The sequence below is a fragment of the Arachis hypogaea genome, chromosome 15 (assembly GCF_003086295.3).
Source record: "Arachis hypogaea cultivar Tifrunner chromosome 15, arahy.Tifrunner.gnm2.J5K5, whole genome shotgun sequence".
Classification (NCBI taxonomy): domain Eukaryota; kingdom Viridiplantae; phylum Streptophyta; class Magnoliopsida; order Fabales; family Fabaceae; genus Arachis; species Arachis hypogaea.
Genome location: NC_092050.1, coordinates 146,170,226 through 146,242,314, shown reverse-complemented (window position 1 = coordinate 146,242,314; position 72,089 = coordinate 146,170,226). Strand labels below are relative to the sequence as shown.

Below are 72,089 nucleotides of genomic sequence, written 5' to 3'. Positions count from 1 at the left end.
TAAGAAATCAAATACAATATCTCACTCTAATACTCCACCCCATTCCATTTCTTTCTTTCTTTTCTCATTCATCCTTTGCCTCCTTCACATTGATTTCATATTCAACAATGCCCAATATAACCTAATCACATTATTGTCGTTATTGTTATGGACTTATGGAATAATGTATCTTGTTTATAGCGTCCTCAAGATGGCATCTCCCAAGTGCAAAGCTAATCTCAACAATTGTCTCAACCTCACCAACACCAGCACCGCCGTGCAGTCCACCACTTCTGTCCCAAAGAATGTCATCCAAGTGCGTTGTTTTCTGGTTGTATAATGGTGTCTTGGCCAAAGCACGAAAGTTATTGGCGTTAATGGCTTTTTTTGGCAGCAGCACCAAAAGAAGTGAGGCAGGATGATATCGTGGGATTCTTGGCGAGAGAATGATTGTTTTTGTGATTTTCTTGATGTGTTCTACGGTGTCTATGAGGAGGCAAAACAAAAAAAAATAGCAACAGAAGATAGAACAAGAAGAAAGTAGAGATCAAGTTAGGATACATGGGATCAAATGCGACATCAATAATGGAGATAGTGGCCAGCCAATAGTGAGCGATGTGGGTGGAGCAAGAAAAAGAGCTACAAGCTAAGTGAGTGAGGTGGTGTTAGGAAAAGAAGAGAGGGTTAGGGTTTGGGTTGAGGGTGGGGTGAGGATGGCGGTGGAGTGAGAGATCAGATATTAAGGATGAATAGAATCAGAATATAGATAGAAATTCGGATTAGGTTAAATTAAGGACAGTTTGAAAATTTTGAATAATTTTTTAAGATTTAGATAGTTTTGTCAATAGAAACTTATCTTCTATAGATATTACATCAGTTTTGATTTTTTATGGTTATATTTGTCAGAACACCTGAATTTTTTATGGTTAAAAATGGTTATTTATTATGATAATAATATCTATCAAGTTTTTTGAACGTTATTTATTTATTTCTATCTCTAATAAGTTATGACTTCAGGCTACCAAAATATATATGTTATAAAGTGTTATTGAAATTATATTTCAATAAATTTTTATTTAAATAAAAATAAAATAAAATAATATAATTATATAATTTTTATAAAATAAATTTAATTACATTTGTATCTAATTTTTCTTATATAAATTGTGGTATTGAATTTTAGTATTTATTGTTAAGAGAATATTAAAATAAAATTGGTATGAACAATAATTTTAAATTATTAATATTATTCATCATTAAGAGAATATTTACTAAAGACATAAAAATAAAATAAAATAAGACAGACAATGTATGTTAAGATAAATTAAATGAGTATTGTGAAGTGAAAAAAAATATTTTATTCAAATACAAGAATATTCGTTTACATAAAATTTTTTTAGCTGCGAATTTAATTTAAAATTGAACTTATTGTAAAATATTAGTTGAATAAATTATAATGATTTTCAAGAAATATTTTTATAAAACTAAGTATACAAATATACAAAAATATAATAAATTATATAGTTTAATTGTGAAGTTGAATTAAAAAAGAAGAATAAAGTATTGTTTTTATCCCTAACGTTTGGGGTAAGTCCTATTTGTATTTCTAATGTTTAAATCGTTCTATTTGTATCCTTAAAACGTTTATAAAACTGACTCAGTATTATCCTACCATCAATTATACTAACAAATCAGATTATATTTTTCAATTATTCTCACTTGGATGTATTCATTCTCAATTTGGTCTCATTTGGATGTGTTTGTAAGACTCCGAATTTTGAAAAGTTATTAATGAATTATTTATGATTTATAATTTAGAATTTTTATAATTTAAAAATAATGAGTATTTCATATGCCTTATGTAACACCCTAACTATCAAAATGTCACGCTTCCGACTGCGCCACTCTGATAGCTCGGGTATTTACGACGACTCTTAAAATATTTAATACTAAAATATGAGCCTGTTTAAAACTTAAACCGTATTTCTTAAAACTTACATCCATAATTACATTACAAATTTCAATACTCACAAGAATACATATATATATATATATATATATATATATTATTAATTTACAAGCGTTTTATATCAATTTCTTATTCCCTCTTACAAAACTTGTAAAATTAAAAGCGAGGAAAACATAAATACTAAAACAATACAAAATATAGGATAAACAGAAAAGTAATAAACTCTTCCGAACTTCGTTGTCCATGACCTAAAAAAGAAAAGACCTGTAGGGGAGTGAGAACATCGTCCTCACTGGTTCTCACTATAGGGTTAAGGAATTATTATAACAGGATACGTGAAACTAACGTTGTATCTAAAGTACCGTGATTAATAGCCGTTTTATGTATCTTTTCAAAACCAAAAATTTAATATTCAAAATCCGGCATTCTTTTTAAAAGAGGAAGCTGTTAATTCTTCAAAAATTCTAAATCCTTTTAAAAGTTTTTCCTAAACAGTATGAATGACCAAGCTGTTTCAAGCATAGGTTCATTAAGTCTATGCTAAACCAGTTTAGTTTTTCATACTTTTCTAAACCAAAAACACAAACCACACGGTCTTCGGCCCATCTCATAATCAACCACGGCACCGGCCCTAGACCCAAGCATCTCAATGAACAACCAATTCACCACAATCCAACCAACTTTCAGTCACAGACACAAGTAAGAAGGTTCAAACACAATCAAGCAATTATATTAAGTAGAGCAATTAGCAATTAAACATAAATAATCACATAGGCAAACCAATTACAATATGCACACCCAAACAATATCACATAGATCCACATGATGAATGCCTGTCCTATGGCTGATGATATCATCTGTCGGTTATATAGCCAATCTGACACGTCCTGGTAGCTAACCATGGACTGAAACACCCATGCAGAGCAAGTGGGTTTGAGTTACAACCCCCTTAACCCAGAGCCAGTGGAATAACCACTACTGCGGCTACTACCCAGGCGGGTGTTTAAAAGCTCAACCTCGAGCAAGTGGGACGAACCATAACCCTTGCTACTACCCAGGCGTCACAATCACTGACCTGGAGCAAGCAGGACGAACCACCATCCTTACTACTACCCAGGTATCTCAAACATTGACCTGGAGCAAGCGGGACGAACCACCATCTTTGCTACTACCCAGGTATCTCAAACATACATTCATTTATGCCATATATCTCGTTCTCCTCAAATCACTTTACCTTGAAACCAAAAATCCTTTCTCTTTATAGCATTCTTTTCCACACCATCTAATTTTTCCAAACCAACTTCAAAATCATTTCATTCTTAAACCATCCACTTAACCACTTTAAATTAGGAATTATTAATTAATTACCACCACATAGTCTCAAGATTTTGAGGGAGAGTCTACCAAATGTTAATTTCTCAAAAACAAATCACAGAAATCGGAAGTCCTAAACAATTCTCAAAGCAGAATCACTTAGAACAAAACCAGCCCATTCAAATCAATACCACCTTCAAGTTCACTTTTAAAACCAATTATCTGATTTCTTCCAAAACATCATCACAAACAGAGTTACTCAATCAAAGTCCAATTTCCTTTAAATCCACTAAATTAAAATTTTCATTCTTAATAATTCATTTCAAAACATGGTTCATCACTTTTCTGAATAATTCAAGTAAAATAGTAAAAAATCTTAAACTCATAATTTTCCAAATAACATTTCAATAAAATCTCGGATTTTATAGGAATTTCGGCAGCATCTCCCCTAAAACTTGGACCTTGCCACCCTTTTTGGGTCCCAACCAAATCATTCCACAACCCTTTTCTAATGAGTTCAAAACCAAATCAGTTTAAAATAAAGCTGATTTCAAAAATTCGTATCATTTTCGTATCTCAAGGAAATCGATTCAAAATCAAATCATTTTTTCACGAATCAAACTTATTTCCAAAACTTTAAAGAATTAATTTAACAAAAACAAACAATAATCCAATCAAACAATAGCCATAATCATTCCAAAACAGCCAGACAATACATAATACTTACATAATCACCAAAAATTGTATTTATCTCATCCATATACATTTATAACAATTCCAAAGTATAAAATAAGCTTTTTAGAAAAACACCTCTACCTCGATACGCAAAACCATAACCCAAACGCGTCAACTGAACTCCTTTCTCTCAGCCCGAAATCAGAGGCAACCTAAGCCTCAGCTCCGCTTGCTTTTCCAATAGCAGAAACAGCCTTAATCGCTATATGTAAGCTCGGTTACTAATTTCTAACACATCAATATCACAAAGACTTTAATACACATAACAGGACACTAACGCGGAGGTTTCTCGAAACATAAATAGTTACTGTAACGACAAAACAAAGCAGCGGCGGTCTCTGAACCGGTCTGGCGGCAGCCCCGGCAGCCACCTCCAGCGGCAGCAGTGACCGGACTCCGGTGACGACAACTGAAACCAACATGCAGAGATTGTAACATTTTCGGAAACTCAAAAGAAATGAAACCCAATACTTAAAACCTTACCGGCCGTGTTTTTTGGTGATGGCAGCAGAGTTTCTTGGCGACAGAAGCTCGGTCACGGCGGTGCAGCTCCTAGCAGCAGCGGTGATAGAGCGCGCGACGGCGGCGGTAGCTTCGCATTGCACGGCGGCGCCTCCCCGTTTCCCCCACCGCGATATCTCTCTCGCTCTCTGCTCCAATGATGGCAACGATTTGCGAAGGAGAAGACGTCGGCAAGGTCTTCATGACAGTGACACAATTGGGCAGCGACTGGCCTTGCCAGCGATGTCGACTCCACATGCGATGAAGACAGCGACGGTGGCGCGACGGCTGTGCCTCCTCGCGCGGTTCTATTTCTCGATGGCAGTTCTAAAGCAGACCAGTGGCGACGGCAGCTGTGTGGTGGCACGACGTCAACAACAGAGCAAAGCTTCTCTCCCTTCTCGCCTTCTGTTCGTCGGCGATGACTACCAGACAGCGGCTGCGTGCCGATGGCGGCGGCGGCGAGGCAGCGGCGCCTCCTCCTCTTCCTCTTCTCTCTCAGATCTTTCTCTCTATTTCTCCTTCTCCCTTTTCTCCTTCCTTCACCCTCTCTGTTGTTCTCTGTTGCCCCCTCACTTCTCTTCCCTTTCCTTCTTTCTTTCTCTGGTTTACTGAAGCTGTGAGTGTTGTGTTATGTTTTAAGAGAAAAGGGGTATGGCGGCTAGGGTTAGGGAAATTAGGGTTAGGGTTGTGCTTTAGGGATTTAGGGTTTGGTAGAGTATTAATTAAAAATCAAATTTAATCCAATAATAATATCTATAAAAATATTATTTAGTTATTAACTTAAAATTTATTTTCAAATAAATACTCAAATTCAATAATTAGCGATAATAAAAGTCAATTTTATTTATAATCATGAAATAAAGTTAAAAACCTAATTATTCAACTTAAAACGTATAAATTTTTTATTATTATTCAATTACTAAAGTTTTAAATCATAAATAAAAAATTGCTTAATTTATATATAAAATTTCTTAAAATATAATTTTAATTAAATATAATAAATCATAAACAAATTTATTATTTAATTTTGTAAAAATCCGAGGTCTTACACAGTTACACCTTAATTTTAACATTTAGATTTTTAACCTTATTTTATAAATAAAAGAGAATTAATTTACTTATCTCTAATTTTTATTAGATTAGCATTTAACTAAAAATAATTTACAAATTGGTAATTGAAAGATATTTTAAAGATAGATATTTTAAATTTAATTTGGTTTTTAATTATTATTCTATTTTTTATTTATTTTATAAAATTACATTACTACCCATATTTTTGATAAAAATATCTAAACTAACCCACACCATCCCAGACCCTAGCACACTACACTCACCTCTCTCACACCCCCTCACCCACGACACTCACCCTCACCAACACACACATACATACACACGGTTCTAAAAGAGAAAGAAAAGAAAGAAAGGGGAAGAGGGAAGGGGATCAAGGAAGGAAGTAAAGTGGGGAGAAGGGAAGGCAGCACGGTGGGCGTCACTGCCACTATCGCCGCCGCTGCTGACAGAGAAGAGAGGAGATCCGAGGAAGAGAGAGAGAGAGCATCGGTGGAGGAGGGAGACCGCTGCCATAACCGTCGCTGTTCATGCTTCAGCTCGCCGCCACCGTCCGTCGTGCCACCACCATGCCACATCGCCGTCGAGAACAGAGTCACGAGGAAAAAGGGCTCACAACTGAGAGAGATGGTCACGGGCCTGGAACCGCCGCACCTTCGCCGTTGTTTCTCGCCACTTCTGCTGTCGTCGAAGCCTAGATATCCGCCGTCTAGGTCACGTGGAGGGAGGAGGAGCCGCTGGGTGTCGACGCGTCTTGCCTCCACCGCCTCTGCCGTCGGAAACCGCCGCTAAATCCTCTGTCTTGGTAAGCGTTCACGTGTCGAAAAGCCCTTTTAGTCGATATTCTGCTACCTTATGCTGAAGTGTTATAGCTTTATCTGTCATAGGATTGATTATCGGTGCTGCATGTCGTGCTTGGAGTTTGCGGCTGATTCGTTTTGTTATTACAGTAAGTTTCTGTTTCGGAAATCCCGCGATAGTGTTCTGTTACGTGTTATTAAGGTTTTCGCGATATTATTGTTTTAGGAGTTAGTAACCGATGTTGCATGTTGTGATTTAGAGCTGTTTATGCTATTACGAAAGTGTACGGAGTTGTGAATTGAAGCTGCCGTTAAATTCGGGTCGAGAGGAAAGGAATTTGTTGATGCGTTTGGGTTATGGGTTCGACTTGTCGAGATAGGGACTTTTTCTAAAAACTTATTTTTGTAATTGGAATGGTTATACATTGATATTGATATGCAAAATTCATTTTTGGTGATTATGCAAGTCTTATGAATTGTCTGGTTTGTCTTGGATGAATATGGTTGTTTACTGATTTAATTATTGACTGATTTTGTTAAAGTGGAGGTTGCTGAAATTTGTTTGATTTTGAAATGATTTTCTTATATTTGAAAGTCTGAATTATTGCAAAGAGAATTATGATGGAGCTTTGTTTCTTAAGAAAAGTATTACATTTTGGGTGCAAGTAATTTAGAAAAGGCTTATGTTTTGAGGATGTTTTAAATGTGAGAAGGGTTTATGTTTTTGAATTTGACTTAAGAATTTTATTTGGAGGAGCTTCAGTGAATTTAAAAGAAAATGAACTTTGATCGAATGACTCTGTTTGCGATGTTTTGGAAAAGTTAAGGAATTGGTTTTAAGGAATGAAATTGAAAATTGTTTTTGGTTAAATGGATTGGTTTTTGGTTCTAAATGATTTGGTTTTTATTTGGGGTTTCCTTGATTTAATTCAAACCAAGAAAACATGATTTTTAAGAATTTTAATGAACTTAAGGAGAGGGATTTGGTTGTTTTTCCTTAAAGTCTTGAGACTTTGCCGAAATAGTTATTTGATAACTCCGATTTAAAGTAGTTAAATGGATGATTTGAAAGTGAAGGATTTTGAGTCTTTTCAAAGAAAAATTCCATTTGATATGATTTTGGAATTGTTTGAAAGTTTTGAGAAAATGTTATATAAAGTGGCTCCGTTTTGAAAGGGGATTGATTTTGAGAAAAAAAGTGGCTTGGGAGCTTAAAATAGCTTGAGATATGAGAAGGATTTTGAAATTGAGACAAAGATGAGTTTGATTTTTGGTTTCAAAGAAAAGTGATTTGAGAAAAAAGTGATATATGGCATGAATGATGATTTGACTTGATATGGATTGTAAAGGAAGTGCGAAAATGATGATGAATGAATGATTATGAATGGTTATGAATGAATATGTGACTTATGCACTTCTTTTATTTGAGATACGAGTTTTCCTAGGTAAGAGCAGTGGCTTGCCACCGCGTGCTCCAGGTTGAAATCCGATACTTTGTTGATCCTACGTCGCAAGGGTGATCCGGGCACTTTAACACCCCGGGAAGGTTCCCCTAATGAGTAGAATTTATTTATAAATGAGAAAAAACTATGCATAGACTCTTGGGGATCCGCGCATGAGGGACTGTCCAGGGTTTAGCAACCAGACATGTCGGGTTGGCTTTGTAACTGACATATGAGACTCATCAGTCATAGGGCAGGCATTCATCATATGCATCTATATGACATTGTTTGGGTGTGCATATTATAATTGGTTTGTCTAAGTGAATAATTATGTTTAATTGTTAATTGCTCTACTTGATGTAACTTCTTTGATTGTGTTTGAACCTTCTTACTTGTGTTTATGACTAAAATTGAGTGGATTGTGGTGAATTGGATGTTGATTGAGTTGTTTGGGCCTAGGATCGTGATTAGTTTGTGCTTTTAGTTTAGTAAAGTATACAAAAATCAAACTAGTTTAGCATAGACTTAATGAACCTATGCTTGGAACAGCTTGGTTATTCATATTGTCTAAGAAAACTTTTAATATTTGATACAAAAGGAAAAGGTTTTGGATTTTCGAAGAATTAACAGATTTATCCTTTAAAAAGGATTTTGGATTTTCGAATGTAAATATTTTGTTTTTGAAAAGATACGTAAGGCCGGCAAGGATCACTGCATATTGAAAACAGTTTTATTCTACGTATCTTATTATAGCAATTCTCTAACTCTATATTGAGAACCAGTGAGGACGATGTTCTCACTCCCCTACAGGTGTTTCCTTTTCAGGATATGGACGAAGAAGTCATGGAGAGTTTATTTTGTTTTCTATTTACACGATATTTTGTATTGTTTTAGTTATTACGTTTTCCTTGCCTTTAACTTTACAAGCTTTGTAATAGGGATAGAAATTTGATATGAAATGCTTGTAAATTAATATTATGTATATATATATTCCTTGTAAGTATTGTAAATGGGTTGTGAGTATGGATTTATATTTTCAAGAAAAAAGGTATTTCGAAAAATACAGTTTAAGTTTAAACATGCTCGTATTTTAGTATAAATATTTTAAGAGTCGTTGTAATACCCGAGTCATCAGAATGGCACAGCCCGAAGCGTGATATTTTGATAGCTAGGGTGTTATAGTGTTTGATTTTAATATTGTACCCACTATTTGTGTTCAGGTTTAATTATGTTCCTAAATAAATGAATTATGTTAATGTTGCAGGAATTAGTTTTAACTTTTGATGAGCTATTATTCGGAGTGGGCCATTGGTTCTGTACTAGACATTTGTATTATTCTAACTTCAAGAAGAAATTTTTAGAATTCCAACAAAAGTTCATGTTGTGTAATTGACGGCAAGATAACATCGAATCACTTGTACAAACGTTAGAGATATAAATAGGACGATTTAAACATTAGGGACACAAATAGGACTTACACCAAACATTGAGGATAAAAACGATACTTTACTAAAAAAAAAAAGAACGAGGATAAATGAAGTTTAAACTTGAGCAAAATTATCTTACATATATCTTTCTTATAAAATTTACTTTTTATTTAGAATAATATACATAAATAAATTATTTGAAAAATAATTTTATTCAGTTATCCTAAAATGAAATTACACTACACTATATAATTATTTTTGTTTCTTTAAGTTTTGTTTTTTTATAAAACTTATGAGCATACAACGATTGAGCTATCATCATCTATCACTACAAAAAAATACTGAATACTGTTAGAATTATTATCAGAAAAATGAATAAAATTCGACGATAAAATGTTTACCGTTAGATTTTGCATCAGTATCTACCTAGCGGAATAAACCTCCCTGATAACATAGTGCTGGCAATTTTTTTGCGTCCGATGATAATTTCTGTTAGATTTAGCGATGGAATATAGTAGTAATAAAATGGAATCTGTTGAACGTTAATTTTTGATGATGACATTGATGCCATATCATACGTCTCTCCGCCATTGTAATCCGCCGGTAATGCCGACAGAAATTATTTTTTATTTTTTTAAAAATTGATTGGGCTATTACTATCGGTATATTCAGACGATAATTCCAACGTAGTCTTTTTTTTAATAATCTTTTCCGTCCATCCATAATGTACTCTGATAATTAATAATTGAAAAAGTGCTTTAAACCTGATGTGAAATATAAAATATATAAATTAAAAATACGGAATGATGGTAATTAAAATATCTAAAACAATGCTAATTATATTACATACTTCTCAAAGTTTAGTAAAGAAGTACATATCAAATTATATTTACATTAACCCTATTCAGATTCATTATCTTCTTCTGGTTCACCAACAACTCTTATGAGGTAGTTTTCTGATCATTGAACTCGTCTTCCTCTTCTTCGTCGCCATCGACCCCATCCTCTTCTTGAAGATTGTCGTCCTCTGGTAGTAGTGTGTTTGCATTTATTCCAAGGTCAAATGATGTCATCATTCACAACAGCCAATCTAAAGGTGATCAACTGGCCAGTATCAACCACCATTTTCAAAGGAGTTGGGTCATCAATCTGGTAAGGTTTCTGACCTTCTGTCCTATCATCAGACTCAATGCGGCCTCTTGGCTTAGTGATAATCACAACTACCCAACTAGACTTGTATGAACCCGGATAAGGCAAATAGTATACATGTCGTCCATTTTGATGTAGTATAAAAGGATTGTAGTACCTATATTTCCTGGTTACATTAACTTCAATGATATCGTAGTTCTTGTGCTTTTGTGTTCCTTGTCGCGAACTTGGATAATACCATTCACATTTAAACACGCACACCTTGTATGTAGTGCGACAGAAATACTCCAATTCAATTATGTTGTGCAACACACCAAACCAATCAGAATGACCACTGCCTGAATTACCACAAATCCAAACTCTGGTGTTATCTGTTTTCTTTCCAATCGACCACTGTAAAGAATGCAACCAATATCCATTAACATTGTATATCGGATAGCTAGTGCCCTTATTCATTGAGCCCCAACTAAGAGCAAGTAGTGCATTATATTCATTTCATTGGAATTCCCTTTAACCGGTGTTTACCAATCTGTTCTCTCTCGACTTAGAACCTTGGTAATCTACAAAATCTGCATTCAGTTAGGCCTGCATCCCTCTTGTAATACAACATATAATCATTCAAACAACAATCAATTTTTACCGAATTTAGACCCAATTTCGAAACTAGTTTCTTTACTTCGTAGTGGTTTCGGGGGATGTCAGTGGACCCGACAGGTACCAGTTCGTTGCAAAGGGTGGCCTACTTATCAAAAGACTCTTGGGTATGATTTGATTCCGACTTAATACTCATCATTCTAACACATGTAGAAAACTCTGAATAAACGCACCTCTCGTACGAAGGTTTCACAGCAGATTATAACTGATGATAAAATCTCATTGCCTCTGGGTTAGGCTCATGTTCAGCCTCTTCCAATTTCGTAACACCTGTTGCATCAAAACACTATCTCGTTGTATCTTTCTTGGTTACCCTCCCCAAGTCATTTCTTCCATGTTTAGTTCTCTCACCACCCGAACCCTCGTTGATCGACAATCGGACCTATTCAAATTAGAGGCAGACCAGTTAATTTCCTGCTCATCCATTTTTCCGTATTTCGTCCACATCCAATACCTATTCTTGAACTCGTTACAGTAGAGGTGAAGTGTTATGTCCGCATGTCTTAACCACTCAGTCAGTCGACACTTTTGATACGAACACCTAGATACGCCTTCAGAAATAAATGGTTCCATGCTGAAGACATGCACAACAATGTGTCAACCCCCTCAAAGAATTCAGGTTTTAAACCCTCCGGCCACCGTTATCCCTCTCATACATCATAGACAATAACTTTGAATCATATTGAAACACACACCCTAGAATTCAACAAACAACAAATTATTAATTTTTTTAAAAAAATTCGACAGAGTGTACCATATAATTAGAATCTCCCGCCAAATACAAGTATCATTTTCTAACAAACCAAACATGTTTTAGACAATTTAAATGATAATTCGGCATAACTTCTCCTTAATTCAGAGACATCCATCAAATAAATATAATAGCTTTCACAGAGAAAACAACTGTATGCATAAATTATAATATGCACGCATTCAATAAACATAAAATCCTAATTTTTCTAGTGCGCAACCCATTATAACTCCACAATTTTCCAGCAAACAAGGGTTTCGAGAAGGCGCCACTACGTGACCTTCTCCCACCTCTGTCCTAAAAGGCTAAAACTCTATTATAGAAAAAGTAAGTCCAACATAAAATTTAAGCAATTTATTATATTCAAAGATAGAAAACTAACCTAGAATATTACTGCACAAACAAAAAAAAATAAACTCCAACTGATCTCGGAAAAAATAGTACCGTCCTAATAAAAAGAACAATGTATTAAATTCACAAGGTGAAACTAATTCAAAAACTAATATGAAAGAATAAGTAAAACTCATTATTTCAATTAATTAAAACCTAATTCTAATTTCACCAAACTAACAACAGGCATCACAAAAATAAGCGATATAAGTTTAATGCACTTGAAAGAAACTCATTCACTAAACTCAACTAAAATCTTCTAACAACTCAAGCACTCTTAATCTCACCTTACTCAATTTACTCTAATATTATTTAATTTTTACATCCATTAAATTAACACAACAAATCCTAATCACACACTTCATTAAATAAATTTAACCACTGATTTAACCTAAACCTTAAAAAAATGTTAAAGTCACAAATTAATATGTAAAAAAACAAAATAACCATACTAACAATAAATCTGATGATAGTGGCTGCAAGGTGATAGAGGCGGCACTGACGGCGATGTGAACGGCAACCACAACAGAAGTTGCGGTGGGGACAACAGCAGCAGCAGAATCGACGATGACGTGCAATGGTGGCTTCAGTGGGTACTCCAGGCGGCAGCCACGACGACGAGGATCTCCTGATGAGCTACAGGCAGTGGTGATGGTCACAGTTCAACGGCGAGGGAAAGAGAAGACGAGGAGAGAGAGAGAGAGAGAGAGAGAGAGAGAGAGAGAGAGAGAGAGAGAGAGAGAGAGAGAGAAGAGAGAGAGAGCGTTCAGACAAGTGAGGAGGAAGGGTTCCGTGTTTGAATTTTAACCTAATTTTACCGTTAGATTTACTGTCGGATTTTTCCGACGGTAAATCACTAAAACAACGCATTTCATTATACCGACAAAAAATCTGATGGTAACATTGGTGCTAGTGAGTTATATTTTCGCGCCAATAATAATTACCATCGGCTTTAGCAATGAAAAATCTATTTCGACAGTAACATTTTAAGCGACAATTTTTTCTTTCTTTCCGTTGGAAAATTCGACGGTAAATCTGCTAGTACAGATCGACGCTAAATCTGACGGTAATTTCGACAATATTCAATGTTTTTTCTTATAATGTATTATTGTTAAGATTATTTCTATCAAATTTTGTTAAAATTTAACTTCCAAATAAAACTATAATATATGTCATCTTAAATTGATGTAAGTTATAAACTTGTATACTAATATTAATTTTAATATATAATAAAAAATATGTCAAATAATTTTTAATTATATTATATAAATACAAAAATCAGTCACTACCTATATAAGAATACATATTTAGTATTCGTGGAAAAGTTTAATTACCTAGTTATAATAAAATTGATTCTTTTTCTATACTAAGTTTGATTATTTAGGTGATAATAATTTTATTAAAAAATTAAATAAAATAGCCTATATGACGTAAATACATAGTAGCTGATTATTTATTTTTATAAAATATTTTTGCGTGTAATATACACAAAGAGGAATGTTAGGGGGCCAGTAATTTTGGTGTTGTGTAACCATCAATTGGCCATCAATAGTGTTTTTAATGGTGTGAGATTACATCTAATGGTGGGAGATCACTCACTTTTGTTTTGATGGTTAAGTGCTGGCCAGAAAATACAAAAGTTGCTGGCCCTCTAGACTTTTCCTTACACAAATATATAATGAGGCCTGTTACACATACAAGTCTTTTTAATTTACAAGTCTTACAAGTTGCTACACATACGGGCCTTTTAATGCGTTATTCAACCGTTTTCTGTTTTCAAAGCGCTACACTCACCATGTATTATGAACGACTCTTCTTTTTCCTCTTTCTCTTTCTCTTCCTCTTCCTCTTCCTCTTCCTCTTCCTCTTTTTTTTTCGATTTTCATGGTTTCTGAAATCAAGCTTTGAAGTCGTTTTGAAGATAATGAAACTTCAGAAATACACCCAAACGATTACAGAAATACACCCAAACAATTACAAAAATATACCCAAAGGATTACAGAAATACAACCAAACGGTTACAGGAATTCACCCAAACGATTATAGAAATACACCCAAAAGATTACAAGAATACACCCAAAGGATTACAAAACTACACCCAAAAGATTTAAGAAATACACCCAAAATTCGTTGAAGTACACCTTACGCATAATTCAGAACTCTTTCTCTTTCTCCTCCTCATCTTCTGCTGCTTCTTCTTCTTCAAAAACGATTCAGAGCTTGATGTCAAAAAACAATGGAAATCGAGAATAACGAAGAAAGAAAACAGAGAGAAAAGTACGTAAATGAAGAAGAAGAAGAGGAAGACGAGGAAGAAGAACGTGCAGCAAGAAGAAGAAGAAGGAGAAAGAGAATGCAAAAAACGAAAGAAAAGAAGAAGAAAAAGAGGAAGAGGAAGAAGAACGTGCAGCAAGAAGAAGAAGAATGAGAAAGAGAAGGCAAGAAACGAAAGAAAAGAATAAGAAGACGAAGAGGAAGAAGAACGGTTCGAAGCGTGTTTTGAGCGTTAGTTTTAATTGGACTTGTAAGGCTTACAAGCCTTAACCGCTTGTATGCAAATAATTTCTAATATATAATAGCTAAATTGTTATCACATATTTTATTCTATTTGAATGCAAAATAAATATAATTAATGATAACAAATTTAATCTAATGATTATTCTAGAAAAAATTATTCAATTTTATAATATTACAATAATATCATTATTTCTTTTAATTAATAACAGAACATAAATCACAAAATAACTAAGAAGCAATTAGATGAGAAAATAAAATTTTTTTGCACAACAATGTCATTTACATACATATATAAAAATTCGTGTATTATTTTAATTTATTTTTAATTAAATTTCTATATAAAAATACGGCTCATCTCAATTTAGTCAATTATATTTTCATCTATTTTATTTTTTTCTATATCTATATTATTCTTTAAAAAAAATAAAATTAAAAAAAAATGTATTTTTAACATTATTTTTGGCACACTTGATCGAATACAATTTAACTAGATACTTGCGGTCATATTTAAGTTTAATTCATTAAAGTTTAAACCATAACCGAGTTAAAGTCATAAATATGTGTTACTTAATTATTGTTGACTTTGGCCATAATCAATTTTTTCGACTTACATGCCTGTGTATGTGTCAATTAGTTTGTGAATAAAAAGGAATATATATAACTCTATACCAAATAACATATGTTACCATATGATTGTCCCTTTTTATTATAGTTAAAGGACCTTAAAAATTACATCACTAAAACTAAGAAATAGATGTATCTTTTCAATTGCAGATCTTGGTTATGCCAAATGTTCCTGGTCGTGGTTGAGCGTTCTTCCTCAGCGTTAGGTCGCCGTTTCAGCTTACTACTGCCGCTACTTACTGCCGCCGCCGCTCTTCATTGCCGCCGGTGAGTGCAGAGGTCGTTGCAGAGCTCCCTGCCAAACGTCCCGGCCGTGGCTGAGCGTTCAGGTCACCATCTTATCTCATCGCTGCCGCCAGCAAGTCCAGACGTCGTCGCAGAGTTCCTGGCCGAACGTTCTTTATCAGTGTCGGGCGTGTGATGAAGAGAGAAAGAAGAATAAATTGAAGAAAATGTGCGTGTGTCTGGTTGAAGAGAGAAGGAAGAAGATGATGGATTGTGGAAAGTGAAGCACTTAATAGCGGAGTTTAGGGTTAGGGTGAGGCATGATGGAATTTTGAAGAGAAGGGTGAGTGCTGGACAAAAGGGCTCTTTGATGAAGAGTTTAGGGTTATTTTAAGGAGAAAGATAGTTTGGAAGAGGATAACTCATCGATTCATCATATCCTCTCTTCCAATATTTTTTTTGGGAACTTTTCTGCCACACTTTTAAAACGTCATTGTAACTAAACTATGTCGCCACGATTTAAAAGATATAGTGTTTGCAAAATATTGTGCTGCCAATACATAACTCTTGTTCGTTTTTGGTGGATTTTTTAATAATTGTTTTATATTTTAGCAATTACTTGAAAGTATTAAAATTAACATATATGGAATGGTGGAATGAAGGAGAGATGGTCTTCTAATTGAAAGGGTATTTTTTTTGTGATTCTTTTTAAAAATTTGGAAAGGCCTTATGCCCAACCTCAATCATTCTTTTTTTTTTCTTCTATTTTTTGTTTTTTTCAATTCAAATTTTAATGGTGACTAACTTACTGTACATAGATATTCTGAATGGGTAGACTTTTGTTTATCCTGTGTGATGGGATTGAGAGGAAATGAGAGAGAAATGTGATTGTCCCAATATTATGTTGATATAGAATATCTGAAAATTTAAAAAAAAAGTTGTATTTGATAATTATAAGATTATTTTAGGAGCGAGGAGACTTTTCTAAAATGGTCACCACTTTCTTTGGCTGGAGGTATGAAGGCCGGATTTTACCTTTTCACCTTTATAGATCCTAGTATATTAAGAAAAGAAAAAAGCATAGAATAGCTAATGAATTAAAAGAAGAAATAAATAAGATTGAGATCCAGATAAATCATAGTGGGACAGATGGTACTTGTCTCTCTGGTATTATAATTTCTCTTTATATATAGCAATAATGATTTAGGGGAGTAGTAATAATAGAGAGAGTATGTCCTTTTAATGCCTTCCTCTTCACATGTTTTTGGTAGGATGGTATTGTATGAAAGAGTAGTTGAATATAGTGAAGTTTGTGTTTAGACTTTAGACAGTACACGAATTTTAGATGTTATGTAGTTTTATTCTTGCTGCTCTTTTTATTTCTTTTCACTACCTGACTTTTTCTATGAATATCCCTATATTTATTAGTTATCTATCATAATAAATAAATAAAAAGATATTTGTAAATAAATAAGAATAAAATATATTTGTTGTTTCTAAAATTTTTTTAAAAAAATTTTAAAAAATTATAATATTTAATTTAATTTAATTTTATCTTTAATGTTTAAATAAAATTTTAATTATATTCATATCTATTAAATTTTTTATAATTTTATCCCTTATATGTGTAACCATTTTCAACTCATCCTTTTTTATTATCATCAACACTATTCCATATTTTTACCTCTTATAGAAAATAAGTCAAGTCAGACTAAGTTTGAGTACAATTTACTATTGGACTCGAACTTACTTTAAATTTGACTTACTAAAATTTTATGAGTAGCTCAAGTTTAATCAATAGTATATAAACAAATTTAACTTATATATTTAAAAAAAAACACCAATAACGTATATTGTATATTTATAATTTATATAATTATATCTTATATCAAAGTCATATAAAAAAAGATAATTATAAATTTTTATATCAAAACATTAATATATAGTTATGTCGAAATTGGTAAAAGCATATGAAAATGGGGGTGAGTCGTCCTTTAAATTTTTTTCTAACTCTGATATAAGAACTTAATAGCTTTTTAAATCTTTAGCTTGTATGCATCGGAAATGTGTTAGCATGTTAGTTTAGAAAGCTTTCGTTTTCAAATTCTTTAAAACAAATTCTAAGACATCTAATTTTGAGATAACAATCTTCTAAAATTTTGACAGGCTACAGATAACTTTATATGTTTTTTAAGATTCTTAGATAAAACTAAATATATGATAAGCAAATTTTTAAATGTAATTGTTTCACTCATTTTTGGTCGACTTCGACAAGTGATATTGAGATGAGTTTGTATCAAGATTTCAAGTATTGGAGAGTAGATACACTCTTCTTAAAAAAAAGTGAGTTAGTTCAATTTGGGAATTACTTAATTATGGTATCAAATCAATTTATGTCGAAATTACTAGTGGCAGAATTCTAAAAAAAATCAAAGAATAAATAATTAAATAAAGAAGACAATAAAAATGTAAAATATTAATCAAAGTAAAATAACAACAAAATTCAAAGAAAATAAAAGAAAATGAATCAAATAAACAAAAGGAAGCAAATTAAAAGCTAACTTTTAATACTCACATGCACTTACACTCTATTTTTCCATTGCGTCGCTAGGATTGGGAACTTTATGAGTTTACTTGATGATCTAGTATTGTTAGTTGAAGTTCCTCACTTCTTCTAAATTTCTACTATTTATATACCATAGACTTGTCATGGAGCATATTTGTTCACTATTTTACTTCCCTTCTTTTTTTAAGTCATGACCTTGTTTTGACCATAAAAAATCTTGTTTCTCAAGTTTTGACATCCACATCTTCCTTCCACATCTTCCTTGATTTTCAAATTTCACGTTTTCTTCAACTTGTTCCTTAAATTTAACACCCATATTCTCTATTCATCTTAAAGGTTGAATAGCAGGCCTTAATACTTAAGAGAAGGAAGTAACTGTCTTTTGAAATCGATTATTCTTGTATCATCTTTCTTTAATTTCAACTTACCTGTATTTGCTTCTTATAGTTAAAATTATTGACAGTCGAAATGTCTTCTTATCGAAAAAAATTTATTATTTGTACCAATAGTAATAAAATAATAATTAACTTTAAAAAAAAGAGACAAGGATTCAAAAGATGTACATAATTAAGTAATACATATTAATTCAAGTTAAAATGCTTACGTTCAATAACTTGAGAATTATACTATTAGAATAGGTGTATAAAAGATATTTTTTTCTCAAATCTTCATGTTAAACTTTGACTCAAATTGGATTATAACCTAACTTAAGAACCTTTAGAAATTATTTTCTCAAATTTTTTTAGGACTATACACAATGACTTATATTGGCTCTTCACCAATCTAAGAATTTTATATATATTTTTCTAAAGTCTTCTGAAAACTAAACAGTGACTCAAATTGAAATATCCACTAATTTAAAAATTTTAAATATTTTATTGACTTTCTCAGATAATATCAGAATTTGGATACCCCCATCAATCTATGGACTTTGGATTTATTTCCTTAAGCTATCAGGATTAGAAATTACTATTGGATCAATTTACAAAAAAGATTTAATTACTTTATCAGTCTTTATAATTTCATCGAATATTCAATTAGGGCGTTATATTTTTTTTTATTAGATTTCTATATCATATCAAATTTTGTAACTAAGTTTCTATCATGATAAAAATATTAGGATTAACAAAATAAAATATTTAATCAAGTGTTAGACATATTTATTTTATTTAATAGAATATTTATTTAATTTCAATATTTTTGTCATTATGGAGATTTAATTATAAAATATAATATATCATATACGTAGTATAAAAACCCAATTAAAAAAAAATATAAAGATCTAAATAAAAATTTATTAAAACTATAAAATTCGACAGAATAATTAAATCTTACAAAAAAAAATTATGAAGTTCAAAGACTTATAAAATTTTACACACAAATATTAAAAAAACTCAAAAACTTAATAACTCAGTGTATATATATAATGGTCTTTGACTTGATCAATGTTAACTGTCAATTGAATGACCGTAATATATAATGGTCTTTTGTATTTAAATGAAGGTTATATGGTTGTTTACTTAGCTTGTTTCCATTACCAGTAATATAGAATAAAAGATTATTGAAGTATATTGCCGTATTGTGAAGCTTGGTGGTTGGTTTGGTGGCAATCTCCAATTTCGGCGACAATGATTTTTCCGGCCGTTTGTGTGGTGTGGAAACTGGAGATAGAGCATGTGACGCCATTGAGCACAAGATTTGGTGTGAAAATGGTGAGAAGGAGAGAATTTTCTGCGCTTTTAATTATTATGTGTGTCGGGTCTGAAAATTTTCATAAAAATTGTGAAGTGTGTAGGCATAAAATAAATAAATAAACTTTTGGGTCAAAACAGTCACACACAATAAATGATCATCTTTCTAATAAACTAGACAAGCTTAACTACTTGTTTCTAAAAAGAATGGAATTTGGTTTGAAATGGGGGTTATAAATTAGAAGTTGTATCACTACTCCGTCAATATATGGCAATTTTGGTATATGGAACTCAAACGACTCCTTTCAAAGATAGAGAGAGGTCTATGATAAGGGGACGACCTCCTTTCACCATTTCTATTCGTATTGGTAGGTGGAGTATTAAATAGTATTTTCAAAAAACTGTGCTCATTGTAAAGAGTTAAATCGCTTGGAGTAAGAAAAAATAATGTGCAGTTATCTCATCTATAATTTGTCAATGATACAATCTTTTTTTGACCTTGTGATATAAAATCTGTTCAAAACTACCAAAGAATTTTGTAGCGGTTTGTGCTGGTACGGTGATTAATCTAAAAATTAATATTCGAGAAATGCTATATCGTCAATAAATATTACCATTTTACTAGTCAAATATTATCAGTAAACCGTTACCATAAAAAATAGAACCCACGATTCTATATACTTAAAATATCAAACAAACTTCAACAATCAGTAAAAGCTAATCATCTATATAAAAGAGAACTCAAACTCGGGAAAGAGAGGTTCTACAAGCTTTATTTTGAATGCTCTTTAATATATTCTTTTAAAGACTTTCTTTTACTTAAAGCGTTGGAGTATTTTTGCAGGTATTTCTGCCGGGGTGTTCGAATCAGGCCAACGTATAGCTCTCCTTTGCAAGCAGCACATTACTCGGAGGAACTGCTATAGTTCGGCGATTCTCACACGGACGAATCAACACCCATATTTTCAGATGTTTTACACATAAAAAGTATATAATTTATATCTATATTTATTAGAATTTTGTACACATAAACAAATACAGTTTATACCCATAAATCAATATAATTTATACTCATATTTTTCAGAATTTACAAATATAAATTAGTAAAATGATAATTTAATGTTTATGCTAGCTAACATACTAAAAATTGCTAGTCCCTAATAGTTTCTCATAATGATAAATCATCAATAATTACATTAATTGTAACAAGGACAAGGTGAAGGAAGCATGTATGATGTTAAGTTATAAAGAGATGAGTCTACCATCTACCATACAAATTAGATGTTTGGGTATTCCCTTAGGGCAAATCCGAAGAGGATGGAGACTTGGAAATCAATTATAAAGAAAAATTGAGGAGAGACTAAAAGATGGAAAGAAAAATATTTATCTATGAGAAGGAAAACTGGTATTTATAAAGATAGATTTTAACAAATTTTTTATTTGTTATTTATATTTGTTTAAAATACCAAAAGTTGTTAAAAAAAAAAAAAGATTAACTCACTTCAAGCTAGAATTTTTGGGGTAAGCTAGATGAGAGTCGAGGATTAGCGGCAGGAAAATGGAGTACAATCCAAAAACTAAAAAAATAAATAGGATTAAAAGAGCGAAATGTGATATTAAAAAATACGGCTCTATTATTTAAGTGATGGTAGAAGTTTAAAATAAAAGATTGTCTACTATAAAAATAGGTGGTTAGCTTGTAACACACTTAATGAGAACTAGATACTTCTTTTAAGAATATTGAAATAATAGGCATTGGTTTTTATATTTGGGCAATGCTACTATGTTGATGTTTTTTTTTTTCCTTTTTTTTTCATGTGATGAAATGTGTTGTCCTCGCTACGGTGGCTACAAGTGCTGTGTTCAGCAAAGAGTATTCACATGTTGCACAGGTCTGTCAGGTTTGAACCTGATTCGGACTAACCATTATTTGGCTTAAGTGATGTGATTTATTAAAGTGGTTAATTAAAAATGTTTTTTTGGTTAATTCTTGCCTTTTGTAGATTTCAGACTTTGATGAAAACATATTTGTATTGGGTAATGGAGTAAAACAATTGTCTGAACTTAAACCATTGGGATATGGAAGGATATGACTCATATAAGAAGGATAAAATTTAATATGATGATGGAATTCAGTTTTATCAGTGGATGACCTAATGTAAGCATAAGGAACACTATTTAGATTATTTGTATATATTGGTAGTTTAGGTTGGAGAAACAGTTTCATTGGATACTTTGAAAATTCCAAAGATCTCATTGTAGGATCCTTCACCTTAAGGTTGACAAAAATTTCTTCTCCAACATATAGAACCTTCAACCAATCACTATAACACCCTACCACACAGAGCTTTACGCTTAAGCCGTAAAATAGAGGTAGTGTGGTGTTACGACCTCTAAAATAAAATATATGTACGTATAATAATTGAAAGAATAGAATATACAAGGAGCCTTGAAGAATGGGTAAAACAAAATCGCAAAATTAAAAGCGCAACGTTCAGGAATAATGTAACTTGCGTATGAAGAAAGCTAAGGTACATAACATATATATATAAATGAGAATAGAAGGTCAAGGATAAAAAATAAACACGCTCCTAACTCAGCCTGCGAAGTTAAGGCTGGCCGGAGAATATCTATATATGTACATATATTAATCCATAACCTAAAATACATAAAAGTAACCATAGTTCTCCATAAACCTCTATGAGGTGCAAAAGTAAAATACATATATATAAGGAGAGTCTATACATGCAAATATAGCAGAGTAGAACAAAATGTAAACTCCCAAAAGCCCCATTTCGCTGCAGAGAACTCCAGACGCTTAGCGAGGTGCCTCTCGACCTGCATCCGAAAAACATAAATATTCGTATAGAGTGAGAACCGGGAGTTCTCAGCATGGTAAAGGTGCTGCATACATAAGGTATAAGGTCCCAGAAAAGTCAGAGGCAATCCTAGAACTCCGACACTTAGATTGTAAGACTTAAAAGAATTAAAACGGAAACCATAAACAGGAGTGGTTTTCTAAGGTTCTTAAACTTAACCAAATTCTAACTAAAACCCTCAACTATTCCCTTCCTCCACAATCCTCCAAAACTTCAGTATAATCACACAGACAAACAAAACAGACAAAGCAGATACAAGTAGAATACAGATACAATAGGTAGTAAATATAGCAAGTAAGCATAATAATCACATAGGCAAGCCCAATTAATGCACATGCAAGCAAACAAAACACACATATGCATATGATGAATGTCTATCCTACTGGCAGTGAGCTCATGTGTCAGTTAACTCGCCAGAATCTAGCACACCCGGTAGCTAACCCGGATATGGTCTCTAGGTTGCGCATCTCCAGGAGGAACTTTAACGAAGGAGAGTGCCTTTTCACCTTCTCCTGGAGGTATCACGAAGGAGATCGAGTGCCTTTCCACATCGAAGGAGTGTGCCTTTCCACCTTGCAACCATCGAATAATGTGGGGAAAACAATATGAAGGAGAGTGCCTTTCCACCTTCCCCACATCCACATCTCGACAAGAGAGGGAATCCTCCATCCTCAACTTGCCATCCGATAAGATTTTTAAGTTAACACGCAAGCGGGATCACACCTAGACTTTGCCATCTTGGCCATTCCAGCCATACTCGGTCATTGCTAATCTCAACATTTACCTCTCAATACGGTCACATCACGAATCAAATCTTATCATTCTCAACTCTGTCATTAATCATACATCGTCATCAATTTTACACTTTCCCAACCACAATTTATCTTTCTAAACCTTTCTTCACTTCTAAGTAACCTTCCTTTTTATAGCTTAATCTCGTCACTACACATAAAACTAATCTTTAGGGTCTAAAGGAGTGAAAATAGAGGTTTAGAGGTTAAAATTCGGGTTTTAAAAACATAAAATTTCACTTTATTGAAAACAGGGGTCACGTGTACGCGTGGGCCACGCGTACGCGTGGGTGCGTTTTTCCTTGCTCGCGTACACGAGATGCCCAACTCATAAGGGTTGGTCGCGTCACTTGCAGGTGGTCGCGTACGCAAGTTCTGCAGAATAGGTAAAATTGCTAAGTGCTGTAGAATTTCAATTTTGCACACCGAACTTTCGACGCGCATAACTTTCTCGTTTTAAAACATTTTTTATCCATTCTTCGAACGGCATAAACTTCACGAACCTAATTTTCATATGGAATAAGTTTGAAAGAATTTTGGAGTTCGAAAGCCGAGTTATGGCTCACCGAAGTTTGGCAAAAAATCAGACTTTCACAAAATCTTCCAAACCTCTATTTTCACAAAACATAACTCATTAACCATATTCACACAGCCATATCCTATACTAAAACATACTATATCACAATTACACAGCTCCACATTCTTCATATCCAATCATATCTCAATTTTGAATAGTTTTATTCACAACATTTTGCAATCATACTTAATACAATCATCAACATTGAATGTTATTACATATCACGATCAACATCATCATCCATGAACTAGTCTTACTAAACTAACCATATTCATATCACAATTATTCAATCTATTATGCCTCATCAATTCATCATATGTTATAAACTATAACTAACAATCAAGCTTCAAAATTCATGATTCAACTTATCCTAGGTCGTCTAGCCTAAGTTTTCACAAGACATTATATATTAAATATGAGAAATCAAAATCATAACTTAACCGATTTCCTCGTATAACCGAAGAACAACTCAATTAGGCAAGGTCCAAGTCTCCACCACCAAAAATTCAGCACCCAAGCTCCCACTTAAGCTTCCAATTCTTTCAATTGTGTTCCAAATCTACTTATAAACTACCTAACACATATTATCACATCCATACACATAAACTCAATACTTAATCATAATTAACTAACGGATTCACTAAAATTTGAGGATCCTTACCTTGTATATGCCTTAATTAAGCAAAAGCTCACTAATTTCTCAAGTTAACTTGACCCTAAAACATCAAATTAACCAAAAACCTCAACACCCAAAACATATGAATTTTCGAATTGTGGAAGAGGGAATTGAAACTGGTAATGTGGTTTTCTTACCAAATTAAGCACCGGGCTTTGTAGAGCTTTTCGCTGCGGACGCGTGGCCGCAAACAGTGCAGCGATCGGAGCTCCGGATCAAAAGTTATGTGAGGTTGAATTATTGAGTGAAGGTTTGGTCTTCTTCCTCCTCCCTCGTGCAAGCTTTCAGTGTGGGTTTCATTTGGAGGAGAGAAGAAGAGCTGAAGCTCTTTATGTTATTGATTTGGGCTGGGCCTTGGGTCCATTATGGGCCCGGTTTGTCCGATTTGGCCCGTTTGGCTCAATTTTGGGCCAAATTTTTTAAAATTAGTGTCAAAATTTTTATTTTAATTAGTTCTATCTTATTAAACTATAAATTCTATTTTCTAATTTTTTAGATTAATAATTAATTTATTGACTAATTATTTACTAATTTTACAAATTTTACAACCACCATCTGTAAAACCATATAATTTAACCAAATTATCAAAATCTTCAAGTATATAACCACATGAGTGACTTCTGGTGATTGTTACTTGAACTTTATTTTGGTGGATATCCACAAAAAACATGATTTGACTTAGTAAATCTTTGTACTTTTTGTAGAAAACGGATGGAAACTCATGAAGTGCCTGCAAGAAATAAACAAGAACTTAAACACCATATTTAAATAAAAAAAGGCTAACCAATAACTCATTGCATGATTAACACTATTATGAATATGTGAAGTTATTTTATAAAAATAATTAATCACTGAAGGATTGATCTGTAAGTAAAATAGTCAATCATGTTGAAAGTTCTTAGGCAAGTATAACTTATATTTGACGACTGAAAAAATAAACAACTGTGTTAATAATAAACTAAGACCGGAAGAAACTTGTTGATCTAATAAAAAAAATAATATTTACAAATTAAAGGAAGCATACCAGATTTCTTTGATACCACTTTCATGAAGTACTCCATGCTAAGAAATAAAGGTGGGGGAAGCAATGAGGACTTGAGATATTTTAAAAAAGGACTATTAATAGTTAAATAAAAGCTAATGTAACTGAGGTTCATTTTTAAAAGGTGAGAATGGTGAGCTTCAATTAAAAATTAGCAGCTGTGGAGAATATAAATAAAATATAAAACTGGTATTTTATGTAAGAAAAAATATAACATTTAAAGTATTTGGATTTTGACAACATTGAAAACATAACATTTGTTATTAACAAATAGGATTTAAAATCACATAGAAAATCTTTATAATTAAAATTTGTTATCCATATAAAATTGTTATTGAATTATACCAAATAGATAATTGATTTTACTTAATAGAAAATAATGTATTAGTTAGTCTTATTAAAAGACCATTATAGCAATGTTTAAGTAAACTTGTGGTGTTTATATGAACTATATACTGAGACACTAAATATAACCCTTATTAACTAAAAAAATAAAGAATTGTATTGAAAATTAATATTATTTGTTGAACTAATTATTATAAATCGATGAGAAGTATTAACTAACACCTTGAAAGGCAAAAAAAGAATTGACATGATTAAAAAAATAATACTAATTTGTTTGGTGGAATTGATATTAGATATTTTGTAATAATTGATAACAAAGCTAGAATTTAATAAAACAAAACATGTGAACCATAGATGCAAATTAACTGATACATTAAAATATAGTTGACATGAGAAACAGATAATATAATAATTTATCACCAATTGCTACATACTGATAGACATTAAGTAAGGAAACAAAAGCAACAACGACATGACTATACACAGTATAACCATTACTTATTTAATGGAAAGACCATATTGTTTAAACATAATAGACATGAAAATAAGAGGAACATAAACAACAATAGTAAGGCTGAACATAATTTAACCATTAATTATTGAAATTCGAGGACATTCATGCTTAAACATAACTGAATACAAAGTAGCACTTTGAATCTCTGGTTAAAATTAGAAGGCTCTGAATTGGATCACTCATCAGCATGTTCTTTTCTGAATGCACAATTATAGAGCTCAGATATCTTGCGTGTTTTGGAAGATGAACCTGTCCCAGAATCTGGAAAAACATCTAGGAGCTTCTCGGACCAACCAGTGGCTATCAGAGTCCTTTTAGGTGTGACAAAATCATCATTACCATCAGAAGTAATAATTTCACATGATTGAGAGCTTATCTCCTACATAATTCAATAAATTTGTTGATAAATTGAATTAAAAAATTTGATTATAGAAAATGGCAAGTATGTACAAATTCATTAAAATAAATATATAATATTATAATAAAAAATGGCAGTTGCCTTTGGAGTATCTGTAGATTCAGTTTGTAGACTTAAAATTTCAGAGTCATCGACTAGCATATTCTCCTATGAATTTATATACATGTTAAAAAGATCAACTTATTATTGAAATATAGATAACAATATAAGATTTATGAATAAGAACTTACATCATATATCTTGTGCTTAGCTGCAAAGGAAGGCATCAATGATTTGTCCTCGTTCAATTTTAATACAGTTATCATGCAAAGTTGGAATGTATTGATATCATCTAGCTTCACATATACCTTAAACAAAACTTTTTTGCACTTGAATGAGTTGATCTCAGCTGGAAACACATTTTTGTTAACACCCTGATCAAAATTAAAAGAAGGTATATAGCATAAAATGAGTTAAAGAAGACTAAATTAATGCATGTATATATATCTAATAAAATAAATTAATATTTTATAACTAATATAGATATATGTAAAATTGTTTAAAAAATAATTATTTAACACGCTACATACCCATGAATCTTGTGAAAAGCGAAGATCAGATGCAGTTGTTCCCAGAAATTTAGAGGCTTCCTTATCATAAACAATGAATAAGGCAGAATCTATATCATTAGACACTCTAAGATGGATACAAAACCTGAAAATTTAAATAAATGTGATGAGAATACATGAAATATATAACAATAACATTAAAGTACATATAAAGTAAGTAGAATAATACCTAGTTACATGAGTGTTAGGATAGATATCACATGATGAGTAATAATAAGAACTTTCATCTTCTTTCAATGAATGAAAACACATCTTACAATCCTTGTACCACCATCCAAATTTGGTTTCGATTGAAATTACAGTGCCAGTAGTAATAGAAGTACCAAAATGTTCAACAAAATAAAATAAAATATATATCTAAATGTAATGATAGTATAATTAAGTAAAATTATATAAACAAATTATACCTCAGCAAAATCCTTTAGCTCATATATAGGCCTATATTGTGTTAGACGTGGAAAATCCTCTTCCACAGAGTAAGAAGAATCGGATATAATTTGAGTCAGTTGGTTCGATGGATTTTCAAGGTCCATTATAATACTAATTAACAGACATGTATTAGTTGTAAGGTATTTTGGAATTTAAAATATAATAATATTAATACTAAAATTGAAGCTAAGATGACATCTTTGTCTAAAGTCTTTAACCTCTTAAAAATCAACATTGATGTGTAGAATAGTATTATAATTGGTGTTCGAGATACCCATAGAACCTATATAAATGGAATCAATTGGTGAAATAGAAAATCTTAACTATATTTGAGGTGAAATAAATATTATATACACTATATAAACATTCTAAGGGACAAATTAAAGTTATAATACCCTTAAAAAGATTAAACTTTGCAAATTGCACAATGAGTATGTATTAAGTTGTAGGCTAATTTTGCATGTGTTGCACTAATTGATTTGCAAATTCTTCTTAAAGAGTGCATCAAATATTTTTCTTATCCCTGTATAAATTTAACAAAATAAAGAAACAATTTCAAAATTATTATAAGAAAATGTTGTAATATAACAATGTAAACGATAATGATAATGAAAAAAGTTTTTTCTATTAGATTAGTTGCTGAATGTCATCAAGTTCGAGTATGATGTAGATTGATTTCTTGCCTTTTTTGTGAACTTGTATCTCCTTACCAGTTAACATACCAATGACATCTACAATATATAATTTAAAAAAAATGTGAGTAATAGTTAAAAGGTAAATACAACTTTAAAATATAAATAAAGAAAAAGTAATTACTAATTAGGTGTGACTGAAGATTGTCATGACAAGGATAATTTCATTAGGAACAAAGTGAAATACATTATCAAAAAATTTACTATCATCTAAAGGGCGGATCTGAGTTTCTCTCTTAAAGTATATACGATAAGAATGGGTAGTTGATTTTTATTTTTTATCATTCACAATAAGTTAAAAATTTGATAAAACAATTATTCTCCCTTCTATAATATCATTTTCAAATAACCTGCTCATGGAATTCTTAATGGAGCAATGGATGTGATCTCCCTAAATTCCAATAATGCACATAGTGAGTTGATTTATAATAATGAATCAACTGTAAGATATGTTAATGAATAAAAACGAATAATATACTATTACTAACTTATCCATGACAATAAATTCCAGCATAGGCTTCTTGTGTCTATCCTCTGCCGTAGAAATTGACCACCTCTTAATAATACGAACCTTAATCCTCCATATTTGAGGTTGATTCAATAAATCGAGATCTTTGACCATAGTGAATGAAGAAGACATAGTAACAGCTAAAAAAGGATCGAACAAAATAGTGATTATGGTTTATTTGGAATATGGTAATAAGGACTAGGGTATCAGTTTATATAGAAAAACTGATTGAGGAATTATGTGTTAACTATAATTTAAAAAAGTCCATGAAGAGTGTAGTTAGCTTATGCCAAAGCGCATGGAAAAAAGAATTAAAAAAATTGGAAAAAGTTGTATAGTAATGATAATATCAAAATAAAGAAAAAATACTTTAAGACTATTTTAATTTTGACTATGAGAGAATTCAATTGAATGGTCTTGGGTAAGAATGAAGATAGTAATAGGATATTGTACTGGTTTCTAAAAGGAAGTGTACATAATTTAGAACGTCAGAACCTCGAAAAATAAAAAGGGACAAACTCAGACTTGGTGTACTTGTTTGAAAACTAAAAAAATTACTGGTAAATAAATGCAACCATTTTTATAAATCAAATAAGGTATATCTTTGACATATGGAGTGATATAAAGTACTAAACTCGTGAGTAAATGTTACTGGTGTGCATAGTTAGGTTACATTATTCCATGTGTTACATTATTTGAAAATGAAATCTCGACAAAAAATGATAATGAGAATAAAAGAAGCATGAGTTGAAATGAAGCAACATACAATACTTATGAGTTAAATAAGAGCATGTTCTCACTATATAACTCTATTAACTAATAATGTTCTTTCAACAAAATGAATTTACTAAGAAAATTAATCACAACTCACAACTAAACCCGCAAACATATGTAAAAAAATGAGAATAAACCAATAAAATACCAATAGAATTTTGACAAAAAAATGCAACCCATGTATGATTAAATTGTATAGTGTTGATTAAAAAGTGATGTATTAAAAATTTAATTGAATGGTAAAACTAATATTCAAAATTATAAAATGATGGTTCAAAATAATGAGTTAACTGGTCTATTGTGGATCCCTCATGTATTAGAAAAGGTTAGTTAATATATTTAATAATTACAATTCTACCCTCTTTTAATACATATACGTAATGAAAAAAATAGATTAGTTCATAATATCAAAGCAATAGATAAAAAATATATGTATATGTTTTAATACATGTTTAATCACATTGCATTTTAAATAGGTTTAATTACTCTGTTGGTCCCTATAGTTTCGTGAAATTTTCAATTAGATTCCTATACTTTTTTTCTTTTTAATTGAGTCTCTACACTAATTTTTTTTTCAATTAAATCCTTCTTAGCAGTAATTGATTTAATTTTATAGAGACCCAACTAAAAAAAAAAGAATTAGTAAAGGGACATAAATAAAAGGAAAAAAAAGTGTAGGGACCCAATTAAAAAAAATATGGTGCAAGAACTCTATTAAAAGGAAAAAAAAGTATAGGGACCTAATTGAAAATTTTGCGAAACTATAGGGATCAACAGAGTAATTAAACCTTCTAAATACTGTTATAAATTGTTGGTGCATTTAATGGTAATGGTGAAGTTACTTATATTATGTCGTTTATAATCAAACAAAATGTCTTTTTTTTAAATGTATAATTGATATTGTTATATTGACTAAACTTTAAAGAATATAGGAAGACCTGAAGAAACTAATATGATATAAGATTACTTTATTTATGACAAAATGAGTAGCAATGTATAAGGAAACTACAGATATAAACACTTGACAAACATAATTTATTATGATGAAAATAACAAAACTAAATCATTAAACAGATTAAAACAACACTTGACAAAAACATACTTTGTTATCATGAAAATAACAAAATGAAAAATCACTAAACATATTAAAATAAATTAAACAAACTCTAACAACTTAAAATACTGATTGACATCACAGATTCATCAATGGAAGAAATACTAAATCTAAAGACACTTCCTTTGCGTAGATTATGCTTCAGAGTAAATATATTCCATCCTTTTGTGAGGAATGTTTTATTAGACCTACTTTTACTCCAACGAAGCCTCATGCTATATGATGAACCACCAGGTTGAATAACGTTAACATGGTCTAGCTTAAGGGGAAACGCCTTGGAAGCAAACTTAGCGAGTAATAACCGCAATGAAGACATCAACAAAATATTAGGAAAAAAATTATATTAATAGGTGATTAATAGAGCTGGCAAATTTTTTTATAGATAATGCCATTGCATAGCGATAAACATGTCGTTCTGTGATAACCTTGACAATTGAGTAAATAATGAGATTAGGATATGATTGTGTATGGCAGAAGCATGGTTGAGAATGAGAAGTTTCTAGCTTATTGTAAGAAATATTAGATACTAACGGTAAATTGTTAAGCATGGAGACACTCAAGGCCTTTAATTGAACCATCTAGTTATCGTCAATGGAGTCTTGGGGATTGACCAAATCTTTGAATGACATATTACATGATGATTAAGGCCAGAATAATTAGATTTGGTAACAACATAATCAAAACTATGTTTAGAAAGTTCAATTGAATGCATATAGGAAAATGTGTTATCAAGAGTATGTGAAATTTCTTCTAACGGATATGCTGCTATATTATGGTCAAAATTTTCATAAAGATTATTGTTTTTATTTGTACAAAATAGATATGATTGGGATTTTGTGGGAGAAATTCCTTTACTAACAGGACTTGTTATGTTAGATGATTCCACCCGTTGATCAATACAACCAGAATTTTTCAACTCAAATGATATTTTATGTGGTCAGTTTTTTTTTTTTTTTGAAAACAAAGAGCTCGACACACTATAGTGGAGCATACATCGCAAAAAACTCAAAAAGACAAGGAACCCAAAAATACCAAACACCAGAGAAAAAGAATCTGCATGTCATCTCCGGCATAGCCATCAACAACATTAGGAACGGACACCTATCCACTCGTCACAGCTAAGCATTGTCATGTGAATGATTTCTTCAACTCCTTTGCTTGTATTCTGAAATATCCTCCTATTCTTCTCCATCCAAATGTGCCAGATGATCGCACAGAAACACCTCAAACGTTGTTTCCGATCCTCTTCTCTACGTGGCTCTTCTGTCCAACTTAAGAAATGGTCCTTCATCAAACCCGAGACAGACCAGAACCGGCCACCAATAACCACACACTCCACACCTGCCAAGTAAAATCACAGCTAAGAAATAAGTGATGGACCTGTTCAACCTCGGTAGTACATAACACACAGCTTTTATCATCTTGGCTAATAATCCCGAACCGACTTAGCCGTTATTTGGTATTCACCCTCCCAACTAGGACAAACCAAGCAAATAGCTCCACTCTTGGTGGAACCAAACCTTTCCAGACGGATTTTGTGAAGTTGTGGCTGGTTACCTCCACCGATAATATGCCTTCTTGTAGCACCTGCACAAAGGAGTTAGTCGTGAAGATACCAAGTCTATCAAATTTTCACACAACTCTATCCGCTCTAGTATTAATTAGCCTGACAGGTCTCAAAGCCTCATGTAGCTGACTCAGAAGGTCTAACTCCCACTGAAAAAGCTGTCGCCTCCATTGGAAGTTCCAAACCCACTCTAACCCGTCCCAAAATCCACAATCTCCAATAACCGACCCACATTGGTTTGAAACAGAGAAGATCCGGGGGAACCATTCTTTCAAGGACCCACCATGTAACCAGACATCCTCCCAAAACCGAGTCCGCCGGCCATCACTACTCTCCAAAGCCAGGCCAGTAATAATCTTATCCCTTAGATGTTGCTCCTTAATTTGTAACTGGCAAATATCCTTCCATGGGCCTCCTCTAGTAGGTAACACTTGAGTGGATTGTAACTCATTCGGCCTCAGATTATTGTAGGAATAGACCACCTTCTTCCATAACGGGCACTCTTCCTTAGCAAAACGCCACCACCACTTGAACAACAGTGTAGTGTTACGAATCATAGCATCTTGATGGAGGGCGAAAATTGGCCGATTAAGAAATTTATAATATAAGAACAGCGTTGTAAGTACAGTTCTTAACCAGCTAAAATCTGCTTATCAATTTAGAAAGGGTGTCACAAAATTAGAATAAAAATACTGGGAGTATGAATCCCAGGTCGTCTCCCAAGGAGTTGACAAAAGGGTGCTATCTTATTAATAAGGAGTTTTCCGAGAAATTTGAGAGTTGAATGATAGAAAATAAATAATTGTAAATTAACGCAATGAATCTTAAAAGAGAATTATATATTCAGAATAAAAAGCCTTGACTGGGGAAATGATTAATTGGAAGTTCTGTCCTTGTTGGAATTCTCTCAAGTGTAGTATAAAAAGGTTGTTGTTTTCACTTAGTTAACCCTTACTAAATAAAGAAAAGTCAAGTGATTGAGCTAACTCTTATTCGCAAATCCTAGTCCTCTCTCTTGGGAAGGTCTAGCGTTAGTAAATAGAGAATTAGCCAACAACTTCCAGTTAACTAATCACTTGAGCATTCCAACTCAAGTGTCTCCTTTTAATCAACCCCCATGTCAAGTTGGGAATCTACTCCATTGACATGGAAATTACTTGCACAGAATTAAAAAGGAAATAAAAGGAAGACATGATAGACAATAACTACAAATCAATTAAAAGTAAAAGTAATCCTTTGCATTAATAAATTCTAAAAATAATCCAATTGTAACACTGAATAAAGATCAAGGATATGGAAGAGTAAGGGAATAAGAAAACAAACTAGAATAATAACTTCTTCAGCAGAGGTAATGACTCTTCTCAATATCCAAAGCAAAAGTATAAAACTAAAAATATGAATGTAAAAGAAAACCTAGAGCAAGAGTAATTTCTCTCTAGATTCCGATCTAAAACTAAAACTATGCTAATGAGAATCTGTGTCGAGTCTCTGCTCATTCCCTGGCTCTAGTCTGTGTTTCTGGGCCAGAAATTGGGTCAAAACTTGGCCCGAAATCGCCCCCAGCATTTTCTGTTATTTTTGCAGATCGCGTCAGTCACGCGTACGCGTCAGTCACGCGTACGCGTCAGTCACGCGTACGCGTCGCTGGTCATCTTCGCGTGTCATGCGTACGCGTCAAGCACGCGCACGCGTCATCTAGCAAAACTCCAATCCATGCGTACGTGTCAGGTACACGCACGTGTCACTGTAAAAATCTCCAGATCACGCGCACGTCGATGCTCGCTGGTTGTCTCCTTTATTTCTTGTGCTCCTTCCATTTCTGCAAGCTTCCTCTCCATCCTCTTAGTCATTCCTGTCTTACAAAGCCTGAAACACTGAACACACAGATCACGACATCGAATGGTATAAAGGAGAATTAAAATATACAAATTAAAGGCTTACGAAACAAGTTCTCAATCATAGAACAGAACTAGGAAGGAATTGTAAAATCATGCAAATCATATGAATAAATGGGCAAGGACTTGATAAAAACCACTCAATTGAGCACAAGATAAACCATAAAATAGTGGTTTATCACATCTCCAACTCCCAGACCACCTAACTTCTTAGGGGCCTGCACCAGCTCCCATCTTACCAACGCCATACCATTTCTCCCATCCTCCTTACTCCATAGAAATCTTCTCTGTAGAGAAATCAACTTCTTAGCGACTGCCTTTGGCATCTTATATAGGCTCAAATAATACACTGGTAAGCTATTCATGACTAACTTGATGAGCACCAACTTTTCCGCTTTGCTTAGCACCTTAGCTTTCCAAAGGCTTAGTTTGTCTTCCACCTTATCGATGATTGGCTTCCATGTCTTAACAAGCCTCGGATTAGCTCCTAAAGGGACACCGAGATATTTAACAGGGAGCTTACCTACTGGACAATCCCACAGCCTACACATACTCTGTATCCACTGCTCTTCACAATTGATAGGAATCAAGCTAGACTTACCGAAATTGATACTGAGCCCTGACATCAACTCAAACCAACGCAATAGCCGCTTGTAATTCTTCATAGTTTCCTCTTCTGGTGGACAAAACAGAATAGTATCATCAGCAAACTGAAGGTGTGATAGCTCTACACTATCCCGACCAACCACCAACGGAGAAATACGTCCGTTCCTAACTGCCTCACCAACCATTCTATGTAGGACATCCACAACCAGCACAAACAAGAAAGGAGACAGCGGGTCACCTTGTCTCAAGCCTCTCTCTATTTTAAACGGTTTAGATGGTGAACCATTAATCAAAACCGACATAGAAGCTGTGGTCACACACTCCCTAATACAAGCTCTCCACCTGCATCCAAACTCCATCTTCTGCAGCACAATATCCACAAAACTCCACTTGACTCTGTCATAAGCTTTTTGAAAATCCAGCTTTATTATGGCTGCCTTCTTGTTTCTCCTTTTTAGCCAGTGCACTGTTTCACACGCTATGAGAGCCCCATCATGAATTTTTCTACCTTTCACAAAAGCACTCTGAGTCTTCCCTACTAACCCTGGCATCACTGTTCGCATCCTTCTAACTAAGACCTTCGAAATAAACTTGTACACACAGCCAACAATACTGATGGGTCGGAGGTCTTTAATCTCCTTTGCACCAATGAACTTCGGTGCCAACGCCACCCACGTCATATTGCAATCTGCCGGTAATCTGGATGTTTGAAAGAACCCCATCACTGCTGCCATAAATTCAGCCCCAATCTCATCCCAGCACCACTTAATGAAATTCATGTTGTACCCGTCACTACCTGGCGCCTTCGATGACTCACAATCCCTCACTGCCTCTCTAATTTCCTCCGCCGTCGGCATCACCTCTAAAGTCACAGAATCTTCCTCAGCTATCCTTTCCACAAGACCATCTCTGAACCCCAACAAAAGAGAACTCTTCTGACGATACAGATCTTTATAAAACTCTCTAATAGCTATCTTTATTCTAGCTTGATTCCTTACTAGTCTGCCGTTAACTATCAGAGTATCAATTTGATTATTCCTTCTTCTGGCTGACGCTATATTGTGGAAGTACCTTGTGTTTCTGTCCATTTCCTTTGCTTGCCTAGACCGAGACATTTACTTCCAGTGAATTTCTTTCCTCGTATACTACCTTTCACAGCAAGTAACTAACGCCTTCCTCCTAGCCTCAATAGTTCCATCATACACTCCATTACTTACCATATCATCTACCTTTTTTATCTCTTCCTCAAAATTCAGGATCCTCTTGTCCATCTCCCCAAAGTTGTCCTTATGCCATCTTCCTAATGGACCCGTTAACGCCTTCAATTTATCAGTGAACTGTAGCTCCCCTAAATCTCTCCATTCCTCCCTAACCATTCTGAGAAAGCCTTCATGTGTAAACCACAAATCAAGGCTTCGAAAAGGCCTAGGACCTCCCCTCATCCTTCTTCCTTCCACAATGATAGGGCAGTGATCTGACAAGCCCCTTGGTCTGCCGCGTAATCGAGTCTCAGGAAACGCTTCCAACCATTCTATACTTACCAAGGCTCTATCAATCCGACTGCATGACTGATGAGCGGATAATTTATACGCTTTTTGGCATTGTTTTTACATAGTTTTTAGTATGATTTAGTTAGTTTTTAGTATATTTTTATTAGTTTTTAATTAAAATTCACATTTCTAGACTTTACTATGAGTTTGTGTATTTTTCTGTGATTTCAGGTATTTTCTGGCTGAAATTGAGGGACCTGAGCAAAAATCAGATTCAAAGGTTGAAGAAGGACTGCAGATGCTGTTGGATTCTGACCTCCCTGCACTCAAAGTGGATTTTCTGGAGCTACAAAACTCCAAATGGCGCACTCTCAATTGTGTTAGAAAGTAGACATCCAGGGCTTTCCAGAAATATATAATAGTCCATACTTTGCCCGATTTTAGACGATGTAAACTGGCGTTGAACGCCAGTTCCATGCTGCATTCTGGAGTCAAACGCCAGAAACAGGTTGCAAAGTGGAGTTAAACGCCAGAAACAGGTTACAAAGTGGCATTCAACTCCAAAAGAAGCCTCTACACGTGTAAAGCTCAATGATTAGCCCAAGCACACACCAAGTGGGCCCCAGAAGTAGATTTCTGCATCATTTACTCATTTCTGTAAACCCTAGTAACTAGTTTAGCATAAATAGGACTTTTTACTATTGTATTTACATCCGGGAGTTTTATTTTCGGATCATTTGAGGAGGTTGGTTCTTCTGGTTCCCCCTCTGGGGCCGAGACCAATGAACTCCATTATCACTTATGTATTTTCAACGGTAGAGTTTCTACACTCCATAGATTAAGGTGTGGAGCTCTGCTGTTCCTCATGAATTAATACAAAGTACTATTGTTTTTCTATTCAATTCAAGCTTATTCCTTCTCTAAGATATCCATTCGCACCCAAGAACATGATGAATGTGATGATTATGTGATGCTCATCATCATTCTCACCTATGAACGCGTGCCTGACAAACACTTCCGTTCTACATGAAAACAAGCTAGAATGAGTATCTCTTAGATATCTAATACAGAGGACCGAGTCCGAGATATTAGAGTCTTCGTGGTATAAGTTAGAACCCATGGATGGCCATTCGTGAGATTCGGAAAGTCTAAACCTTGTCTGTGGTATTCCGAGTAGGATCTGGGAAGGGATGGCTGTGACGAGCTTCAAACTCGCGAGTGCTGGGTGTAGTGACAGACGCAAAAGGATAGTAAATCCTATTCCAGTATGATCGAGAACCGACAGATGATTAGCCATGCAGTGACAGCGCATTGGACCATTTTCACAGAGAGGATGGGATGTAGCCATTGACAACGGTGATGCCCTACATAAAGCTTGCCATGGAAGGGAGTAGGAATGATTGGATGAAGACAGCAGGAAAGCAGAGGTTCAGAGGAACGAAAGCATCTCTATACGCTTATCTGAAATTCTAACCAATGAATTACATAAGTATCTCTATCCTAGTTTATGTTTTATTTATCTTTTAATTATTAAAACTCTATAACCTTTTGAATCCGCCTGACTGAGATTTACAAGGTGACCATAGCTTGCTTCAAGCCGACAATCTCCGTGGGATCGACCCTTACTCACGTAAGGTTTATTACTTGGACGACCCAGTGCACTTGCTGGTTAGTTGTATCGAAATTGTGAAAAAGAAATAAAATTATGAACGTGCGTATTAAGTTTTTAGCGCCGTTACCAAGGAATGAACGATCACGATTTCGTGCACCAAGTTTTTGGCGCCGTTGCCGGGGATTGTTCGAGTTTGGACAACTGACGGTTCATCTTGTTGCTCAGATTAGGTAATTTTCTTCTTGTTCTAACTTTTGTTTTGTTTTCAAAAAGTTTTTAAAAATTTTTTTCCTTGTTTTCGTTTTTCTAAAAATAAATTTTAGAAAATAAAAAAAATATATTTTATAAAATCATAAAATCAAAAATATTTTTTTGTGTTTCTTGTTTGAGTCTAGAGTCAAGTTTTAAGTTTGGTGTCAATTGCATCTTTTTAATTTTCTAAAAAAAAAATTTATTTTCGAAATTTCATGCATTGCATTCTTCATGATCTTCAAGTTGTTCTTGGCCAGTCTTCTTGTTTGATCTTCATATTTTCTTATTTTGTGTCTTTTCTTGTTTTTCATATGCATTCTTGAAACATTAATGTCTAAAGAATAAAAATTTTTAAGTTTGGTGTCTTGCATGTTTTCTTTTCTTGAAAATTTTTCAAAAATAAGTTCTTGGTGTTCATCTTGACATTCAAAGTGTTCTTGGTGTTCATCTTGACATTCATAGTGTTCTTGCATGCATCACATGTTTTGATCTAAAGTTTTCATGCATTGAGTATTTTTGATGTTTTTCTCTTTCATCATTAAAAATTCAAAAAATAAAAAAAATATCTTTCCCTTATTCTATCATAAAATTTCGAAAATTTGGGTTGACTTTTTCAAAAAATTTTCAAAATTAGTTGTTTCTTATGAGTCAAATCAAATTTTCATTTTAAAAACTCTATCTTTTTCAAATTTTTTTCAAAAAATCAAATCTTTTTCATTTTTCTTTCATAATTTTCGAAAATTTCAAATTGATTTTCAAAAAATCTTTTTCTTTTTCTTATTTCTATTTGATATTTTCGAATTTAATACTAACAATTAATGTGATTGATTCAAAAATATTAAGTTGTTACTTGCCTATTAAGAAAGGTTCAATCTTTAAATTTTAAAATCATATCTTTTAGTTTCTTGTTAGTCAAGTAATCAACTTTATTTTTCAAAATTAAATCTTTTTAAATTTCTTTTTCAAAATACATTTCAATTACATCTTTTTCAAAATCAATTTCAAAATCTTTTCTAACTTCTTATCTTTTCAAATTTGATTTTCAAATCTTTTTCAATTAACCACTTAACTTTTTGATTGATTCTTATCTTTTTCAAAACTACCTAACTAATTCTCTCTCTCTCTCTCTCTCTCTAATTTTCGAAAATTTCTTCCCTCTTTTTCAAAATTCCCTTTTTTTTAACTGATTGTTTTAATTTTTAATTTAATTTGATTTCAATTTTAATTTTTGAAATTTAACTTTAAATTTTATTTTTTAATTTAATTAATTTTTGAAATTCCCTCTCTCTCATCTCCTTCTATTTATTTATTCATCTACTAATACTTCTCTTCCACCCAAAATTCGAACCCCATCTTCCTCTCCGTGTTCGAATTTTACCTCTTCTCCTTCTTACATTCTTCTCTTCTTATACTTGCCTAAGGAATCTCTATACTGTGACATAAAGGATTCCATATTTTCTTTTCTATTTTCTTCTTTTTCATATGAGCAGGAACAAGGATAAGAACTTCCTTGTTGAGGCTGATCCTGAACCTGAAAAGACTCTGAAGAGGAAGCTAAGGGAAGCTAAAGCACAACTCTCTGGAGAAAATCTGACAGAAATTTTTGAAAAAGAAGGAGACATAGCCGAAAATAATAACAATGCAAGGAAGATGCTTGGTGACTTTACTGCACCAAATTCCAATTTGCATGGAAGAAGCATCTCAATTCCTGCCATTGGAGCAAACAACTTTGAGCTTAAAGACCTCAATTAGTTTCTCTGATGCAACAGAACTGCAAGTTTCATGGACTTCCACTGAAGATCTTTTTCAGTTCTTAACTGAGTTCTTGCAGATCTATGATACTGTTAAGACCAATGGGGTTGATCCCGAGGTCTACAGGCTTATGCTTTTCCCATTTGCTGTAAGAGACAGAGCTAGAATATGGTTGGACTCTCAACCTAAGGATAGCCTGAACTCTTGGGATAAGCTGGTCACGGCTTTCTTAGCCAAGTTCTTTCCTCCTCAAAAGCTTAGTAAGCTTAGAGTGGATGTTCAAACCTTCAAACAAAAAGAAGGTGAATCCCTCTATGAAGCTTGGGAGAGATACAAGGAACTGACCAAAAAGTGTCCTTCTGACATGCTTTCAGAATGGACCATCCTGGATATATTCTATGATGGTCTGTCTAAGCTATCAAAGATGTCACTGGACCATTCTGCAGGTGGATCCATTCACCTAAAGAAAACGCCTGCAAAAGCTCAAGAACTCATTGACATGGTTGCAAATAACCAGTTCATGTACACTCCTAAAAGAAATCCTGTGAATAATGGGACGCCTATGAGGAAGGGAGTTCTTGAAATTGATACTCTGAATGCCATATTGGCTCAGAATAAAATATTGACTCAGCAAGTCAATATGACCTCTCAGAGTCTGAATGGATTGAAGGAATCATCCAACAGTACTAAAGAGGCATCTTCTGAAGAAGAAGCTTATGATCCTGAGAACCCTGCAATAGCAGAGGTGAATTACATGGGTGAACCCTATGGAAACACCTATAATCTCTCATAGAGGAATCATCCAAATTTCTCATGGAATGATCAACAAAAGCCTCAACAAGGCTTTAATAATGGTGGAAGAAATAGGTTTAGCAATAGCAAGCCTTTTTCATCATCCACTCAGCAACAGACAAAGAATTCTGAGCAGAATCCATCTAGCTTAGCAAATATAGTTTCTGATCTATCTAAGGCCATTTTAAGTTTCATGAATGAAACAAGGTCCTCCATTAGAAATTTGGAGGCACAAGTGGGCCAGCTGAATAAAAGAGTCACTGAAACTCCTCCTAGTACTCTTCCAAGCAATACAGAAAAGAATCCAAAAAGAGAGTGCAAGGCCATTGATTTAACCATCATGTCCGAACCTACAAGGGAGGGAGAGGACGTGAATCCCAGTGAGGAAGACCTCCTGGGACGTCCAGTGATCAACAAGGAGTTTCTCTCTGAGGAACCAAAGGAATCTGAGGCTCATCTAGAGACCATAGAGATTCCATTGAACTTCCTTATGCCATTCATGAGCTCTGATGAGTATTCTTCTTCTGAAGAGAATGAAGATGTCACTGAAGAGCAAGTTGCCATGTACCTTGGTGCAATCATGAAGCTGAATGCCAAATTATTTGGTAATGAGACTTGGGAAGATGAACCTCCCTTGCTCATCAATAAACTGAGTGATCTGGATCAACTGACATTGCCTCAGAAGAAACAGGATCCTGGAAAGTTCTTAATACCTTGTACCATAGGCACCATGACCTTCGAGAAGCTATGTGACCTTGGGTCAGGGATAAACCTCATGCCACTCTCTGTAATGGAGAAACTGGGAATCTTTGAGGTGCAAGCTGCCAGAATCTCATTAGAGATGGCAGACAACTCAAGAAAATAGGCTTATAGACAAGTAGAGGACGTGCTAGTAAAGGTTAAAGGCTTTTATATCCCTGCTGATTTCATAATCCTAGATACTGGAAAGGATGAGGATGAATTCATCATCCTTGGAAGACCCTTCCTAGCCACAGCAAGAGCTGTGATTGATGTGGACAAAGAAGAATTGATCCTTCAACTGAATGAGGACAACCTTGTGTTTAAAACTCAAGGATCTCCTTCTGTAACCATGGAGAGGAAGCATGAAAAGCTTCTCTCACTGCAGAGTCAACCAAAGCCCCCAAAGTCAAACTCTAAGTTTGGTGTTGGGAGGCTACAACCAAACTCTAAGTTTGGTGTTAAACCCCCACATTCAAACTCTAAGTTTGGTGTTGGGAGGTTCCAACAATGCTCTGAACATCTGTGAGGCTCCATGAGAGCTCACTGTCAAGCTATTGACATTAAAGAAGCGCTTGTTGGGAGGCAACCCAATGTTATCTAATTATATTTATTTATTTTCTATTGTTATTTCGTGTTTTATTAGGTTGATGATCATATGGAGTCACAAAAAACTACTGAAAAATCAAAAACAAAATGAAAAACAACAGAAAAAAATAGCACACCCTGGAGGAGAGCAGTCTGGCGTTTAAACGCCAGAAACAAGTATCTGTCTAGCGTTTAACGCCAGAAACAGGCACCAAGCTGGCGTTTAATGCCAGAAACCAGTATCTACCTGGCGTTAAACGCCAGAACAGAGCATGGAAGTGGCGTTTAACGCCAGAAACAAGCAGCAGTCTGGCGTTAAATGCCAGGATTGCATGTATAGGGCGTTTTACACGTCTAAAAGGTGCAAGGATGAAAAACCCTTGACACCTCAGGATCTGTGGACCCCACAGGATCACCACAGGATCTGTGGATCCCATAGGATTCCCTCAGGATCTGTGGACCCCACAGGACCCCACCTACCCTTCTTCTCTCCTCTTCACACATTTTCATGACTCTCTTCCCCAAATACCCTTCACCAATCAACTCAATTACTCTTCCCCATCACCTCTTCACCATTCACATCCATCCTCTCTTCCTTAAAAACCCCACCTACCTTCAAATTCAAACTAATTTCCCTCCCAAACCCAACCCTAATGGCCGAAACTTCACCCTCCCCCCACTCCTATATAAACCCCTCATTCCTTCTTCATTTTTACACAACACAACCCTGAATTCACCCTTGGCCGAAAATACCTCACCCTCCATCTCCTCTATTTTCTTCTTCTTCTACTATTTTTCTTTCTTCTTTTGCTCGGGGACGAGCAAATATTTTAAGTTTGGTGTGGTAAAAAGCATAGCTTTTTGTTTTTCCATAACCATTAATGGCACCTAAGGCCAGAGAAACCTCTAGAAAGAGGAAAGGAAAGGAAATTGCTTCCACCTCTGAGTCATGGGAGATGGAGAGATTCATCTCAAAGGTCTATCAAGACCACTTCTATGAATTTGTGGCCAAGAAGAAAGTGATCCCTGAGTTTCCTTTCAAGCTCAAAAAGAATGAGTATCCGGAGATCCGACTTGAGATCCAAAGAAGAGGTTGGGAAGTTCTCACCAACCCCATTCAACAAGTCAGGATCCTAATGGTTCAAGAGTTCTATGAAAACGCATAGATCACTAGGATCCATGATCAAAGTGTGAACCCGAATCCAAAGCATTGGCTTACTATGGTTCGGGGAAAATACTTAGATTTAAGTCCAGAAAATATAAGGCCGGCGTTCAACTTGCCAATGATGGAAGAGAATGCACGCCCCTACACAAGAAGGGTCAACTTTGATCAAAGGTTGGACCAAGTCCTCATAGACATATGTGAGAAAGGAGCTCAATGGAAAATTGACTCAAGAGGCAAGCCGGTTCAACTAAGAAGGCATGACCTCAAACCAGTGGCTAGGGGATGGTTAGAGTTCATTCAACACTCAATCATTTCTACTAGCAACCGGTCTGAAGTTACTATAGACCGGGCCATCATGATCCATAGTATCATGATTGGAGAGGAGGTGGAAGTTCATGAGATTATACCTCAAGAACTCTACAAGGTGGCTGACAAATCCTCCACTTTGGCAAGGTTAGCCTTTCCTCACCTCATCTGTCACCTCTACAATTCGGCTGGAATTGACATAGAGGGAGACATCCTTATTGAAGAGGATAAGCCCATCACTAAGAAAAGGATGGAGCAAACAAGAGATCATGAACCTCAACATGAGCATGAGGAGATTCCTCACCATGAAATCCCTGAGATGCCTCAAGGGATGCACTTTCCTCCACAGAATTATTGGGAGCAAATCAACACCTCCATAGGAGAATTAAGTTCCAACATGGGACAACTAAGGGTGGAGCACCAAGAGCACTCCATCATCCTCCATGAAATTAGAGAAGATCAAAGAGATATGAGGAAGGAGCAAGAAAGACAAGGAAGAGACATAGAGGAGCTCAAGAGCACCATTGGTTCTTCAAGAAGAGGAAGACGCCACCCTCACTAAGGTGGACTCATTCCTTAATCTCCTTGTTTATTTATTTTCCTGTTTTTCGATTTTTGAGCTTTATGTTTATTTATATTTGTGTCTTATTACATGATCATTAGTGTCTAAGTGTCTATGCCTTAAAGTTATGAATATGAATCCATCACCTCTCTTGAATGAAAAATGTTTTAATTACAAGAGAACAAGAAGTACATGGTTTCAAATTCATCCTTGAAACTAGTTTAATTATTTTGATGTGGTGGCAACACTTTTTGTTTTCTGAATGAATACTTGAACAGTGCATATGTCTTTTGAAGTTGTTGTTTATGAATGTTAAATATATTGGCTCTTGAAAGAATGATGAAAAAAGAGAAATGTTATTTGATAATCTGAAAAATCATAAAAATGATTCTTGAAGTAAGAAAAAGCAGTGAATACAAAAGCTTGCAGGAAAAAAAAAAGAGAAAAGAAAAATGGCGGAAAAAAAAAGAGAAGAAAAAGAAAAAGCAAGCAGAAAAAGCCAAAAACTCTTTAAACCAAAAGGCAAGAGCAAAAATTCAATAGCCCTTAAAACCAAAAGGCAAGGGTAATAAAAAGGATCCAAGGCTTTGAGCATCAGTGGATAGGAGGGCCTAAAGGAATAAAATCCTGGCCTAAGCGGCTAAACCAAGCTGTCCCTAACCATGTGCTTGTGGCGTGAAGGTGTCAAGTGAAAACTTGAGACTGAGCGGTTAAAGTCAAGGTCCAAAGCAAAAACAGAGTGTGCTTAAGAACCTTGGACACCTCTAATTGGGGACTTTAGCAAAGCTGAGTCACAATCTGAAAAGGTTCACCCAGTTATATGTCTGTGGCATTTATGTATCCGGTGGTAATATTGGAAAACAAAGTGCTTAGGGCCACGGCCAAGACTCATAAAGTAGCTGTGTTCAAGAATCAACATACTGAACTAGGAGAATCAATAACACTATCTGAATTCTAAGTTCCTATAAATGCCAATCATTCTGAACCTCAATGGATAAAGTGAGATGCCAAAACTATTCAAGAGGCAAAAAGCTACAAGTCCCGCTCATCTGATTGGAGCTAAGTTTCATTGATATTTAGGAATTTATAGTATATTCTCTTCTTTTTATCCTATTTGATTTTCAGTTGCTTGGGGACAAGCAACAATTTAAGTTTGGTGTTGTGATGAGCGGATAATTTATACGCTTTTTGGCATAGTTTTTAGTATGATTTAGTTAGTTTTAGTATATTTTTATTAGTTTTTAATTAAAATTCACATTTCTAGACTTTACTATAAGTTTGTGTATTTTTCTGTGATTTCAGATATTTTCTGGCTGAAATTGAGGGACCTGAGCAAAAATCAGATTCAGAGGTTGAAGAAGGACTGCAGATGCTGTTGGATTCTGACCTCCCTGCACTCAAAGTAGATTTTCAGGAGCTACAGAACTCTAAATGGCACGATCTCAATTGCGTTGGAAAGTAGACATCCAGGGCTTTCCAATAATATATAATAGTCCATACTTTTCTCGAGTTTATATGATGCAAACTAGCGTTGAACGCCAGTTCCATGCTGCATTCTGGAGTCAAAAGCCAAAAACAGGTTGCAAAGTGGAGTTAAACGCCAGAAACAGGTTACAAAGTGGCGTTCAACTCCAAGAGAAGTCTCTACATGTGTAAAGCTCAATGCTCAGCCCAAGCACACACCAAGTGGGCCCCAGAAGTGGATTTTTACATCATTTACTTATTTCTGTAAACCCTAGTAACTAGTTTAGCATAAATAGGACTTTTTACTATTGTATTTACATCCGGGAGTTTTATTTTCGGATCATTTGAGGAGGTTGGTTCTTCTGGTTCCCCCTCTAGGGCCGAGACCAATGAACTCCATTATCACTTATGTATTTTCAACGGTAGAGTTTCTACACTCCATAGATTAAGGTGTGGAGCTCTGCTGTTACTCATGAATTAATACAAAGTACTATTGTTTTTCTATTCAATTCAAGCTTATTCCTTCTCTAAGATATCCATTCGCACCCAAGAACATGATGAATGTGATGATTATGTGACGCTCATCATCATTCTCACCTATGAATGCGTGCCTGACAAACACTTTTGTTTTACATGCAAACAAGCTAGAATGAGTATCTCTTAGATATCTAATACAGAGGACCGAGTCTGAGATATTAGAGTCTTCGTGGTATAAGTTAGAACCCATGGATGGCCATTCTTGAGATCCGAAAAGTCTAAACCTTGTCTGTGGTATTCCGAGTAGGATCTGGGAAGGGATGGCTGTGACGAGCTTCAAACTCACGAGTGCTGGACGTAGTGACAGACGCAAAAGGATAGTAAATCCTATTCCAGTATGATCGAGAACTGACAGATGATTAGCCATGCAGTGACAGCGCATTGGACCATTTTCACAGAGAGGATGGGATGTAGCCATTGACAACGGTGATGCCCTACATAAAGCTTGCCATGGAAGGGAGTAGGAATGATTGGATGAAGACAGCAGGAAAGCAGAGGTTCAGAGGAACGAAAGCATCTCTATACGCTTATCTGAATTTCTCACCAATGAATTACATAAGTATCTCTATCCTAGTTTATGTTTTATTTATTTTTTAATTATTAAAACTCTATAACCTTTTGAATCCGCCTGACTGAGATTTACAAGGTGACCATAGCTTGCTTCAAGCCGACAATCTCCGTGGGATCGACCCTTACTCACGTAAGGTTTATTACTTGGACGACCCAGTGCACTTGCTGGTTAGTTGTATCGAAATTGTGAAAAAGAAATAAAATTATGAACGTGCGTATTAAGTTTTTAGCGCCGTTACCAAGGAATGAACGATCACGATTTCGTGCACCAATGACCGACCCCGAAACCATGTAAATTTGCAATCGGTAAGCGGAAGATCCACTAAGTGCATGTCTTGAACCCAACTCTTGAATTCTTCTGCAGACGGTGGTAAACTCACGGCACCTTTCCGTTCCTCCACATTGACTATCTCATTGAAGTCTCCCATAAAACAGCATGGGACCTGACACAACCCTGCCATATAACTCAACTCCTCCCACACATGACTCTTCTCTTTCCTACTATGCGCACCATAGACTAAGAAAACAGCACAGTGGAAGCTATTATTTAGCAAGACACCTTCAACACATAACCATCTTGCCCCCCTTATAGCAATTATTCATTTTAAAAAAAATTTCATCCCACATCAGCAAAAGACCACCGGATGCACCATCCGATCCTACAAATTCCCAGCCTGCCCCAACAGACCCCCAAATCCTTCCAACGTCAAGACTCGTCACCACTTGTCTCTTTGTCTCAATCAAACCTACCATACTCAAGTTATGTTTAATTTTTAATTCCTTCACCATTCTCATCCTTCCGTCACTGAAGAGACGGAAGATTGATGGTTTAGAAGTTATAGTAAACTCTCGTTGCAAGTATAGTTACTAAACCAAACAATCAACCTTTCTTACAAACGTTTTGGTTGTCACAAGTAACAAACCCCTTTAAAATTGATAACCGGGTATTTAAACCTCGAGTCGTCTTCTCAAGGAATTGCAGGGAAGTATGTTCTTATTATTGGTTATGAGTTTGTAAATTGGGGTTTTGAAAGTAAGGAAGCAGTATGTTGAATGATAATAAGAATAAAATAAATAACTATAAAATAGACTCTTGGCAAGGTATGAAAACTGAAAGTCCTATCCTGGTTATCCTTATCAATTATAATGAGAATTGGATTTTTCTCCCACTTTGTTAACCTCTAACTATGAAGGTAAGTTAAGTGGATGAATTAATTCTGATTCCTCAAGTCCTAGTCTATCCTTGGGAAAGGCTAGAGTTAGTGGAACTTAATTTAATTCTTGAAGAATTCCAATTTTCAATTAACAATGAGTTTGATAACTCAAGAGTCTCCAATGACTCAACCAAAGCCAAAAGGGAAAAATCCAAATTATTTATATTATAAATAAAAGAGAGTAATCATAAATCTGAAATACCTCAAATTGCATTAAGTAAAGAAAAATCAATCTAAACATAAAGAGTTTATAAACTAAATTGATAAAATAAATAAAAGGAACATTGAACCTGTGATGAAGAAGAAATAATTCTAAATCCTAAAACTAAATCCTAAGAGAGAGGAGAGAACCTTTCTCTCTAAAAACTACATCTAATCCTAAAATTGTGAATGTGAAAGCTTCTTCATATATGGATGCATTTCCCCACTTTATAGCCTCTAATCTGTGTTTTATGGGCCGCAAACTGGGTCGAAAACAGCCCAGAAATCGCTGGAGATGAAATCTGCCACGCTGGTTTTTTGTCACTGCAACGCGTCCGCGTGGATCACGCGACTGCGTTGCCTAGCGTCAGGGCAACTATGGCATATTATATATCAAATCGAAGCTCCGGACGTTAACTTTCTAACGCAATTGGAACTGCGCCATTTGAACCTCTGTAGCTAAAGTTATAGCAGTTTGAGTGCGAAGAGGTCAAGCTGGACAGCTTAGCAATTTCTCCAACTTCTTGTATTCCTTCCACTTTTGCATGCTTCCTTTCCATCCTCTGAGCCATTCCTTTCCTATAAGCTCTGAAATCACTTAACACACATATCAAGGCATCTAATGGTAATAAGAGAGGATTAATATTAGCAAATTAAGACCAAAGAAAACATGTTTTCAATCATAGCACAAAATCAGGAAGGAAAATGTAAAACCATGCAAATAGTATGAATAAGTGGGTAAAGAGTTGATAAAATCAACTCAATTGAGCACAAGATAAACCATAAAATAGTGGTTTATCAACCTCTCCACACTTAAACATTAGCATGTCCTCATGCTAAGCTTAAGAGAAGCTATAAAGAAGTGAAGAGGAATGATAGAATGTATGAAATGCAACCTATCTGTATGAATGCTACTACATGCAAAATGTTTCTACCTACTTGGTTAAAAGTAAATAAGCTCTTCAAGACAAACATAAATCAGATTTCACTAATTCAAATCATACAATAAAAGACAAGTAAACTTGTAAGAAGATAGCTCATGAAAGCAGGAAACATAGAATCAAGCATTGAACCCTTACTGGTAGTGTATATGCACTCTAATCACTCAAGTGTATAGGGTAATTCACTCTACTCTTATCTAATCATGCTTTCTAAACTTTGTTCTTCATCTAACCAATCAACAAATATTTAATGTACCAATGCAAACATCATGAGGTCTTTTCAAGGTTGTAATGGGGCTAAGGTAAGGGTAAGGGTATATATATGGCTAAGTGAGCTATAAATTGAATCTTTAATTAACCTAAGCTTTCACCTAATATACATATACTCTATATAACTCTAGAATCATGCCTAGCTACCCATAGTCTTCACTTTTGCATTAGATACTCATGTATCAATTTTTCTTTAATTTTATCACATATGCATTGATCTTTTATTAACTTAACATTGGGGTAATTTTATCCCCTTATTTATTTATTTATATTATATATATATATATATATATATATATATATATATATATATATTCTCTTTTTTTTTCTTTTTTTTATAGAGACATAAAAACTAAAATAACATATCAATGCATATGAAATTTTTAATTTTCTATTTTACCTGAGTAGGTACCCAAATTTTCCAATATTCAAAATTAGAAACATGATACATTCCCTTATTAACCCAAATTCCCACAGTTTCCCCACACTTAATTGTTGCACAATCCCTATCTTAAGCTAACCAAAGATTCAATTGGGATATTTAATTGTTTTTCTGCTTAAGGCTAGTGATGTGGTAAAATACAAAACAAAATGGGGATTAAAAGGCTCAAAGTGGCTGACAAGGGTGATTTAAAGGGTAGGCTTATTTGGGATAAGTGAGCTAAAATCAAACAATGGCCTCAATCATATGCAAGCATGTAAATACACTAAATAATGGACATATAGATTGGAACAAAATATAGATTACAATCATAGAGAAGGAAACTGACGTTAGGATTTTTGCCAGTAAAGAAGTTCATAAAAACAGTCGCGTTGTAGATATAGTCTCTAAACCAACAAAAATACCTTCGTGCAAACATTTTGGGTGTCACAAGTAACAAACCCCTTTAAAAATTGTTAACCGAGTATTCAAACCTCGGGTCGTCTTCTCAAGGAACTGCAAGGAAGTATGTTCTTATTATTGGCTATAAGGGTTACAATCGTGGTTTAGAAGGTGAGAAGCAAGTGATGACAAGTAAATTAAATGGAAATTAAAATAAATGAATACTGTAAAGCAACTTTTGGCAAGGTAAGAGAAATTGGAAGTCCAACTTAGTTATCTCTCTCAACAATAATGAAATTTGAATCTAAATTCCACTTAGTTAACCTTTACTAAAGTAAAGGAAAGTCAAGGGACTAATTAGTTTGACCTTCTAATCCTATTTATTTCCGAAGAAAAAGTTGGGATTATTGAAGTTCAGTTCAATTAGCAAGATAACGATTATCAGTTATGTTGAGTTTGATGATGTTGAGTTACTAATTTCTTAACCAAGACCAAAAGGGGAAAAAGTAAAATTGCTGGAATAGAATATCTTCAGATTGGAAACAATGGCAACACAAATTAAAGAGAAAGCAATCAATAACTGAAATACCTCAAATAATCATTAATTCAAATCATAACATGGAAAGGGTTCATAAGTCAAGTTGGCAACATTTATAGGTACGAATAAAAGCGTTAAAGTAAATATTAAACCTGGATCGAGAGTCACTCTTACAAACTAAGAGAAGTCCTAAATCCTAAATCCTAATCCTAAGAGAGAGAGGAGAGAACCTCTCTCAAACTAAATCTAAATCATGGAAAAGTGAAAATTGGCGAGCTCTCTCTGAATGGATGCATTCCCCCACTTCATAACCTCTGGTCTATGCCTTCTGGACTTGGATTTGGGCCAAAAAGGGCTTCAGAATTCGCTATGAGCGTTTTCTGCAATTTCTGGTGCGTGGCCTCTGTCACGCGTCCGCGTGGGTCACGCGGTCGCGTCAGTCATGCGGCCGCATCGCTGCTGATTCGCGCTTGGCACGCGATCGCTTCGTCCATGCGATCGCGTGGATGCCAGTTTCTTCAGAAGCTCCGTTTTGTGCTTTCCTTCCATTTTTGTATGTTTCCTTTTTCATCCTTTAAGTCATTCTGCCTTAGAAAATCTGAAACTACTCAACACACTAATCACGGCATCGAATGGAAATAAAGGTAATTAAAATAATTAATATTAAAGCTTAGGAAACATGTTTTTCACATACATCACATAATAAGGAAGGGAAAGTAAAACCATGCAATTAATATGAATAAGTGAGTGAAGGATTGAATAAATCACTCAAAGTAAGCACAAAATAACTCATGAAATATGGGTTTATCAGAAACACACAGGAATAAAATATTTATGGTTAAATAATGTAACCATATAAATAAGCTCAAATCTCACAGGTTGTGTGTTCTTTAGCTATAATTCATGTTCCAAATACAACTTCTGAAAAAAAAATTTCAATTTAAATTAGTGAGATACTATAAAAATTTCTTGAAAAAAAAATATTACTTCAACCAAGTGGTAAAAAATGCAAAAAAAAAATCAAACAAATATGCAATTAAATATGCAAATGCAGCAATTAACAAAGAAAATATTGGTGTTGAAAAGAAGGTAACTAACCCATGGAAATCAGTATCGACCTCCCCACACTTAAAGATTGCACCGTCCTCGGTGCATGCTGAGATGTGCAGGTGGATGGGGGTTGTGGTTCCTCAGCTGGGGCTCTTTTTGTTCCTTTCCTTGCCGGTGTTTTGGGAGCAGCTTTCTCTTTACCCTTCTTGGTGGCCATCCCAAAAAGGGAAGAAGAAAGTAACTTAAATTCAAAGGGATAGAGCAAGGAAGAGAATAGGAGAGGTAGTAAGTAATGCACATTAAAAGATAAATGATGTTGACACATGGTCATGACTACATGTGAAAAATCATAAACGGGAATATAGCAGTGCATATGAAGACAATTAAATGCAAGATGTTTATTGGCATGCAGGCAAAAGCATGAGTAGCATAGATGAAGCATTTAATGTCCAATTTAAATTACCAAGTCTTTTATACTAACAACCTGCTTGTAAGAATAATTATATTAAATTAATAAAATATAAAAAGGAAAGTCGTGAAAAACAGGCATCAGAATAGTAGAATGGAATAATCTAGAAAAATGCATAATGCCATATGAACTTTTTCACAAATACAGAGCATGCATGGTAAATAAGCTATTGAAAGTATTAAATTGAACATGCAAGCAACCCTTTAAAAAGTAATATATAATTGTCAAACAAATTTTGAATAATCCACAAAAATATAAAAAATAATGACCCAAATAAATTTCTAACACCAATGAAAATAATGCAATGAATGAAAGTGTCCAAATAAATTAAATGAAATGGAAGTGAAGAGGGATGAAGAAGAAGAAAGTAAGAAAAGGACGAAGAAAGAATAAGAAAAGATAGAAAAATTAGGATTAGAGAAAGAAAGATAAGAAAATTGGCACTAATCTAGATAGGTTGTGCGACGCTGGCGATGCGGTCGCGTGGTGTGCAATAAGGTTAGGCGACGCGGATGCGTGGGTCACGCGATCGCGTGGGTCACGCGATCGCGTGGCCTGATTTGTACGATTGGCGTGAGTGCAGCCTCGCGTTCGCACAACTCTCTGTTCGAAACTCTTTTTGCCAAATTTTTGGGTGACGCGGTCGCGTGATCGACGCGATCGCATGAGTGGCTATTATGGGGATATGACGCGGAGGCGTGAGCCATGCGACCGCGTGGTAAGGCATGTGCGATCAGCACCAGTCCAGCACCACTCTCGCACAACTTTTGATCGTGCACCCTTTCTTACGTCGATTTCCAGGTCACGCGGCCGCGTGGGTGACGCGGTCACGTGGGAGCCATTTTTCCCACATGGCGCGGACGCGTCAGCGACACTGTCGCGTCGCGTGCGTGCTTCTCTTTTTTTTCTGAAGGATGCAAAATGATATGGATGTTATGAGAAATTCCAGGTTCAATGAAATAAAATAAAATAAAACTCAAAAACAAACAAAACAAAATAAAATTAAAATTAAAATTGAAAAGGAACGATCATACCGTGGTGGGTTGTCTCCCACCTAGCACTTTTAGTTAAAGTCCTTAAGTTGGACATTTGGTGAGCTCCCTGTTATGGTGGCTTGTGCTTGAACTCATCCAGGAATCTCCACCAATGTTTGTGATTCCAATGGCCTCCGGGATCCCAAACTAGGCACAGAAAGCTTTCAAGTAAGTTAAAGCAAGTGACAAGGCCCCAAGAGTGTTGATTGCTGGACTGAATTCCGGGGTCCCAAACCTTGCTTTTGCACCCGTCTTTTTGTTGATCATTATGATTCCAGCCGGGTGGTTCAGCTGTAGAATTCTCACTGAAGCTTCCAAACAACTTCCTAGACCCATTCAGTTGAGGTTTACACCAACCCTTGCATTTAAACTTAAAGCTTCCAACCATAATGAACCTTGCAGGACAATTCTTACCACTGACCATCTTCCTCTTAATACCACAAAGAGCTCTAAGTTGACCATCCGTCTCCAGTAGCCCATATTCAAGTGGAATTAGAAAGTTAAGGGATATGAATTTTACCCACTTGAATGTTGTGAAGGATGATGGCAACTTAAGGGGAAGTATTTCTAACAAATTTGCAGGCTCCACTCCCTTGTGCTCTTCTCTGACAACTTCCACCTCTTTGCAAGTTTCTTCAATATCAACCTCTTCCTCTTGGTAGCTTTCTTCCAATTCAATCTCTTCTTCATTGTTTACCAAGGGCATGGGAGGTTGTGCTTCTTCTTCTTTAATCTCCATCTCTTGACCAACCTCTTCCAAGTCTTCAACTATGATATGCCTTGGAGGTTGTACACCCTCCTCAACATCAAATGCAACCGTCTTGGAAGGAGGTTCTGTGACTGGACTTTCCAATGGAGGTACAGCATCTCTTAAGTCTGCAACCACGTCTTCCTTTTTAATAATTGTTGCTTTGTCCAGTTGTTTAAGTATAAAATCGTACTCATCCTCGATGATTTTCTTTCCATGACAACTCCTTTCAACTACTCCTTCATCTTCAAGGGTCTCTCCTACCTTTACCCGTAGGGCCTCCTCTAGCTCCTTATGAAGTATGGATTCGCGAAGATGATTCCTTCTTTCCTGTTCCATATCAATAGCATAATTGGGATCATCTTGCTCTTGGATTGATGGATGTGGGTGCTCTTCCATGGAGGGTAGTGATGGGATGAAAAGATCATTATGTGGTTGAAAAGGAAGTACACTAGAGCTTGAGGATTGAATATTGGAGATAGAGGGTTGGTTCATGCGGGATATAAGATTTTGGAGTGTAGAGGTGAGACCAATGATATTAGAGATGAGTGTATTGTTATCCAATGGAGGTTGGGGTGGATCTATGTATGGTTCATTTGGTTCATAGGGTGGTTGGTATGGTGGATGTGGGTTAGGGTCATATGAAGGTGAATGGTGAAAAGGGGCTTGTGAGTATGGTGGTCCAAAGTCATGTTGAGGAGAGGGTTTATAGGCATATGGTGGTGGTTGTTGATAGTCCTTTGGAGGTGGTTGTTGCCATGAGGGTTGATCAAATCCTTGTGGCTCCTCCCATCTTTGATTGTTCCAACCTTGATGCCTGTTCTCATTGTAATTTCCTTTTCCTGCAACATAATTGTAACCAGACTCATAGCCAAAGGGGTGAGAGTTCATAGTAACAAATAAAAATTAAAAGCAAAAATAAAAACAAATTTAAATCAAAAGGTTATTGAAATTTGAAATTTGAAATTTTGAAAATTGAATTTTGAATTTTGAATTTTAAAATTTAAATATTTTAAAATTTGAAATTTGATTTTTGAAATAAGATAAGATAAGATTTTGAAAAAGATTTGAATTTTGAAATTTAAAACTAAGATAAGATAAGATAAAAATTTTAAAATAAAAATTTGAATTTTTTTTAATTTAATGATGAAAGAGAAAAACAATAAAATGACACTAAACTTAAAATTTTTAGATCAAAACGAAGAAAACAACTAAGAACAACTTGAAGGTCAAGATGAACACGAAGAACAAATTTTGAAAAAAAAATTTATAACTAAATAAAAACCAATAACCTCTTAATTTATGAAAAAGCAAAAATAAAAACAAATAAACAAGCAAAAAGTAAATATTTACAATAACCAATAATAAGGCACACGTTTGCAATTCCCCGGCAACGGTGCCATTTTGAAGAGACGCAAGATTGATGGTTTAGAAGTTATAGTAAACTCTCGTTGCAAGTATAGTTACTAAACCAAACAATCAACATTTCTTACAAACGTTTTGGTTGTCACAAGTAACAAACCCCTTTAAAATTGATAACCGGGTATTTAAACCTCGAGTCGTCTTCTCAAGGAATTGCAGGGAAGTATGTTCTTATTATTGGTTGAGTTTGTAAATTGGGGTTTTGAAAGTAAGGAAGCAGTATGTTGAATGATAATAAGAATAAAATAAATAACTATAAAATAGACTCTTGGCAAGGTATGAAAACTGAAAGTCCTATCCTGGTTATCCTTATCAATTATAATGAGAATTGGATTTTTCTCCCACTTTGTTAACCTCTAACTATGAAGGTAAGTTAAGTGGATGAATTAATTCTGATTCCTCAAGTCCTAGTCTATCCTTGGGAAAGGCTAGAGTTAGTGGAACTTAATTTAATTCTTGAAGAATTCCAATTTTCAATTAACAATGAGTTTGATAACTCAAGAGTCTCCAATGACTCAACCAAAGCCAAAAGGGAAAAATCCAAATTATTTATATTATAAATAAAAGAGAGTAATCATAAATCTGAAATACCTCAAATTGCATTAAGTAAAGAAAAATCAATCTAAACATAAAGAGTTTATAAACTAAATTGATAAAATAAATAAAAGGAACATTGAACCTGTGATGAAGAAGAAATAATTCTAAATCCTAAAACTAAATCCTAAGAGAGAGGAGAGAACCTCTTTCTCTAAAAACTACATCTAATCCTAAAATTGTGAATGTGAAAGCTTCTTCATGTATGGATGCATTTTCCCACTTTATAGCCTCTAATCTGTGTTTTCTGGGCCGCAAACTGGGTCGAAAACAGCCCAGAAATTGCTAGAGATGAAATCTGCCACACTGGTTTTTCGCTACTGCGACGCGTCCGCGTGGATCACGTGACCGCGTCACCTAGCGTCAGAGCAACTACGACATATTATATATCAAATCGAAGCCCCGGACGTTAGCTTTCCAACCCAACTGGAACCGCGTCATTTGGACCTCTATAGCTAAAGTTATAGCCATTTGAGTGCGAAGAGGTCAAGCTGGACAGCTTAGCAATTTCTCCAACTTCTTGTATTCCTTCCACTTTTGCATGCTTCCTTTCCATCCTCTGAGCCATTCTTGTCCTATAAGCTCTAAAATCACTTAACACACATATCATGACATCTAATGGTAATAAGAGAGGATTAATATTATCAAATTAAGACCAAAGAAAACATGTTTTCAATCATAGCACAAAATCAGGAAGGAAAATGTAAAACCATGCAAATAGTATGAATAAGTGGGTAAAGAGTTGTTAAATCCACTCAATTGAGCACAAGATAAACCATAAAATAGTGATTTATCAGTCACCCTACAACCCCCTTACATTCCAAGAACTGAGAGTCATTTAGAACTAATATTACACACCTGTTTTGTAGATTTGGGTCTGCAACGCCTCATCTTTGCCTTTTGTTTCGCCACTTTTCTCTTCCGAGCTATTTCTTCATTCTGTGCCTGGAGGATTACCATGATGTCATCTTCCTCATTGAACAACATCGCACCTGATTCTATAGCCAGATCCCAGGTCAACTTTTTTTCCAATCTTTGGTCCTCAAAGCACTGAGATTCACTGCTCCCATCCTCTTGATCACGGCCAACCTGCCCTGGTCCAACATCTTCACCACCTTCCACAGCACGTCCAGCAGCCCCACCACCTCCACTGAGTTCCAGACTGTCCCCTCGACCAGCCCCCAACCCAGCACAGGTTCCGATTTGTGTCCTGCATCCAGCTGCCGCATCAAGCTTCAAAGCCATAACGGAATTTAATCTGCCCTCCGCCATAGGACCGTGGCCCTCTTCAGTCGTCCCTTCCTCAACCGGCCCCCCTATCCACATAGCCGCCACGAGCGTCATCTTCCATAACCTGCCTAGGTGCGGCTGCTCCTCCACACCAGATCATATTATTCATTTTTTATCAAACACCTTATCAATCCAAAATTTATCATTACATATGTATCTGATTTTTAGCCAACCACTATGTTCAAGACTTTACCTAGTTGCTAACTTATTGTATGCATCTAGAATGATACTAGTATGATGACCTTTCTCCATTATGGTTTCAACAGAATTCCCATCAGGATCAATGAATGATATCTTATTTGATAACTCGTCCGTTACGTTCCTAAAGAATAGAACAGGGATCTTGCACATGCCCTGCAAAGAAAAGTGATAATAGTAATAAGTAAGGAGATACCATCTAAAATCCCATTTCATGAAATATATGAAACAAATATATAATAAGGAGATGTATATTAACTTAGTTAAGATAGTAAATAACTTTAATGAAGGAATATATGTATAAACCATGTCAGGATTGAGCTCAAGATAAAAAGAAGGTGCTTTGGGGTATCTGCTAATCATGATTCTCGAACTTAACCTTTGGACTGTGAGAGATGTATTAAAAAAATGATATGAAAATTGAGATGACGAAAGGGGGGCAATTATGCATATGATAGTTATGAGATAAATGCGTGTGATTCGTAAAGGACTGAGAGCAACGTATATGTAGTGGAAAAACTAATTGCTAAGTGATCTGAATTTATATAAAAATTATAAATAAATACCTTTGCTTTAATTTTTTATCAAGAGAGGGCAATGAGGATAACCAACTCTACATGTGAGATAGATGTCCTCAATATCGAAGAAATAGAAGATGGATCCAGTCTTGGAAGTTGAAGAAAGATGTTAGAAGAGAGAATATTGAATTTAAATAACCTTCAATGTAAAGAAGACCAAATGAATGAGGATGCGAAAAGAGCCAATATTGGCTTGAACCTGTTGATCATGAAGATGGATCATTTTGGCTCTTGAACAAAATGATTAATTAGTAATCCGAATCATCTAAATGAATAATGCATCAATATTGGCATAAAAGACTAGGTTAATTGAACACAATGCCCTCGAAATGCATATAATAAAATAAAAAGTATAGACTAAATGATAGAAAATTTTCATTAATTACACTTATTGTATAGTTTTTACTATGATTAGTTTTTTTTTTTTATCAATTTCTTGCAAGGTTCTCGACCACAAAGGGAGAGATGGCATCACTGTAAATGCCAAACAATCAACAACAATCATAACCAATGTATAAAAGGATCACACACAAACCAACACCTAATACAAACACCTTTTAACTTAAACCACCACAACTCCAAGCAAAATACTACCCACTCCAACAAAGAAAAGATGCCTTGTCCTAATCTCTAAAGTCCCTTCGGCATGGTCATCAAGACAAAAAGAGAATGAAACCACACCCAATTCAAGAAAATCTGTATCGCTAGCAGCCGCTACTCTACCAGGAACGGTCACACCAATAAACTCTTTGACAATCTTTCGATTTTACAAAGTTTCTCCAAGAGTTGAAATGCTTGAAATCAATCAATTTTGCAAAATAAATCTGTAAATTTTCTAAATAATGCAGCAAATTCAAGAATTTATTTCTTTCAAATTAAGGTTCCATTGTTTGTAGTCTTTCCTTGATGCCCAATGCACTAAATTTGGATTATTTGACATCACCTGCAGGTCTTCAATTTTACCAATTGACTCCTCCAAAATAAATTGTATCCCATTTTCCACTCCCTGAATTTCAGCAGCTACCAAATTACCTGCATCACAGAACTCACAAAGAAAAGCCACCAAATAATTATTTGCATTTGTAAGATATCCTCCAGTTGCAACCAATTGCTTTTCATGGATAAAATCGACACAAAGCCACCAATGCAAACTGTTTTGGTTACTCCTTTGGGTGATCTCTCAAACTTGTTTTTTCCACCTGCACCCTCTCTTGATTCCTCCCTTTGATATAGCCATCCCACTCTTTTCAATGATATTTTATTTCCTCCCAAATGTCTTCCACTTTGTCTACCTTATTGTGGAATATCTTTTGATTTCTCTTTCTCCAAACCACCCAAATAATTGCAAACCAAAGATTGATCCATCTCCTCTTTCCGCACATAGTCGCTTCTTGATCGCACCAAGCCTCCAAAAAATGTTTTAGCTCTGCTGGTTTAACCCACTGAATTCCTCCCTCTTGGAATGCTTTTGCCTATAGAAATTTCACCAACTTGCAATGAATAGAGATGATTTTCATCTTCTTCATGACTTTCACACAGCCCATAAGTAGTCTCACTCACTCCTATAATATTCAACCTTGCTAACCTTTTCTTTGTGTTCAACCTTCCCAAAATTGCAAACCACGCCATCATTTCCACCCTTGGTGGGACAGCTCCTCTCCAAATATTATCAAAGAAGTGTTTAGATTCGGCAAAACCAAGGGTTTCCCCCTCTACAGCATTTATCATTGATTTGATAGTGAAGCTTCCATCTGTCGTGAACGTCCACACTGCTTTATCCTCAGTACCTGCATTTAAGAAAACATTTTGCAAACAAGAATGTAATTCCTCACAGTGTTTACGCTCCCACTCAAAAAGACATCTCCTCCACCGAAGGTTCCAGTTCCATAATAGACCATCCCAAAAACCACAATTTGTAATCACTTCATTCTTGTTACTTGATACAACAAAGAGTATCGGAAATTTATCTCTGAGGCTAAAGTCTCCTAGCCACTTGTCCTCCCAGAATTTTGTTTTACTCCCATTCCCCACCGACATCCTTACACCGTGACCCACAATCGTCTCCAAAGGGGCAATTTGCTTCACACCATTAATTATGTCTTTCCAAGGTCCAGTAGAGTTAGGGACCTTAAAGTCATGAGAAGATTCCTTTAGCTTCATATCATTGCAAGAGGCCACAATTCGCTTCCAAAGGGGTTTATCTTCGTCCGCATATCTCCACCACAATTTTACTATGATTAGTTAGTGACTAAGAAACCAAAAATAAAATAGAAAAAAACCATAGAAAACACTATAAACAAAATAACTATTTAAGAATTTTGATGATAGATTATATTTTTTCATTTTATTTATTATCTAACGTATTTTATTTTTTATAATTAATTAAATATAAAAATTCATAAACAAAAAATAATGAGAAAACTACGTAAAGATGAAGATAAAATAAATTTGATAGAAAATATAAATATATTGTCATTGTTTGGATATGAAAGTAAGTATTACAAACGAGAAAATGGATAATGAATTAGAATTCTAATATAAGAATAAGAACATGGTATGTTATAAGAAAAAGAAAGCTAAAAATATATTGTGATATAACATGTGATGTAAATATAAAAATAGTACAATATTTTGGAAATTGGAAATGAAAAAATATTATTTATCATTATAAATGAATGAATTGTATATATAATAAGAATTATATCCATGACTTGATTTAAAACTTAAATGAACATTCTAATATTGAATTTGTAACCAATGTGGGCTTTAAACATTCACATGCTTATATTACAAAAGAGCCAAAAAAGAACTCTCAGGTAATATTATCTAATTCATTCATAGGCAAATAAATTGATCCATCAAAATTCAAAATCTGCTTCTTCAAGTGCATGTAATCATGTTTGCTGCTAGTTGGATTGAAATCATCTTGAAATACTCTATCTGTTACCTAGATTATTTCTTTATCAATAATAGACTTACCATTGTAATTATTTTTTAGTGAGAGTACATAAAGAGTACATAATATATAAGGTGTAATAACTCAACAAATATTTTCAAAGGAGATTTTTTATTCTCTTCAACAATGAGAATAACTTATTTCTCTCCCTCTTTTAATCCCTTCTAGTTTATCAAACCATCAACATCACAGCTTGAACAACTTAGAGATTCAAATCTTCTTCTTTCCAACTCGTTGATCGGAACAGCTATGTTCACCAAAAAAGAATCTTGCGAAATAGTTTCTCATCAAACTCTATTGAATGAGTTTGAAGGAAGAGGTAAGAATGGGGGAAAGAAAATGTCGAAAGAAAAATTAGGGATAGAAAAGAAAATGGCAAAATTGGATTGATCTCAACAAATAATAGACTTATCATTGTAATTATTTTTTAGTAAGAGTACATAAAGAGTACATAGTATATAGAAGGTGTAATAACTCAACAAATATTTTCAAAGGAGATTTTTCATTCTCTTCAACAATGAGAAGAACTTATTTCTCTTTTTTAATCCCTTCTGGTTCATCAAATCATCAACATCATCACAACTTGAACTGCTCAAGAATTTAGATCTTCTTCCTTTCAACTCGTTGATTGAAACAGCTATGTTCACCAAGAAAGAATCTTGCGAAATAACTTCTCATCAAACTTTATTGAATAAGTTTGAAAGAAAAGATAAGAATGGGGAAAGAAAATGTCGAAAGAAAAATTAGGGATAGAAAGAAAATGGCAAAATTGGATTGGTCTCAACAAATAATAGACTTACCATTGTAATTATTTTTTAGTGAAAGTACATAAAGAGTACATAGTATATAGGTAACACTGTGATGTTGATGGTTTGATGAACCAGACGGGATTAAGAGAGGGAGAGAAATAAGTTCTTCTCATTGTTGAAGAGAATGAAAAATCTCCTTTGAAAATATTTGTTGAGTTATTACACCTTATATACTATGTACTCTTTATGTACTCTCACTAAAAAATAATTACAATGGTAAGTCTATTATTGATAAAGAAATAATCTAGGTAACGCTAGCATCTCTAGAGATGAGGTGATGGCTCAAAAGATTCTACAGTAACTTCCTAAAAGGAAGAAAAGGAAAAATAAAAAGTTAGAACTACTAATAATATACAAAGCTAAAGAAAAAAACAAAACATAAACTTCATCAAGAACCCATATTTGCAAAGTAAGAACAATAATTATAAACAATAAAAGTCAATACAGAGCTAGTTACAAAACATATCTTTAAAGAAAAAGAAAAAGATGGGGGTATGAAGTTGAAACAAAGAAGCATGAAGTTGAATTTGACAGCATAAAACACTTATGAGTAAAATAAGAGCAAGTTTTCACTATAGAAGCATTAAAATTGCAATAGAAGTGAAAAAAAATAAAAGAAATCAAAACAGAACATATCAAATAGAGAAAATAACAAATAGACACATTGTAACAGTGAATATGAACCTTGGCACATTGAACAAAAAAAAGGTACATTATAAAACAAATAGACATTTAATTATTTTCAGCAGCCTATTAGCTAATAATGTGCTTCGAACAAAATGAATTTACTAAGGAAAACAATCACAGCACACAACTAAACCAAATTCTGTTAAAATAATCATATTCCTTTTATTTTAGTATGAATTTTAAATGCACATTTCTTAAATGCCAAAGAATAGACAATAAAAAAAATTACTCACAAATGTATAAGTCAAAATACATAATGATCATTGAAGTATGTTTGGATTAGGTGTGAAGCAGATCAAACCAAATAGTTTGACAGAATTATGCAAATTAGAGAGAGAAAGAAAAACTCAGCTTATCAAGAGGAGTATAAAAGAAGTGATTGCACTGAATGAAAGTGAAAGAATTGAAAAATCTGTAAAAAGCACATAAAATGGTTGGATGGAATAGGAAATTAAAGAGGTGAAACGTCAATATTTCTAATTTTTTTTAAAATAGTAATATAAAAACACATGTTTATATGCGAACATTTGAACATAGAAAACTTAAAATAATAATATGCTACATTGTTCTTTCAATTCTTTGCTTGGTATGGAGCTTTGTCCTGAAAGACGATAATAATAATGAATTAGATAGTGCATCGTAAAATAAAGCAAGACAACATCAAAAGCGGATGTAATTGTTATCTAGAAAAAATAATAATAAAAGAGAAACAAAGATCAGATTTGCTTTGCTCACATCATCGAACATGGAATTCCACCTGACACCACTAGCTTCTCGAACCTAATCGGATTAAAAGGAGACATTAGCAGATCATAATGGTAAACAGAACTCAAAATATTAATTATGATTCAAAGAATAAAAATGATAACAGGAATTAAAGAGATCTCACCAATCTTCTCTTGACCACCATTGCTGTGCTGTCTGATTTCCTAGTCTTGGTGTATGTCCTCTATGTGTCTGCTGTTCAGTTCTTTTTATCAGTCTACTTTTTTTCATTGCTTTCTCCTCTGGACACCACCACCACCATCACATCAATAACAAAAAAGATTAACTTGAAAGCAACGTACATGTTCCTACGTGAATAACCGATTCTAAGGTATAGCTCATTTTTCCGATGTCCGAACTCGCTTTTCCTTGGACGAGAAGGATGATACATCAGTTTTCTCCAAGAACGGCGACAGTGGACACCTGCAAAGGCACTCCAACACTCAAGTTAGTAAGAGTAGAAGATAAATATGAAGTTATTCAGAATGAATGACGTACCTCTTTGCATAGTTGAAGTTTTGTATTTATAGAATTATTGTGTTGCAGACGGTTACTCAGTGGGTCTAATATTGTGGAGTTATTGAGGATGTTAGCCTATTTATGTGGTAACTGCTCTTTAGTGATGTACCCATTTGGAGAGCAAAACACGTACTCCATGTACTCGTACTTCTGATGTAGCATGTATTTATTTAGTTTTAAGCAGATTCTGATTTATAGTTTTATCGGATTATAGCCAACGAATCATAGCCCCCAAGCTTGACTTGTGAAAGTTTTCAATTAAACAGGTTGAGCTTCTAACTTATAAATTAGAATTGTGATTATAGTAGCCCTTAAACTCAACTTGTTAGATTGAAAAGAAAAAAAAAAGAAAAAATTGGTAGTAAAAAAGTTATATTGAAAGATTGTGAACGATCGAACAAATAAAATAGATAAACAAATAAATAAGGATGAATAAAAAATACGGAAAAGCTCTGCATACAAGCCATTAGGGCTTGTATGCTTTACAAGCTCATTAAACAATAAAATCAAAATACGCGCTGCTCCACGTACGTTGATTACACGCGCTATATAAGATCCCGCGTATATCTAACTACCAAATTTAAAATATTTGTTTCCTTCTTCGTTTTCGTTATTTTGAGATTTGGTTGATCTTCTTCTCGCGCGTCTTCCCTCGTTCTTCTCCATCGTTCTTTTCCTCTCGCTTTCTCACTGGTATGTTCTTCGTTTACGTTACTTTTTTCTCTCTCTGCAACTCGATCTTCGTTTTCTATTTTGATTTGTTGTTTTTTGAAATCAAAGTTTGAACTCGTTTTGAAGATAATGGATCATTCCACCTCAGATTCTCAGCTGAATCCAGGCAAAGTAGATTATGAATTTGAATCTAACGAAGTTCCTGAGGTTTGATTTACATAATGAATTTTCTTTCAGTAATTTGTATAGCATTGTGTAGTTGAAAAATTGCTGAACATTGACTGTGAAACTAACACGTTAACATGAATCTGTCGATTCAATGTATTAGTTGTGATTAATTACCTGGAATTTATAGTAGACGCTCGGGTGTAGATCAGGTCTTTTTCTGGGTGTATTTTTGCTAGAAGTGTGGGTGTATCTACACTACTGGTTTTGTTATTTTAATTGAGTTGTTGTTGTTCAGGTGTATTATATCAGACATGATTGGGTGTGTTTTTAGTTTTTGACATGGTGTATTCTGCAGCCTGTGTATTTACAGTTTATGGCTTTAAAGGTCATTGTGTAGTTGAGTTGTTGCGGTTCGGCTGTATCATATTAGGCATGATTGGGTGTATTTGAATTATATCTATGGGTGTATCCACAGTTTCTGACACGGTGTATTGTGCAGCCTCTCTCGGTTGTTGATGACGAGCTTGTTCCGAAGGTTGGAATGACCTTTACCACCCTTGAAGATGCTGGAAAATTTTACAGGAACTACGCCAAGGCTGCAGGTTTCTCTACAAGAGTTCGGTGCACAAATAAGAAGGGAAACGAGATTAAGAATCAACTGATTACATGTAGCAGAGAGGGAAAATGGAAATCTAAAATATCTCCGACCGAGAAGACCAATCCTACAGCCGGTCTAAACTGTCCTGCAAGAATTTATATACACACATTGAAGGATGTCGGTGCTTGGATTATTTCAAAGGTTGTGCTCGATCATTCACACCCCTGCTGTCCAAGCAAAGCAGAGATGCTCAAACAGCACAGGGAACTAAGCATGTCCATTCGTCGTACAATAGAGAATAACGAGGAGGCCGGTATCAGACCAAGCAAAACCTACCAATCATTTGTTGCGGCTGCCGGGGGTCATCGCGAGTTAAATTTTATTGAAAAGGACGTGAAGAATTACATTACGAGGGAAGTGCGGAATGTTTCCGAACAAGAAGATGCAAAGGAATTCGGAAAATATTTGTTAAGAATGAAAGAGAAGAATCCAAATTTCTTTTTTGAGCTCCAACTCGAAGAGGATCAATCGATTAAGCTCGCTTTTTGGGCCGATGCAAGAAGCAGAGCCGCCTTTGAGTATTTCGGAGACGTCATTTCATTCGACACCACCTACAATACAAACAGGTAAACAAACTGCCCCTGTTTATGATGCTAAATTATTTTATTTTTACGAATCCGCATAAGAGGTGTATATTGGCTGTTTCATTGGGTGTATGCGAAGCATTTGTTAAGGTGTAACTAATAATTTTGCATTCTAAACCATGGTAATTTGTTTCAGGTATAATTTGGTCTGTGGTTCTTTTGTCGGGGTGAATCACCACGGTCAGTCAACACTTCTCGGATGTTCTTTGATGAAGAACGAAGAAATTGAATCATTCAAATGGTTATTTCAATGCTGGCTTCGTTGCATGGGAGGAAATGCTCCGAAAGGGTTTCTCACCGATCAGTGCGCATCAATGAAAAGGGCTTTAGAGGCCTGTATGCCAACGACAATTCACCGTTGGTGTATTTGGCACATCATGAAGAAGATTCCAAGCAAATTAAACGGGTACAAGGGACATGCCGATATCGAACAAGAAATGAGCCAAGTTGTTTGGAACTCTCACAGCAAAGACTCATTCGATAGGAATTGGAACGATTTTCTGCTGAATTTTGGTCTTGCGGACAACAAGTGGCTTTCAGGTAATGTCTTTTTAAAATCTGCAGCAGAGGTGTAAATTGCATGTTCCCTCGGGTGTATTTAGAGTCTGTGTTTGGGTGTATTATGCAGATCTGTACGAAGACCGTCACATATGGGTTCCTATCTATCTGGATCACCACTTCTGGGCAGGGATGAGAAGCACACAAAGGAGCGAGAGCATGCATTCATTTTTTAACAAGTATATCACCCGGAACAGCTCGCTTATTCAGTTCGTCAAACAATACGATAATTGCCTCGGAAGCAGGGAGCAAGCAGAGAGAGAATCAGATGCTGCAGATTTTCATACGGTCATACCGTGTGCAACCAAATCCTCCATTGAAGCTCAGTTTCAAGATGCGTACACTCACGCAAAGTTTAGGGAAGTCCAAGCGCAATTCAGAGGAAAGGCGAATTGCATCACCAGATTAAAGAATTCCGCTCTAGGCTATTCAGTATACGAAGTCGGAGAACAAGTTTCCAGCTCAATATTCAACAAGTTCGTGGTTACTTACGACTCAGTTGCAGCCGAGGTAAAATGCGAATGCTTATTATTTGAGTCGAGAGGGATACTGTTCCGTCACGCACTAAGCGTGTTAAGCTTCGAACAAGCAAGCCAAGTGTCACCTAGATACATACTGGAACGATGGAGCAAGAAGGTAAAGAGGTGTCACACACACATCAAGAGCAGCCACGACGAGCCACTAATGGAGCCAAGAAGCAAGAGGTTCGACCAATTGGTTTTTCGTTCGCAAAATATTTGCGAATTTGCCTCCGAATCGGAGGAGCTGACTGCAATTCTGCACCGTGCGTACGATAACGTCATGGCCGAGATGGAAGCATTAAAAGCCAAAAGGAAGGGGACATCTTCTTTATCCCACGAAGACGCAAACTTGGAATCCTTTAACGAGCTTCAAAGCCCGCCAAGGATTCGAACAAGAGGACGTCCAAAAAACAGGCTAGGTTCAAAGCTGGAGAAACAGATTGCAAATGGCACAAAGAAGAAGAAGACGAAAGTTTTAAGCGAGGTAAAAGTAATGTCCTTTAAATTTGTGGCGATTGAGTTTATTTTTCTCGTTAATAGGTTAGCTAATGTGTGAGTGTTATATTCAGATAAACCTGTTTGATGCTGCATCAGCGGCGCATTCAAATTCCAGCCAATATCAAGGACACGTTATGAATTATCAGTTCAGGGTACCAGCAGCAGGGGATAACTCTTTGGGTGTATAGTTTTATAGAATATGGGTGTAAAAGCACCGTTCTTTTGGGTGTATTTTTGTTCATTGACAATTTACATATAGACACATATATAGATTCATATAGAACAAAAGCTCTAAAAATTCGCAGGTTATGGGTGAATATTTGATTTGATGTTTTTCTTCATATTTTAGTAAATGTAATTCATACATTTTGAATACAGCACAGACAGTTTGGGTGTATATTTTATGCAATGTTGGGTGTATTATTAGACCTGCGTTAGGTGTAACAGTTTATAATTTGCGTTTATATATGCCTTGATTTTTTCCTTAATATTTTACCACCTGTAATACAGCTTTTGAATACATCACAGACAGTTTACCAGCACAGATAGTTTAACTATGGGAAAAAATATACATGGAATAGAAGTTGTTGATAAATGGCAAATATTTACATCATTTGTTCAATTTACAAACTACCCAGCAGTTGGATTACGCAGTTTCTATATCAGCAGAATTAATCTGACAAAACGGACTCAATAATACAGAGGATAGCTTCGACAGCCTTATAGCACTACTCTCCCTAATTGCCCGATCTCTTTCTTTATTCATCTCACTGAATAGTATCCGGGAAGCATACTCCACTCTATAGTGGTCCACCTCCTCCTACAATTAAAAAGGATATTCTGTTTAAACAGCAATATTAATTCAGTAAAGTAATACAGAGTTATATAGTTCTAAAGACAGTTACCTGTGGCCAATTATCCCATTCATACTTCCTCTTTTTGATGTTTTCCGGCTCAATTAACTCCATCCACTTCATAACATAGATAGCGCAGTCATAGCTGAAAACGAAGAAAATAAATTACAAATCTCATTTACGAAAGTTTAATGTTCAGACTCACAAATTTATACCTTGTTTTTTGGCCTGATATTTTAACATATGATGATTTAATTTTCTTCTCGTTCTCCCCTTTCTGCAGAGGTTCCCCGCCGGCATATGTTATCAATCTTGAAAATACATATCCCTTAAATAGCAAAACAAATCAGTAATACACCCGAATAAATGAACAAGATACACCCAACTGAATGGACAATATACACCCAACACAACTAACGAAATAGACCTAAATATTAAAGTAAAGAAGACAGAGGCAACTTACAGTGAATTTATTAACCTGCTTTCTCTCATCGCTTGGAGCTCTTTTGTGTAGCGGGTCAAGTATATGACATTTTCGCTTTGTTGTATTTATTAGCCATAACCACCAATGCCCCATGTGGCAAACAAGAGCAAAAATCTGAAGGATTCCCACATTTCAACAGTGCGTTATTTTATTTGGCGTATAAGTAAATAAGCGTACTAACAAATTTAGCAAACGAAAACTTACATATGGATGGGAAGTTAATTTTTTTCTATCTATGAAGGGAATGAAACTCGGGTAGGCTTCCACCCTGAATTCCTTTTTCGTTTTCGGTGATACGAATTCCCCGTTTGGGTGATCCGAAAGTGCCATGCACTGCAAGAATTGCAAAACAAGAAATGAAATACTAAACTTACACCCAATGGAACGTAAAAAATACAGCCAAATCAATACAGAAAATACACCCAAAGTTCGTAAAAGTAACACTTACCACAATATCGGGGGGGAGACAGTATATTTGTTCTTGAAACCTCTTTTCATTTTTCTGGTTAAGGATGAGGCAGATGGCAGATACAATCTAGAAATATATGCCGAAATCAATTTTACATTAATAAGCATTGCAATTGACTTTGGTGTAAAAACATTAATGTTATTCTAATATTACCTGAGATTCTATATCACTTTTTGCCTGGAGGGATACAAGGTGCATTCTCATCAAAGTGTATTCTCCTTGGCCAATCAGAGTGCACATCTCCTCATACTTGTTAGTATTGCCATCTGCATCTTCCTTCAGTCTCGTCCCCCAGATGTAGCACTTTTGTTTTATATCATACGTAATCTGATATAATCCCCCAGGAGTTCGAAACTTTGCAGAACTTTCTCCCCCAGTCTCCCTCTGAATTTGTGGACTTTTGTTCTTCCACTTCGCCGCACTGCTTGCTATTTTTTGGACCAAATTGTCCAATTCTTCTATCAAATTTGCAGATTCAGGAGATTTTGCCCTTTCTGTCTCATGCGTTGACGCCCCCTCCTGGCTCGAATTAGTCAATCCAAGGCTGAATGATGGCACCCCTGGATCTGTTTTAGGAACATAGGATGCTGTCCGTGCCATCATCAACAGGGCAACAACATCTTCTACGTCTGGATGACTGTGTCATCATGTATAAGAATAAGAATAAGAATAAGAATATACGAATGATAAGCAAAGATTGATTTTAGTCTGATGAACTTACATTTTAGTTGGAGCTGGGGGAATCGTGGGTGTGGTCTCTTGAAGTTGTTTGGGGGTTTTCAGGAGTGCTGCACAGTTACAAAAAATTAATCACGGCGTAAAAAAAAACTAATCAGGAACAATATACACCCAAACTGTTAGCTAATATACACCCAAACTCTAAACAAATATACACTCAATACTATTTCTTACGTTTCTGTAGTCCCTTCAATCTGTAGCATAGGGGTTGGTTCAAAATTTGTCTTAGTGGTTGTTTGGGATGCCGGCACAAAAACCTGAATCGGGACTCTAAACAAGAAGAAAAGTGAAAGGTTAACAACGCCTTTGAAAATAATAAGGTTATAAGGTTGAAATATTATTGGAAAACTCACATTGCAAGCGCTTCCGACGGTGTCTGTTCCCTCACAACCATCATATTCGAATCAGACGGACTCAACCTAAAATACACCCAAAGAAATTCAAGAAATACACCCGAACAATTCAAAAAGAAGACAGGCTTTGTTTTTTTGAGAACTTACATACTTGCAGTTTTTGCTTTTTTTTCCTGCCTTTTTTTTCTTGAATAAAATAATAAAGGGCTTTTTTTTCTAAAAAAAATATATACAGAATTAGAAGTAGAAGGGTAATAGAATAACAAAAGTAACGGTTATTTGAAAGAGAAATTACATGCTCTGTGACGGCTGGTTTACACTACTCTGTTCTGTGCGTCCTTGAGAGGAAGGAGCATCACTTCCCAAGTTCACAGCCGGTATTCTAAAACAGATTTGATGTTATTCAGACAAAATAAGATACAGGTATAAAATACACTCAAATGAATGCACAAGATACAACCAACCGAATGGACAATATACACCCAACACAACAAACGAAATATCCCAACTTAATAAACAATATACACCCAACTTGATCAACACAATACACCGAAATGGTTCCACAAAATACACCCAAATCATGATAGCAAGATTTTATTAAATAATAAAGCTTCTTACGTTTCAGACGACACATAGCGACCTTCTGTCGATCGCAGGTCAGCTTGGTTCTCCCTGCAAAACAAGAAACAATTATTAGCATACAAAACACACCAAAATATGAAATAGACAGCCCAGCAAGACATACCCCTCTGCAGCAGATTTATCAACATTTTGCCCTAGCCATTCATCTAGTTTGTCACTTGATATTTCATATGTCTCACTACATTCATAAAAGAAGACGTTAACAAAAATAATTACGATGATAGACGGTAATATAGCTTACGAGGTACTGTACCCGTTAAAGTATTGATCTTCTTTAGGAGGTGAATCCTCCACAACAACTTTTTTCTTTTTTGGTTGTGTTTTGAGTGGAAAAAAAAGAGTACCAATTAGAAATAAGAAATTAATTTTATCACAAAATAGTCGTCTAATCTAATTATATGCAAAGAAGTGCTTACTTTTTTGGTGTTGTTTTTGTTTTTTTCTTCTCCTTCTCCTTCTCTGCAGGTGATGATTCTTCGCTCCTATAAGTTAATAATAGACACTTCAGTTAATACACGAAATCTTTATAATGAAGCCAAAAGAAAGGAGTAATAATTTCAAGACATTACTCATCACTTGGTTCAGATTCAGATTCTGAATCAGAATCTGACTCCTCTTGCCTCTGCTTTCTTTTTCTGGAGTCCATTCTGGAAGGCAAACAATCATTATTTAGAACATACTAAAAATACACCCAAATGAATTCACAATATACACCC

At 34.7% G+C, this 72,089-nt stretch overlaps 2 protein-coding genes, 1 long non-coding RNA gene and 1 other non-coding gene across 9 annotated transcripts; all 4 read right to left on the bottom strand.

Annotated features, from left to right (window-relative positions):
- Window positions 1-22,337: 22,337 nt before the first annotated feature.
- Window positions 22,338-25,030, bottom strand: LOC140179555 (uncharacterized). The gene is made up of 2 exons (XR_011873074.1): window positions 24,866-25,030; window positions 22,338-22,643 (listed from the first exon to the last, which is right to left on the bottom strand). It is a non-coding gene; the product is annotated as an uncharacterized lncRNA (long non-coding RNA).
- Window positions 25,031-40,608: 15,578 nt separating this feature from the next.
- LOC112753638 (small nucleolar RNA R71) lies at window positions 40,609-40,716 on the bottom strand. The gene has a single exon (XR_003178013.1). It is a non-coding gene; the product is annotated as a small nucleolar RNA R71 (small nucleolar RNA).
- A 10,378-nt stretch (window positions 40,717-51,094) lies between these two features.
- LOC140179012 (uncharacterized) lies at window positions 51,095-56,309 on the bottom strand. Its single transcript, XM_072217148.1, has 2 exons — window positions 52,154-56,309; window positions 51,095-51,976 (listed from the first exon to the last, which is right to left on the bottom strand). Exon 1 carries the CDS (start codon window positions 55,245-55,247, stop codon window positions 53,679-53,681), a length of 1,569 nt encoding a protein of 522 aa, XP_072073249.1. The 5' UTR covers window positions 55,248-56,309; the 3' UTR covers window positions 51,095-51,976; window positions 52,154-53,678.
- Window positions 56,310-56,355: 46 nt separating this feature from the next.
- LOC112751145 (uncharacterized) lies at window positions 56,356-60,720 on the bottom strand. 6 transcript variants are annotated; one of them, XM_072217151.1, is made up of 5 exons: window positions 58,578-60,649; window positions 58,427-58,473; window positions 57,856-58,016; window positions 57,231-57,740; window positions 56,356-56,956 (listed from the first exon to the last, which is right to left on the bottom strand). In XM_072217151.1, exons 4-5 carry the CDS (start codon window positions 57,714-57,716, stop codon window positions 56,948-56,950), a joined length of 495 nt encoding a protein of 164 aa, XP_072073252.1. In that variant the 5' UTR covers window positions 57,717-57,740; window positions 57,856-58,016; window positions 58,427-58,473; window positions 58,578-60,649; the 3' UTR covers window positions 56,356-56,947. The 6 variants fall into 6 exon arrangements, with proteins under 6 accessions (XP_072073252.1, XP_072073250.1, XP_025655982.1 ...); XM_072217149.1 differs by having other exon boundaries at window positions 56,356-56,947; window positions 58,578-60,568; XM_025800197.3 differs by having other exon boundaries at window positions 56,356-56,947; window positions 58,427-60,720.
- Between the last annotated feature and the right edge of the window lie 11,369 nt (window positions 60,721-72,089).

Bases quoted from the DNA above. Each gene is read 5' to 3' on its own strand.
- LOC112751145 (XM_025800197.3), bottom strand. From the start codon at position 57,716: ATGACGCTCGTGGCGGCTATGTGGATAGGGGGGCCGGTTGAGGAAGGG. The intron at 56,948-57,230 runs GTGTGTAATATT...TAGAGCTTATAG, and splicing joins GACCCAAATCTACAAAACAG to GACAAGAATGGCTCAGAGGA.
- LOC140179012 (XM_072217148.1), bottom strand. From the start codon at position 55,247: ATGAACTCTCACCCCTTTGGCTATGAGTCTGGTTACAATTATGTTGCA.